Source organism: Nyctereutes procyonoides, unplaced genomic scaffold, assembly GCF_905146905.1.
Source record: "Nyctereutes procyonoides isolate TBG_1078 unplaced genomic scaffold, NYPRO_anot_genome, whole genome shotgun sequence".
NCBI classification, from domain to species: domain Eukaryota; kingdom Metazoa; phylum Chordata; class Mammalia; order Carnivora; family Canidae; genus Nyctereutes; species Nyctereutes procyonoides.
Window position 1 is genome coordinate 22186814 of NW_026575140.1, and position 69789 is coordinate 22256602.

The window sequence follows — 69789 nt, forward strand, 5'->3', positions numbered from 1 at the left end:
TAAACTATGGTTTATCCATACCCTGAGATATCAGCCAGCCTCTGAAAAGGACCCTTTAGTAGCAAGTAATTGCCACATATTTTGTTGAGTAAGAAAAGAACAATTATTTTATTTATGTGAATGTAATCTTATCCATCCACCCACCCAACCATCCATCCATCTTCTAACCTAGCTAGTCTACATCCTTTAGAATAGCAAGGGGTTTGGGAAAATGTCAAACAAGTGTTGGTGGTATTTTTATTGGGTGTTGAATTTTGGGGAAATTATTTTTCCTTATGTTTTTCTACACTGTGGAAAATTCCTACATCTTTTATCTGTATGAAAAGTGAAACCAATTTTAATAGGGGGCTACTCTCTAAAATAAATTGATGGTGGACAGCAGGGAAACAAAAGAGTCAGCAAATAAAAACAAGCAATTTATAGAATTGCATGGAACTTGATCTTTATGTCCTTTCTCCACTTCCCCCCCCCCAAATTTTTTTAAGTTTCTTTTTTTTTTTTAAGTAATCTCTATCCCTGACCTGAGGCTCAAACTCATGACCCCAAGATCAAGAGTCCCAGGTTCCACCAACTGAACCAGCCCGGCATCTCTCCTCAAATTTTATTATCTATCTATCTATCTATCTATCTATCTATCTATCTATCTATCTATCTATCATCTATCAGAAAATGCTAACTTTTAATTCTCCTACAGAAGACAAGATATATTTACATACGATTTTTTTTTTTTGCACGAGTTCAAGGAAACAGCAATTTCATTTTCCCCCCATCCTACACTCCTTGGTTAGCTGCTGACTCAACAAGTCAGTATTGGAAAGTTTTCATTTTCATAAGGTTAATATTTATCACTTAAAGAGTGCAGCTCATCCATTTTTCCCTATTGCTGAGAATGTCTTTAAACCTTTTTATTGTGGTAAAATATACATGACATAAAAGATCCCCTTTTGGCCATCGTGCAGCATCCAGCTTGGTGGCATTCAGCACACTCATACTGCCATGCAGCCGTCCCCACCATCCGTTTCTAGAACTTTCTGTGCTTCCCAACCTGAGGCTCTGTCCCCGTGAAACAGCAGCTACCCTCCTCTCCCCCAGCCCTCCTAAACTGCCCTCTGCTTTCCCAATCTATGGATTTGCCTACGGTGTATTCCTTGTCCATGTGGACTCAGACAGCACTTGTCCTTCTGTGTCCAGTTTCTTCCTAGTGTCATGTCCTCGTGGCTCATCCATGTTGTGGCATGGATCAGACTTTCATTCTTTTTTAAGGCTGAATGATATTCCATTGGAGGGTAGACCACATTTTGTTTGTAGGCTCATCTATTGACGGATGTTTGCATTGTTTTTGCTTTTGGCTGTTGTGTATAGTGTATGTTGTGAACACGCACATACAGATCGATTATCAATGTTTAAAAGGCATAAACTGGGCAGCCCCTGTGGTGCAGTGGTTTAGCACCGCCTGCAGCCTGAGGTGTGATCCTGGAGACCCAGGATCGGATCCCACGTCTGGCTCCCTGCATGGAGCCTGCTTGTGTCTCTGCCTCTGTGTGTGTGTGTGTGTGTCTATGAATAAATAAATAAAATCTTAAAAAAAATAAAAGGCATAAACCCAAGAAAGATGCAGTGTACGAGGGAGCAGAGGAGCGAGGAGCTGGTTGGAGGTCCCCAGCTCCCCTTTTCAATTCTAAGCAGAAGACGAGATTCAGACATGCACGCTTAGAGTTAGCCATCTGAGAGGCTGGCAGGGCAAACAGTGGAGTAAAAACTAAAACAAGCAAAGGCTTGATGGCAAAGCTAAGCTTTTGACATGAAAGAATTTTGGTTCATTTCCAGCACAAGAAAAATTATAACCTGTGCGTCGAGACTTTGGGAACTTGAGTGGAGCATTTTACTTTTTCCCGACCCACAGTCACCCCTGTTGGGTCTTGTGACTCAGAAGGAAGCACATTCTCCAGGGTCAGGCTCAGCCTATCCTGGGATGTGCAGGAAGGAGCCTAGTTCCTTGCTGGAGCCACAGTCCATGTCAGCGAGGTCAGCATCTTTAGAGCAAGATTTTTTGAGAAGTAACGGAGAGTGTCACATGTTTTTACCAAAAACAAGTATAGAATGGATTTCAAAACATGACCCTGGAGATTTCCCCACCAACACCATTCAGCCTCCCCCGACCTACACCTCCAGAAGCAATCCCAAGGAGGTCTTCTGGGAGGTAGTGTGCTCAGCAGATCTTGGCATCCTTGATGACAGGCTCGGCAATTATAATAACGGCCCTACAGAAAGGGGAATTTGGAACCTGCCATTCTCAACACAATGAACACTGAATTGTAAATGGATTAAATTTTTCTAAGAGGGAGTACAAATGGAATATGAGTTGAAGGAGGACACCAATAGAGTGTAAAATGTGGCAGGGCAAGATGGATGAACAATAAATGATTATGAGGGACCAAGCCACATCCTTAGCTCCTCACTTCCAGAATGGTTGCAAGTACCCCTCATTTCTCCTGGTGTCAAGGATGACCCCTGGCCCCCAACTCCCTGCAGGACTGGCCTTTGGAGCGGGTGTGGGGGGGGGCCCACATGCTGCTGTCTTCAATACTTGGCTGGAGCACAGGATGCTGCGGCCCTTTCTGCGCCCACAGTGAGCCCACACGAGGATGTGCCCCTTCTGGTGGCCAGAGGGATCTTGGGGGGAACTTACTAAAGTTAACTGTGGCTAATATAAGGCATTTATAAAAATTGATCACGTTGTGGGGATCATGAACTTTCTTTTCTTATAGCCTCCGATAACCCAGAGAAGGAGCCCCAGGACCCCAGATGTCCCTAACGACTGCACTACTGCTCATGGGGGTGATCCAGGTTTCTGGGCTGATCAGAGACAGTTCCTAGGGCAGAATGTTGAGGGGAATGAGAGGTCTCTCAGTACCCCAAAATACTTCCCTGAAGCCCATCAGCCTGTGCTTTTGTCCCCGACTGAAGCCTTTGTTTGGTTTAGGATGTTCAGCCTCTGCTGAAAATGCAGACATCATGGTGGTTTGGGAGGGCAGTCCCCTGGGCAGTAGGACACAGTCTTTGGCTCTGACAACCTTGATGCCCATCCCGGCCCTGCCCCCTCACCCTTAGACACTGACCACTGTACTCCTGTGAAGTGCAGCACAGCAGTGAGGGTCAGGCAGGGCAGTGCACAGGCCAGCGCACCTGCCCGGTGAACTGCAACGTGACCCTCAAGCCTGATTTAAAATTTTCTAGAAGTCACATTAAAGAGGTAAAAAGAAAGAGATGAAACTAATTTTAATAATATTGTTCATTTTGCTCAATAGATCCATGTGATCAATATAAGTTATTAAAGAGATAGTTCACATTCTTTTTTCTTATACGGAGTCTCCAAAACATGGTGTATTTTATACCTACGGGGCATCTCCATTCATAGCAACCACATCTCCAGTGCTCAAGGGCCACACATGGCTGGAGGCTGCTCTACTGCACTGGGCAGCAGTGGGGAGAGCCCAGTAGCAGGTGCTGGAGGCTCTGTCCGCTGCTTTCTCTCTCCATGACTTTTCAGGGGCCAGTGGCCATCACTGGCACACTTCTGATGGCACAGGGGTTGTGTCAGCTTCCTACTGCTGTGCCACAGGCTGCCACAGACTTGTGGCTTCCGGCAACAGCTGTTTGTCGTCTCCCAGTTCTGTGGGTCCAACATCCATGTGGACTCAGCCAGGTCCTCCACTTGGGCCCTCAGAGGCTGCCCTCATAGGGTCAGCTGGGTGACACTCTTCCCCCTGCAGCTCGACTGGAGAGACCCTGCCTCCAAGCTCACTTGGGATCTTGGCAGAATTCAGTTGCTTGTGGTCGTGGGACTGAGGTTCGTTTCCTTGCTGGATGACATCTGGGGACCAGTCTTTGCTCCTAGAGGCCACCCACATCCCTACTATGCTTTCCATGTGGCCCCTCATGCTTGGATTCTGACTTCCCCCTCTGCTATCAGCTGGGGAAAACTCAGCTTTTAAGGGGCTCATGTGGGCTCATGAGGGCTCATTTGACTCACTGGATAATCTTCCTTTTGGTTCACTCGAAGTCATCTGATCAGTAGTCTTAACAACAAAATCCCTTTTGTCACTTAATATATATAATCAGGGCATGACATCCCATCGCCTGCACAGTCCTGGGGATTAGAGCAGGAAATCCTGGGGGGCCATTTCCAGGTGCTGTCTGCCCCATTACTAAAGTAGAGGTGGATGGAAGCATGGGGCTGAGCCAGTGGCAGGCTGGGATGCCCTGCTTCCCTGGCTGAGACGCCCCAGCAAGGTTGGCACCTGCCAAGGTGGAGGCCATGGCTCTCTGGAGGTGGGGCAAGGGAGGTGCTAAGGGGGGTGAAGGGATCTGTAAATTGCACACGGTGGTCTGATCTAGAGCTGATTCTGGGAGATCTCTATTTTTCTCTCCATGAATAATCTTCTCAAGCGTTTGACCAAGGGCAACTTGTGCCTGGTTTTCCCACCAAGTCTCAGGGAACTTGATTGGATCAGGGGACATTGTGACCTGATGCTAGCTAATACTTTTAGTCCTTTTGGGTTTCTGAGATTGAACGCAGTGGTGATTTTGGGGTAAGATTATCTTAAATGTTTTGGAAGTAAAAGTGGTATTTGTTGAAAGACTGGTCATCATAGTCTATTTTCCTCCAGTTAGGAGGACTGGATCCCATTGTGAGCTGAGCAGATTTGCTGCAGGCCCAGCTCGAGTCTGAGCAGACCCTGTGTTGGAGAACCAGCTGGGCCCCTTGGAAAGCCTCCCCCGTGAACTGAGCATGCTGGGATGCTGTCGTACCCCAAACAAGCCAGCTGAGGGGAGGACGTGTCACAGAGGCGTTTTGTGTTCCTTTATTCCAATAAAAGTCATTGTTCGAGGGGCACCTGGGTGGCTCCGTGTTGAGCATCTGCCTTTGGCTCAGGCTGTGATCCTGGGGTCCTGGGATTGAGTCCTGCATCAGACTCCCCACAGGGAGCCTGCTTCTCTCTCTATGTCTCTGTCTCTCTCTGTGTGTCTCTCATGAATACATAAATAAAACCTTAAAAAAAAAAAAAAAAGAAAGAAGTCATCATTTGAGGCTTCACATTTCATATTGTGAAACTGCCAAAAACTGGATGACTGAAAACAACAGAAACTTGTGCTTTCACACTCCTGGAGGCCTGAAGTCTGAAATCAAAGTGTCGGCAGACTTTGGAGGAGAACTCACTCTGTGTCTGTCTCCAGGCTTCCAGTGGCTGCTGGCGACCCTGGGCTTGCTCGGGCTGTGTTTCTTGGATTTCTGCCTCTGTCTGTCTGAGGCCTCTCCCTGACTGCCCATGTCCTCTCTTCTTATAAGGATACCTTAAGTCTCAGATAATCTCATCTTGAGATCCGTAATTTAGTTACAACCACAAAGACTCCTTTTCCAAATAAGGTCACATTCCCTGGTCCTGGGTCTTGAGGTGTGGACGTACCTCTTTGGAGGAGTCACCGTTCAACTCACTGTGCAATCCATGACACAAAAAAGGTTAAGGACCCTTGTGCTCTTCCTAGACGATTACTGATCTCTGTTGTCAAAACTTTCGTGATTTTTGCTGCTATAATGTGCTTGCATTCCTGACTCACAACCTGAAAATACTCATGCTTCCCCATGCTCCTCATCCCCTCCTTAAAAAGCTTCTGAACAGGATCAAGTTACAGTGAGCACTGACAAGTGCCTCTTTTTCCTTCTTTACTCTCAAAAATGGTCTAATCAGGAAACCACTGGATGGAGATGACTTGAGATCTCCCCCATGTACGTTCTACAGCATGACACTTGCTAAATGCCTCTTTGCCAGGAGGAAACTCCCACTGTGTTTGGGATGGTGTGTCTCAGCTTCAGGGTAGGTCTCAAGTTTGACACCCACATCCCCTGCCCACTGCCACTTCTCCTGAGACACTAGAAACCACTGCGGGGTCAGGGCTGGCTGGGTGCCCTGTCCTTTACAAACCACTTTCTCCCACATGACTCCCTGCGGCAATGGCACTGGTTCTCCTCCAGCTCACATGGCCCATGCCTCCTCTCTTTTGCTCTCGGCTTAAATGTCACCTGCCTGGCCACCCTTTCTGCCCCGAGGTCCCTTGCATTTTCTCTTCTCTTTTTCCTCCTTTGTCCTTTCCTGACGATGTCTGCACCGTGAGGAGACAGGCAACCTCAATGCCTTTGAATGACATAATTTTTAAATTTCCTCCAGTCAAAACCAGAAGAGAGAAGTGGAAAACGCTGGGTGAAAACCATGTCGTTCAACTGCCTGGGACACTGGCGCACAGTGAAATTTTGGTGATTTTAGTTTGAACGTTCCATGATCATTTTTCTGAAATTGCACAGGAGCTAAAACTTGACCTTGATCCTGAGCTGGAAACTTTTCTATTCCCGGGACCTACCACTGCTGTTCTGTGCCAGTTTCTGCTCATTTCTTCATCTCGACTTAGAACGCACGTGCCATCAAACCCACCATTTTAAAGCTCCCAGTTCTGTGGATTTCAGTTCATTGGCAAAGTTGGCCCAAGTGACATCTGGGATGCTTGGCTATTGCAGAGACACACAGTTCAAAAACACTGTTTCCCAGTGTGGGATTTGTGTATAGTGTTTATTACAGTATCGAAACTACATTAGAAAAAATCGAGGCTCTACACAACGAAAGTTCTGTGCGTAGAGTCTGGTTTGGGGCTAGGTACGTGTGTGAGGGATGGGACGGTGGCAGAGACGCTGCCCCGCTGGACAGCTGGGGGAAGCTGTGAGCCAGGAAAGGAGAACTGCTCTCTGGAAACCCCCAGGTTCACAGTCAGGGAGACCAGCCACCCACGGAAAACTTTTCCAAATGACACAATGAATTCTTTTCTCCTGTGGCCAACCTGAGCTGAAGATGGCCATAGAGGCGCGCCACACCATGGCCCTCCCAGGGGCCACCTGCATCCCAGCACATCACTTGGGTTTGGGTGCAGAAAGCCCACCTCCACACAGCTCCCACCCCTACCCCCCTCGTTGCTTCCTCTCCTGTCTGTAACCTGGATGCAAGTCCTCTGTGACCACCACTGTCCCCTGGGCACTCTCGACAAGCCCTTGATCCACTTTGCTCCTTAGACTCTCGAGGCAACACACTGTCCAAGAGAGGAAGCCACACTCTCTGCCTTTTCAGGGGCCCTAGTGTGATGTTTTCTCCCACTTGGGTCTTTTCTCCCTCTACTTGTAACAAGGCTTTCTTGACCTTTTAAGGCCTCTTTCAAATGTGGCTTCCTCCATGAAATCTTTCTTGATTAATCGTTCCAGTTGGGATGAAAGCAGGTAAGCCCTACTGCCTTCACATCAGAGAAAGGGGTTTTCTCTTCCTGTTTGCTGGCTGAGTGACCCCTTGTGCTTTGCTGTATCTGGGTTTCTGCATGTGGCTGGTGGGGGTGTTGGCATTCAGCCTGCCCCTTGCCTCACCTCCTGCCTCCCCAGACCACCTAGGAGCTCCAGCAAGCAGCCTGGGAGAAAGAGCTTCATCCACTTTAGCAGAGTGGGCTGCATGTGTGCATTGCTATCTCTCCTCAACTCCCACGTGCCGGCACCACCCATGTTCTAACCATATATGTGTTTTGCTTTGAATATAGTGATTGTGTACCTGTCCACTCATTCATGCGAGAGAGGCCTTAGGCTTCCTGAGAGAGGAGATTATAGTCACTCTTCTTTATTCCTCTTGATTGTTCAATCTCTAGTACATGCATACATTTCCTAAACACATTGAAAAGTGAGTCCTGGATCAAGGAGCAATGTCAAATTCCCTCCCTGTCCTCGCTGTGCCTTCTCTGCATTCCCGTGTGAGCACACTGATTCTTGCCTGACCCCTGTCTTCCAGCCTGGTTCCCATCTCTGCATTAGTCCTTGGGATTTCTGCTACTAGTGTGTGCTGTTCTGGCTGCTGGCTCTCACTCCCAGATGCCTCCTTGGTCATGTGTCACATTTCCACATGTATAGGGCATTTCTGGGCTGACCCCATGGCTCCGTGGTTTTCGCTCTGTACCTCGGTTGCCCCCACATTCCCTCCATCCTGGCTGCTCTATGACAGGACTGGACATTGGGCAGGGCAAACCTTCAGTATCATCGGGCAACACTGTCTCGACTCTTCTCTGTGATGTTGTGTTTTCCAATCCATGAACATGGTATAGTCTCTATTCAGTCATGTTCTCCTTGTCAGTTCCAATAACAGGGCACTTTCTGGTTCATAGTTGGTCACCTCTTACTGTGTCCTCACGTGGCGGAGGGGTGAGGGTTATCTCTGGAGACTTTCATATGGGCACTAACCCCAGTCATGGAGGCTCTATCCTCAAGACCTAACCACCCCCAAAGGCCCCACCTCCTAATCCCATCATATTGGGAGGCAGGCTTCAACATACGAATACTAGGGGTCATACATTCAAGGAAGTTCAAGTGTTGAGACAGTAAACAACCCAAACCAAGCAGCAATGAGGAGGTAAACACATGAGGACTATCTGTAGGGGAAAGAAATCTAGCACCTATTGCTTGAGATGGCAGTATACCTATTTAGTACTGGGGAATCTCAGCGCACACCAGCAGCACATGCTGTCTCTCCAGAGTCCTACATCTTGGGATGAAATGGGTTTTCCATTTACTCACACTTGAGAAAGAGTCCCTGGAAATTATTTTATGAAGAGATAGTCCCAAACACTCAGGGGTCCTGAGAGCAGCCCCAAGACTTGGGGGCAAGTAGAAGAGGGTGTGTGCAGCTCCTGAGGGTTGGTGTGAACTTGTGTGACCCTCACACAAATGTGGCCTTCACACCTAATCCAGGAGCAGAGGGGAAGCGGGTGTTGTTTGCACATATCTCTATCTTGGCTCACAGGCGATGATGCGTTTCTTTACATGAGTAGGTGATGGGGGTGCAAACAAAGAGCTCAGAGCAAGGAGAAGGCCGTCAGGAAGGAAATGACTAACTTGTAAAGAAATTTCAGCCATTTGTATCCTCTCCCAAATGTCACCCCACCAAGTTCCTAGTTGGCATGCTTTGAAGTTGTAGCCTGGCTCTGTTGGGAGAAAGGAGGCCTGCAGGTCTGGAGGAAACTGAAGCAGCTGGCTGGTTGAACCCTTTACTCTTCCAGAAGGGGAGACAGAGGCTTGATTCTAGCAGTATTCGATGGAGTCTTTAGGGTTTCTAGACATATAATACCATGACACCTGCAAATAGTGACAGTTTTACTTCTTCCTTTCCAATTTGGATGACTTTCTTTCTTTCTATTTTTGTTTATTTGTTTGTTTCTTCTGAATTGCCCTAGCTGGGATACCGAGCTAAATCTACCTAGAACTCCTCCCTCCAGCCCCAGTTGTACCTACGTCCCTGAGCAAAGCAACATGGAGGAGTGGGGAGACCTTTGGGCTTTAAGTCTCCCTGAGCCTCACCATCTCCATCTGTCAAATGGTGCAATCATACCTGTGCCATTGTTTGGAGAACCAAGGGAGACGGCCTGAGAGTGAGTGTTTTGTAAAAACAGAAAGCAAACTGCAGATTGCAAACTGCTGCCAGTTTCACTTGGGTCCTCACACCATCTAGCCCTTCCTCTTCACTTTTGGGGTGGAGTTCTGTAATGCGGGGCGAGGGTCCCTGTTCTGCACCTTGGCCTTGGGAACCAGCTCTGGCTTAACTCTTCATTGCATTCTTCCTTTGTTGCCAGTTGTATGGCACATTACAGACAACCATGTGATTATGGCATAACAGCTTATGACCCGGGGTGAATCTAACTGCCTCAGGTGATGAAATACTCACCAAACACCTGTCAGTGACAGTGAGGTTGAACTGGAATCACAATCTTTATTTATTTATGTATGCATGCATGTATGTATGTAAGTTCTACCCCCAGTGTGGGGCTTGAACTCATGACCCTGAGATCAAGAGTCTCCTGCTTTCTCAGCTGAGCACCCCTGGAATCACGACCATAAACTTCCAAGGGCCCGGGGCGTTTAGGATTAAGTAGTGTTCTCCTGATGACATAGGAGCACTTCCCACCAAAGCCTGCCACAGCCGAGGATGCCCCTGTTCCCTCCATGTTCCAGGGGAGAGACACCTGCCCCCTCCCCTGCACTGGGCAGGTCATCCCACGTTCAGAGGGATTTGGAAAGCACACTTCATCCTTCCGTGGACCGAAGTGAGCACAGGAGCAACACACAACCCCACGTGCCGCAGGAGTTCAAAAGGAAGGCTGTCGACACACGGGGACTGTGGTGAGGTCTTCGGTCCCATTTCAGGACCAGTGTGAAGATGGGGTTCTGGCACACTGTCTTAAATGTCTCTTTGAATCCTCAGAGCCCATGGCTCTATTTAGAGATAAATAATTGCTGTCATGTTATTTTTTTTTTCCTGTGCTTATGCTGTACTTTTATCAGAGTTGTCTGTTGCAAGTCAGCAAAGGTAACTCGAAGATGGGGATGGATAAACTTATTCTGGATTATTTAACATTGTTGGCTGAGCACACAGGGTCCTGACCCCACCCCAAATGCCCTGTGTTACTTATGCACGTTAAAATTTAAAGACATTCATCTATGGTACATGTCAGAATTGATAGCTTAGGAAACCAGTATTTCCTAACAATGGCCCCAAATGTTAAAGTACTTTTGGTCTGTGCTTAGAACCTTTTTACTCCAAAAAACTGTTCTTTTTCAGGACTGTTTCAAGCTCTTTTGCTAGTAATCAGTACGAATATAAAGTGTGTATTTGAAAGGCAAAAAAAAAAAAATTTAAATTACCTCATGCAGTTCTTTAAATATTTATTTATTTATTTATTTATTTATTTATTTATTTATTTATAAGATTTTATTTATTTATTCATGAAAGACACACACACATACAGAGGCAGAGACATAGGCAAAGGGAGAAGCAGGCTCCATGCAGGGAGCCTGACGCGGGACTTGATCCTGGGACCCTGGGATCACGACCTGAGCCAAAGGCAGACACTCAACCACTGAGCTACCCAGGCGTCCCTTATTTAAAGTTTTATATACTTTGCTTCCCACCCTTCCTTTGGAGGATGGTTATGAATTAGGTACTTGGCACATTGCAAGGATTGAATAAAAATCAAATAAGTGAATCAATGATGCATTTAAAAATAATGAATTTTAGTATGTAAACAGAGACTTATCCCAGATTTTTATTTGTCATCCTTCCAGGGTAAAGAGATCAATCGAGGGCAACATTAGTGATGTAGTTTTTGGAACGCTGGTGAGGTTGGTGCGATCCAGAGCCAAAGGCCAAGGAAAAATTCTTGAGATATCTTTGGTGCAAAATGGTGGTTTTCTTAAAGCCTGGGGACCAGAGCCAGGGGCAGAAGGAGCTGCCGCCCCAGGATTGTGAGGAACAACTGATCATATACTTTAGGGTTGGGGGAAATAAAGATAAGAGAAGCTCCCAAAGGATTTTCATATGCTAAAGGAGACTCCAAGGATACTGGAGACCTGGGCATGGTCTGGCTAAGGTGGTTTTTCCCTCTAGCCAGGCATTCACATGAAGACAGTCAGGAGCTCCCTGGAGGAACCTTATTCCGCCTGCCTCAAGTATTTGTCAATGGGCTGCGGGTTATAAGGATATTTATCTACATTTCCTTCTGTCTTTGTTTCCCACATCGTTAGCAACTAGCAAATAACCATCTAATCCACCTTAAACAAATAGAGCTATTGATTCAGTGACAAGAGAAGCTGCATGAAAGGACATGGGGTCAAAGTTTACATTTCTAGCGCAGAGAAGTTTTATCCAGTTTCCTTCTAGAGGCTCTGGAATCAGCCTTGATTTACCACCTGAAAGAAATCCCCCCTTTTCTTGGAAGACAGCCTCTTCCATGAGAAAACTGAGCACTTGTGCACACACACATACACGCGTGTGCATACATGCTCACACGCACACACACCCTGACAAACTGTGGCCATTTATTCTGTGTTGTGTCAACTGAACCCAATGAATGGGTCTGTCCCTTATCTGCCTGGATAAACTGCCAACTTTCAAGCAGTGGTTGGCTTTTTCAGGAGGATCCCTCACTTCCTGCACCTGCCGCCCAGCACCGCCCCTGCACACAGCCCAGTCTTCCTTCTGATCTCCAGAGAGGATACTGCTTGAGCCAACAGCCCTGTCGCTTGCCCTCAGGTGGTCAGTTGTCCTTTGCCGCTGTATTCATTTTTTGTACGAACCCTGGGTACGGCAGGATGGATTTTCCGTATGTGCACACCTGCATACGTACCGCCCAGGTCAAGATGCAGAACATTCCAGCCCCAGGAAGGCTCCCCAGTGACTCAGCCCAGTCAATTCCTTCTCATACCCTGAGTCCCAGCCCCCAGAGGGAACCTCCACTCTCACCTCTGTTGCCTTAGTATTGCCTGTTCCTAAGCTCGGACAAATGAAAGCAGATTCTCGGCTCTTCTGTTGCCCTGGCGTTTCTCCCTCAGCGCTACGTCTGCGAGCTTCACCCTCACTGTGGGCTGCAGTGATGCTTCGTTCTTTCTCACTATTACCTAGTATTTCATTGCGTGCCTCGAGCATGGTTGGTATTCGGGCTGCTTCCAGGTCAAGGTTGGGGTTATTCTGAATACAGCTACAATTGAGCTTCTTGTATGTGGGTTTAGAGGATGTGTTCCCTGCCCGCATTTCCCCTGGGGACATATTTAGGAGTGGAAGCTCTGAGCATAGCATAGGCATAGGTTCAATCTATGTTTTCCAAAGTGATTTACCAATTTGTACTCCTGGCAGCAGTGTGTGAACGTTCTCGTCATTCCACACACTTCCCAACATTTGGTATCGTTTTAACCATTTTTAACCATTCTGAATTTTAACCATTCTGGTGGTGTCTTATTGTGTTTGTTTTTAAGATTTTATTTACTCTGGAGAGTGAGAGAGTGAGCGCATGAGGAGGGCAGAGGGAGAGGGAGGAACAGACCCCCCACCCCCCTCGCTGAGCAAGGAGTGGGACGCTGGACTTGATCCCAGGACCCCAGGATCCTGCTCTGAGCCGAAGGCAGACACTTAGCGGGCAGAGCCACCCAGGGCCCCGTTACTGTGGTTTTGAATTTGCATTTCCCCGACTGATGATTTGGATCCCCCTAATTGTGTGCTTTCTGGCTATCTGGTTAGTGCAGTGCTTGTGTTTTTTGGTAGACACCAGTATGGAAACTCAGAGTGTGAATGTGACTTCATACTTTAAGGAGACTTAATTTCGATAGTCTTAGAAGGAAGGAGGACTGATTCAAATGCACCGTTTGTTTCACGCCCACATAAACCACTTCAGTGACTTGAAAGGTCTCTCTCAAAGCTGATCAGCTCGGTGCAATTAAGTCACGTTTCTTTCACAAAGCCTGAGCACTTGTCCCAGCTCCAGGACATTGCAACGTGGTGCCTAAAGCCCGCACTGGAGGTTAAGTCGGGCAATCCGCAGGTACGGGGCCCACATCCATGGGAGTAGAGACGTGTTCTGTGACAGCCGAGCGGATTCTGACAAAGCACCAACTCACCTGTTCCCGAGTAGGGGGCAACTCCACGGTAGCCGTTGTGCCTACCCCATTTCTCCGAAAATGGCCCGTGGTATCTGGTGGCACAGAAGGTCCAGGCGGTCCGCGGCCCCTGCTGGGGGTGGAGATGGAATCTGTTTTTTTCTTTCTGGTGCATAGGACTTCTTTTCATTTCGCATATAAATCATTTCTTGAAAATGGGTGTGGTGAGCTTCTCCCAACATGCTGGGGGCTCTTCACGCTGCCTGATAACCAACATAAACTCCTAATTTTAGTGAAGTCCGGTGCATCTCGCTTTTCTTTTGTGGCTCTTGCTTCCTCCGCCCTGCTTTAAGGGATCTTTGCCTGCCTCACCTCACTGTTTTCTTTCAGCTGATGTCCTGTCCTGCCTGAGCCGCGTTTCTGACCCCTGGCCTGCCCTGGCCACCGCCCCCCCACCCCCGCCCGCGCACCCCGTGTTCTCTGAAGCCTTTCTTATCTCTCCGCCCAGATGAACGCTCTGGGGACTGCAGGTCACTCACTATGTCCTGTTCCTCTGCCTGTTTATCCGGTGTTCTCTGGCTGCCCATTCACAGCTTCAGCAGCCGTACCATTGCTTGCGATCAGCCACCCTTTCTCTGATGTGGTGTTGCCACTCTCGGAGGAGAGCGATTATATCATTAACATGGATGTGGTCTGAAGCAGAAAACTCAATTTAGAGTCAGTGTGACATCTCAAAGGGGATTGATTCTGTGAGAGTGGCCATTTGTTGGTTTCGTGAAAATATGCAATCAGGAAAAAAAAATCCCAAACTGTACATGTTTCCTTTGCCCAGAGCTGTACTTGGAAGGCACTGGAGTCAAGCCTGGGAGGACAGAGACTTAGCGGTACACTTCGGGATCCACATGGCTGACAGATGTAGTCGGCAAGCACCACGGGGCGTGGGCAATCCACAGAGCAGGGAAAACCGAGAACTTTCAAGCCGAAAAGAGCTTAAAAAGCTTCCAATCCGCCTATGTTTTTTGCATCTGGTGAAGTCAGCAGGGCCTCATGGCTGGGAGGGGCCCTTGTTCCTGGGTGGACTGATCCCCATGGAGGTGCTGGCACTCAGAGAGAGGCCCCAGGGGAAGCTTGCATCCCCCCTGCCTCCACTCCTACGGTCCAGTGAATGCTGGGCCCTTGGGAAGCAGGAGAAAACACAACTCACCCTAGTTAGCAAGTAAACACAGTAGGCCAATAGCAGGTGGATACAGCCATAGTGGCAGCGTGTGGCAGCTTCTGCGAGTCAACAAACACCTCAGAATGAGGAGCATGTGCACAAGGGAGTTAATGCAGCAGGCCTGAGAGCATGGTCCCCAGGAGGGCCTCCTGGTGAGGTCAGCCCTCAGCTGGCATCTGGGAACTTGGATTCAGGGAGGGTCCCCCACTCGCAGGGCTGATAAGAGGGGCTCCTGGTGCTGACACTGTGCAAACAAGCAAACAATGTGGTGGTTGCAGAACACCTGCTTTCCTCCAGGGACTCTGGGATTTAGGTCTGTGCCAGGGAGAGGAGAGTGCTCATGTGACTGACCCCCAGGAAAACTCTGGCTGCCACATCCCTGGCGAGCCTCCCTAGTGAACACCACTTCCCAGGTGTTGTCACAATGTGCTGCTGGGGAACAGAGTGTGTCCTCTGTGGCCCCTGAGAGAGGGCTCAGAAAGCTGGTGCACGTTCCCCCCGACTTTGCCTGTGTGCCTGTCCCTTTGCTGATCTTGCTTTGGGCCATCTCCCTATAACATGTCAGGGCCGTGAGTACGACTCTATGGTGAGCTCATGAGTCCTTTTAGAGGATTACTGAAACTCACACATGTCTACATATGGCACCCCTAATTCAGTGCTGTGCTAAGTAGTGGTGCTAAACCAGAAAAAGGTCTTATGCTTTATCTTAGGGAGAATCCAGTGAAATCATTCATCGAGGTGAACATCAAGTCCCAAATGATGCAGTGAAGATTTCAGTGTGGCCAGAGTCCATGTGTTTAAAATGAGGGTCAAAGGCTGGGGTAAGGAAAAAAAAAACAGGCTTGAGTTGGGTCTTAAGGATGGTGTGGCAGGCAGGACACTGGCCCCAAAGACAACTTTATCCTAACCGGTGGTGCTGGAAACTCGTCACTTTACATGGCAAAGAGAAATTACAGTTGCAGGTGGAATTGAAGTCACTAATGAGCTGTCCTGGATTATGCAGGTGGGAGATGTTATCACGGGGTAATTACCAGATATGACAGAAGGATGTCTCAGTTTGCTCAGGCTGCAATGAAAGAATATGTATGCTGGGTTGCTTATAAAGAGCACAGGTTCGTCTCTTGAGGCTCTGGAGGCTGGAAATCCAAGATTAAGGGTGCTGGCAGACGCTGCTTCCTTGACAGCTGCCTCCACGTGCCTTCCAGAGGTGGAGGGAGCTCCCGGAGTCCCGCCTGCAAGGGCAGCACTCCCACTTAGGAGAGCTCCACCACCGCGGCCAGATCCAGATCGCCTCCAGAAGGCTTCACCTCCTAGTGCCCTCCTGGAGCACGGTTAGGGTTTCAACACAGGAATTCCGGGGGGACCATACACATTCGATCTCTTGCAAGGGAGGCAGAAGAGATGTGATGTGGAGACTGGCCATTGGGGCTTTCAGACAGAGCGAAGGGCCCTAAGGCCAAGAACACATCTGGAAGAGGCCGAAAGACAAAGGAACAGAACTCCACGGACTCTTCCAACTTAGCCCCGTGCCACCCAGCTTGGCTTTCTGACCTGAAGAACTGAAAGATGAGGTGTTACAGCAGCCTTAGGAAGTGAATAGAGATTTGCAGGGTTTCTGTTTTTGGTGGATGAAGAGGAGTAGCAAGCTAGGACCCGCTCATCAGAAGCACTGGGTGCCACCATCTGTTGGTTTCCAGGCCAGGAGGCAGAACCCCGCCCCCTCCCACCCACAGGTGACTCTGGCTTCTCTAGGAGGGAGTCTACCCTGTCCTCCCAGCGTCCACCTTTCCAGGCTCTCTTGAACACCCCTCCCTAAGCCTGGCTTGGAAGGTGCGAAGGAGAGGTGGACTGGAAAAAGAAAAGTTCCTCCCTGAGAAATCTCTTCACAGGTTCCCTTACAGAGTCCCCAGCTTCCCCGGTGCCCTCGTGGTCCCAGGCAGTCCTCGCTAATCCTAAGAGGCAGGAATACTAGGCTGAACCATACAAAACGGCCCCTTCTGTGGGGAGAAAATAGCTGAATATTGGCGATTTCAAATAATTTCACATAATATTATCATCAACGGCACTGTACAGATGAGGAAACCAAAAGTTTGGAAGGTCAAGTCATTTGCTCGAGGCCACACATTTGGTGAGCCAGGAATGTGGATCCTCGCAATGTGCTGCTCTGACCACAGTGGCAGGCTGCCATCCATCAGATTGGGAGGGTGTGGTTTTCAGATGCCAGGATGAGCATCTGGACGTGCTGGGAAGCCACAGGGAAACCCTTGTTGGGGGAGAGGCTGCAGCGGGGGGAGGGGGGCTGGGGGGGTGGCAGCGAGGAGGACACACAGGGACGTGGTATGGAGGATGAGGCGTAGGCTGCTGTGGAGATGAAGGTGAACTGTACCCAGATTACGAGGTGCTGGCAGGTCACTGGAGAGGAAGGAATGATCAGAGACACTTTTGGTTTTTGGGTCTCCTGTCCTTGGCATCGGATCTAGCCCATAGCAGTTGCTCTATAAATCCTCATTAAATAAGAACAGAACTAAACAGATAAGGTTAGAAATTGTTCCCAGGCAGTGAAGAATCACCACGTTGAAAGTAGGGGGTTTCAGGAGCAGCTGCGGTGCAAGCTGGTATATGGTGAACAGCTCCTGTAATGCATATAGTGACACCTACTGCCGGTAATACTTGCTGTGACAGTTCCAGGGCTGACTTCTCTATATTTGGGTGCTCCTTTCTTGATCTAACTGGAACGCTGAGTGGAAATTTGAGCACACGTCTTTGTGTAGTGGGCAGGTAGGTTAGTAATCTGGGCAGGCTGAAGGGGCACATTTCTGAAAAGATATGAGTATAAACACGCACGCAGACTCTTTAAAGAATTTCTGAGTTCTGCAAGCTTGTCCCACATCATAACAAACATATCAAGATACTCCCATGTTATCTAAATACTCTCAAAGAATTTGAGCTTTGAAAAAATAGTTTTCATTTGAAATTATTTGGCGACAGGGAACTCATTTAATTTATGATTGCTATGACTTCCTGGCAATCATGGTATTAGGAAATTCTTACCAAGTGATTTCTAACTTACATGTGGTTTTCAAGTACAATGAAATGTTTATCAGTAAATAAATTACAATTTGAAGTTGGCACGTTACATTTTGGGGACTTTTCTTCAAACATTTATTGATTTCAAGCTTGCAGGGGAACCCTGGGTGTCTCATCGGTTGGGCCCCTGCCTTTGGCCCAGGGCATAATCCTGGAGTACCAGGATCGAGTCCCACATCGGGCTCCCTGCATGGAGCCTGCTTCTCCTTCTGCCTGTGTCTCTGCCGTGCTCTCTCTCTCTCTGTGTTTCTCATGAATAAATAAATAAAAATCTTTAAAAAAATTTCAAGCTTGCAGTGTACTTCTTGCATTTTGGGACCAATAAAATTTCCTTTTCAGGCTCAAACATTTTCACAGGTTCTTGAAAAGTCTAATGAATAAATGGCTTAGTAAACACTGCTGCTTGTGTATGATTGGCCAAAGAGGCAATAAAAGTCAATGAAGATTCTGACTCTTCTCTATAGAAGGGTGCCTAGACCTGAATGTGGGGAAAAACGTGTCTTTTTCCCTTGTTGCCAGGGTTTTCTTGGTCATTTCCATCACTCCTGCTGCCCCCACTCCACCATAAATAGGAAATGCCAGTTAACATCCAGGAGCGGCTGGAAACTGGGCCCAGACACACAGAGGACCCCCCCCCCCCAACACAATTGACATTTTCTGGGGAACAACAGGATTTATGATGGAAATTTCCCTAATTGGACATTCTGGCCCTAATATGCTGGACAATCCTGTTTTGATCCTTATCTGATCTTCAGATGCTTTTTTTTAAACATCTGGGCTTTCTTTCTTTCGTTCCTTTCTTTTCTCTACACTCGGGGTCAGTGGGCAGTGACTGGCGCCCTAGGACCAGGTCTGTAAGGAGCCGCGGCAGGTGTACAGTTGGCCACGGTCTGCACACGTGACCAGGGTCTTCCTCTCCTCCGGGTGTGTGTGGGGGATGCCTCCCCTGCAGCTCCAGGAACTCGGGGCGCGCTCACCGAGGAGGGCCTGACCCCTGACCGGGCCTGCTGGGGGTCACGGTGCAGGGACCCCAGGCCGTCTGCAGCCCTGACCTCGCCCCCACCCGCTCCGTGACTTCCACCGCTCTCCACCTCCACCCACCCCGGAGCCCTGGGTGTGGGGTCTGCACCCCGACCTCCGCCGTCGGGCCGGCAGCACCTCGTCTTCCGCCATCGGACTCGCACCCAGAGCCCCGCCCGCGGGCTCCGCCGCAGGAACGCCCCCGCGGCCCCTCGGGAATTTCTGCGGACACCCCCGCCCCGCGCCGCCCCCGGGACCCCCGACGCAGACCCCGGAAGGACACCCGGGCCGTCAGCCACCGCCTCTGCGCAAACTGATTTCTCGGAAAGACGAGCGCTTCGAAGAAGGCCGGCCGGGCCTGCCGCCCCCATTGGGGGGCGCTGGCGGGGCGCCCGCGCTGATTGGCCGGCCGCGGCGCGTCTCCCGCGCCCATTGGCCCGCGCGGCCGCCGCTCCGCGCGCCGGGCCCGCCCCCGCCCTAGACTCGCGCCGGCGCCCCAGCCACGGCCGCATCCCCGGAGCGCGGCGGCGGGAGCGTGGGAACCCGGCGGCGGCGCCGAAGGCGGGCGGCGGGCTGGGCGCGCGGCGGCAGGTAGGCGGCGGGCTCCGGCCCTCCTGGTCCCGGCTCTCCCTCCCGAGCCCAGGCCCGCAGGCCAGGCGCGGAGCGCGGGCGGCGGGTCCCCCGGCGGCTGATGCTTGCCCCTCCAAAATCCCATTTTTCTTAAAAGTCTGGCTTGCGTGGAAGCCCTAGGATGGCCTTTCTCAGGGGGGGGAGGACCGACCTCTTTACTGCAAGACCTGCCCTCCGGTCCCGCCCAAGTCCTGCTGCCCGGAGGAGCGCTTGGGAAGCGCCCAGTGACCACCGGGGTGGTGAGCTAGCTAGCGCAGCGGGGCGCCCTCCGCACCCATCCGACCCCAGGGTCCCTGCCCAGAGAGCCCTAGCCCTGCAGGGCTCACAGCTAAAAGGCTTTTGGGCGTAAAATGCGCCCCAAGGCAAAGGGGAGACTTTCCCGGTTGAGGTATGTTGCTTATCCCAGGGCTGTGGAGTGCTTGCTGGATGGAGAGACTGGAGGCTGAATGTTCCAGAATTTAAACTGTCCTTTCAACCTGTAGGGGGATGTAACATACTTTTTTTTTTTTTCTTTCTTTCTTTTAAGCCCGAGTTAGGAGCTGGTCCTGAAATGAAGGTTCTGAGCATGCCCTTTGAGATTATGGGAGGCTCTTCCAAGAAAAGAATTGAGAGTGGTTCAGTCATTTCAGGAAGACTAAGGCCAAAGTGACAAATAACTTTGATGCTTTTGGTTTAGGGGTGGAGGACATGGGGCTGTGTGGCCACCAGGCAAATACCTCCCCGCCCCACCTCGGGGCCCTGAGAGGTGTGGGAGGTGAGTCTTGCACCTCCTAGGCACATCCTGGAATCCGGCTTGGGTGGGGGCAGGGCAGCTTTTTATCACCTCCCGCCTGGGAAGCTGATTCCTGGGACCCATTTATTGGGATGCAGATTAGCTCCAGATAGGACTTGGCCCTTAAAGAGAATGATTATCTAAAAATCAAGGAAGAGGAAGTTATAAACATGTGACCAGGCTTATGAATTTTTTTTCTGGCTTGACATTTGACGGGATTAATGCGTTAGCGTTCACTAAATCATTGTGGGCCATGGAGCTAGAATCTTAGGCTTGTATTGCCACTTAGAATCTTAGAGGTGCTCTCCATGAAAATTCAGGTGGGGGGATCCCTGGGTGGCGCAGCGGTTTGGCGCCTGCCTTTGGCCCAGGGCGCGATCCTGGAGACCCGGGATCGAATCCCACGTCGGGCTCCCGGTGCATGGAGCCTGCTTCTCCCTCTGCCTGTGTCTCTGCCTCTCTCTCTCTCTCTCTCTGTGTGTGACTATCATAAATAAATAAAAATTAAAAAAAAAAGAAAAGAAAATTCAGGTGGGACTGGCCATGTGCTTATATCTTGTAACGTGACCTTGGCTTTTCTCTGCAGAGCTGGGGTGCCTGGGGGTCAGGGTGCCTTTCTGGGCCTCAGTGTTTCCTCCTGTGAGCAGGCAGGCTGGATTAGATGGTTTCTAAAGTATTGTCCAGTTTTCCTATTCTGTGATTTCACTCTTCCTATCCATGCCCTCTCTCTTTTCTCTTTTCCTGTCCTTATAAATCACCAAGACAGTTGTCCTTAACAATTCTGGGGGTCATGAGTGCCTTAGAAATCTTGATAAGAAGGTGTTGACCCACTTTCTAGAAAAACGCCCATACAAACAAAATCTTGCTTTTTATTTTCAGGAGGCTCCCGGAGCGCGGACTCTGGTTTATAAACCTCGTGCTAAGAGGGTGAATAAAGTCCTAATAAGTGGGCACATTTCATTGAATTGACAGATCCGCAGATACCACCGCTTCTTTTGTGTTCTGGCCCCTCTCACCCTCCTCCTGCACACAGCTCACTCCTCAAGGGAGGCGAGATTCTTCTGTCTTTCCTCCAAGAAGGCCTGCAGAAGTCAGTACTGTGCTAGGTAATCTTCTGGGGCATGTTTCCTTTCTCTCACCAGGTGTTCCTCCTAAATCTTTTTTTTTTTTTTAATGAAGATTTTATTTATTTATTTGAGAGAGAGAGAGGCAGAGATAGTGACAGAGCATGAATAGGGAGGAGAGGGAGAAGCAGGCTCCCCACTGAGCAGGGAGCCCAACATGAAGATCCACCCGGGACCCTGGGATCACGACTTGAGCCAAAGGCAGACACTCAACTGGCTGAGCCACCCAGGCTCTGCCCTCCTAAATCTGTACTTCTTATTTATAAGCACAAGGGGCTGTTTTGGAATTCTGGGATGCTTGAGGTGCATTCACTTTGCAGGGGAGGAGAGCCTCAGAGAGGTTCAGGTGGTTTTCCCAAGGCCTAGCTGGAGAAAAGCCTTTGCTGGGTCTGCATTTTCCAAATCCAAGTCCAATTCCTATTCCACCACCCGCTTCACCCCATTTACGTCCACCTGTGGGCATGGAAAAGGCACATTTGGCATTTGGGACTCTTCTTCTCCCCAGGACCTGGGCCCCCTTTCCAATCCCACACCTGTAGGGAGGCTGGTTTCCAAATCCTGTACTTCTTGCTTCATGGACCAGGATGGTTCTGGATGTGACCATATTCTTGGGGACATTATGTCTTGTCACTACTGATTATTTCACACCTGTTTGCCCAAAGAGGTCACACTTTAATCAGAAGAATAGAATTTTTTTTTTTTTTTTTTTGGTGGGCGTCTGTCCAACTGTCTAGGGGATTTCCACCCCTGTTCTTGTAAATGTGGGCTGTGAGTCGATACGGCATGATTATTCTTTTTCTCTTTGCTATTGGGAAAGCTGCCTCTTCTGGCAACAGTGTTCTTCTAGAGGATGTCTTTGGCTACCCTGGTGAGGTCCCCAAATCCTGGTGCCTTCTGGAAGAGTCTAACCCAGCTGACTTTGCTTTGTCCTATGGCCCCAGTTGATCTTCCTTTTTGTTCCAATTGGTTGTAAGGGTTCCTGAACAAGAAAGTTGGGGCAATAGCATCTGTTAGAATCTTTTCAGGTCCAGGCATGGCCTCAGGTGCTTCATATGCATCCTCTGAACCTTCACCACAAGGATGCCCAGTACTGATAGTTACTCTAGGGCTTTAGTCCCCATGGCTGGCACTCCCAAGGTTAAATCATGATTCAGGGTCACCCAGCTGGGAGATGGTGGGTCTCAAGGGGACTCCAGCTCTGTCTCATTCACAAACTCTTACTCTTATCATTAACCCAGCTTTGAAGGAATAATCTAGAAGGGCTATCTTTGAGGATCTCCTTTTTTGGAGCACACAGATGTCCTATTTGCCAATAGACACGGGTCAGACTGGGCATCAAGTGATAGAGTTGGCTCTGAGAGTGATGAGCTGCTTATTAAAGGACCTGGAAATTAAATAAAAGTGATTATTCCCCACGTCATGCTAAAAATGGAATGGTGCTCTTAGACGTGGCTGTGTTTGTCCGGAATGGAGCAAGGGGCGAAGGGTGGAAGCAGAACCAGCCAGAACCTTAGGACAGGTGGGTATATGGTGCAGGGCAGCTGCAGATGCCCTGCAGAGTCTCAGTTTTCAGGACTGAGAGGGTCCAGGGAAGCATGCTCTTCCCACGGCAGGTGGCTCAGGGTCCTGGGGTCTGTGGATTTCCCCCTAGGCTAGCACCTGTGTTGCAGCCCTCTGATCATGCTGTCAGCAATTCTGGACTCCCAAGTACATGGGGTGCTGTGATTAATGAGACGATATTTGTAATTTCACAGAACGTGTTTTTTTCTTTCCAAGGATGTGCGACCGGAACGGTGGCCGGCGGCTTCGGCAGTGGTTGATTGAGCAGATTGACAGCAACATGTACCCGGGGCTGATTTGGGAAAATGATGAGAAGAGCATGTTCAGGATCCCTTGGAAACATGCTGGCAAGCAAGATTATAACCAGGAAGTGGATGCATCCATTTTTAAGGTACAGACTGGAACTCCTATCCCACATCACCAGCACTTGCTGTCTTCCCTTCGGGCCCACGGAGGCGTTGAGTGACATCTTTCTCCTTTGCTTGAAAAGCCATCTAATTTTGTTAAAGAAACATAGATTGAGTGCTGAGTGTGTCTCCACACACCTGTTGTGTGACTGAACCCCTTTGAGGTCAGTTGGCTGTCGTTGGCGTTTCCCCGGCTGGGGGTATCCAGGGCCCTTCCCCACCTACCCTTTCTTTTGCATGAGGCTGACAGTCAGGGAGAGAGAGGACTCATGCATGCAAGGCCCTAAGACCAAGACCTTTACCCTCCCCGGGTTACCATCTAAATTCCATTACGAATTCTAGGAAGGGCATAATAAGTCTTTGTACTTTCAAAGTTATTACTTCTGCCTGGCAATATAGCGTCAGCTCAGACAAGAGAGACACCATCTGTCATTGCTTCCGGGGCCGGGTCATGTGGGGTGTCCTGAACCTGCAGCAGAGGTCTAAGAATAGTCTTCCTTCCCCTGAGAATAAGAAGTGCCCAAGCATGGAGAGGCTTGCTGTTTACCAGCAGCTCTGAGCAAGAGAGCTCACTGTGTGCCAGGCCTGACCCACATGTTTGTTTCTCCTCTTGCGCACTCCTCTACAGTAGGTGCTGTTCTTTTCCTGTCCAGGCACCAAGGGACAAGGGGCTTGTCCGAGATCTCACAGCTCTTGGGCCGTGGAGCCAGGTAGCCCCACCATGAGCCCATGCTCCCAACCCTAAGTGCCAACCAGCAGAGGTTTCTTGCCATTCCACCAACATTCAGGCAGAGGAGCAAGAGCGAGGGCAGCCCAGCTGGGTTGTCAGAGTCCCCTGTGGATTATTGTCACCTGCGGGCTTCTCTGAGGCTCCAGGAATGCAGCTCCCCCACCTGGGGTGATTTGGATCCCTGGGTCATGGTGAGCCCCAGCTTCTGCGATGGCAAACAGATGCACCACAGGTGGCTCAGAGCCCCTCTAGTTCTGCGGGCATTCAGGGTCCAGGGAGGGGAGAGTGGGTGAGGATGAGGGAGGGCGGGGCAGGCTGAGTTGTAGAAGGGAGGGCATTGGCCCCCAGACTGTGGTGAGAGAGGGAGCACAGGTGTGCAGGACCCCAAGCAGCACTGGATGACTGAGGATGACAATCCTCTGATCCAAATGAACAAAAATCTTGGAAGATCATGCCTTGGCCCCAGAGTGGAACACAAGTAGGTCACAGCTGGCTTCAGAGGTGTTTTGGCCCTTCAGGTCTCTGTGTGGCATTCGCAGTGGGCTCCATGTTTCTGTTACAATTCTGTTACATCTCTGATCCGGGGTCACAGAACTCTTTGGTCAGTTACCAGCTCTCTCCCTGGAGAGTGGACACATGTAGACAGTTTGTACTCACTCACCTTCATGGGGCCCTGTGTAGCTCAAGTGTCCAGCAGATTTCTTTTCATCAGGTCCAGAGCCTGGGTCCTGCCAGGATTTGCAGTGTTACTGTTTGCTTCTTTATCATTCTTGTGATGCTGTGGATGCCTCTTTTGTAGAGCCATTTTGCCTTTGGCATCACTATGAACCTCTCTTGGGAAAGACTCCAGCTAAATTTGAGCAGTGCCCAAGGTCCACAGGGTCCACTGGGAATTCTAGGTGATAGATGGCTACGGGCCCGAGCTCCTCAGCCCCAGCATCACTGACACCTAGGGCCAGGTAGTTCCTTCTTATGGAGCCATCCTGGGATCTGCAGCGTGCTTGGCAGCACACCTGCCCTCAAGCCGGTAGTTTTTGCCCCCTCCTCACTGAGAACCTCTTGGGTTGCTGATGATGACCAGGATGAATGGACATAAGTAGATGTGTGGGGTGCTGAGGGCTCGGTTTGTGAGTGACCATCAATGAAACCTCCGGGAGGGGATAGAGGCTGGGCCAGTAGGTGGCCTGTCCCTGCCTGTGGCTCCTGGTGGCCATGCAAGGCTTCTCCTTTCACCCTGCTCCCTGTTTCAACTTAGGCTCTAGGGGTAATGAAATAAAGCCAGCCCCAGATTTATACGTCTTATGCAATGCTCTCCATGGCCGTTTCAACAGTGTTGAGAAAAATGTGCAAGATTCCCAATGCTTCCGTTCATTACGCAGTCGCTCAGTGTGGCAATCTGAAAGGAGCCCACAATCTCAGCAGGAGCGGGGTGGGAAGAAGATGTGGGCGCCCCCCAGGGCTGGTGGCCACGGGGAGGGTGGCACACTGGTGAGAAATGGGGGAAGAACCCATGTGGCACTCCTCAGAGTCTTGCCAGCTGGCTGCTATCCTCTGAGGGTGGATCCCTGCGATGCCCAGACGCACCTTTGCTGGGGCAAGAGCCCACAGTCAGGCCTTGGGTGGATGGAGCCAGCTTATGTGTTTTCTGGTTAAGTAGAGAACCTTTAGTTTGGGCCAAAGAAAACCTTTCAAAAATCTGTGAGTTAAGAATTTAGTGGAGCGTAACAAGCCATTAATACCAGAGGATTCTTCACCGTCTGCAGGTGTGATTGTGTGGCCAGCCTCACTGTGTAAGCCGGAGACAGGGGATTGAAAAAGACTGAGCTCATTTTGTACCATCCCTGAGTATACGGAGGCCCTCATACCCGCTCGTACTTGTTTTTAAAAAAGTACTTTACATCCTTTTCGTAAAGCCGATGGTCATATCTCTCGTTGACCAGCATTGTGATGGGCCTAAATGAACTACAACTTACTTAGTAGTACAGGTATTTCAAATTCAGTAGGCCTTTGGGGGAAAAAATAGCATTTGATTTTTTTTTTTAAGATTTTATTTATTTAAAAAAGAGAGAGACAAAGAGAGGGACAGAGACACAGGCAGAGGGAGAAGCAGGCTCCATTGCAGAACTCGATCCCGGGATTCCGGGATTCTGGGATCATAACCTGAGCCGAAGGCAGATGCTCAAGCCACCCAGGTGCTTCACATTTGATTCTTAAAACACGAGATGAGACAATAACGTTCGGTCAGGAGTCGTCCATGGCCATAGGTTTACTGCTGGCTGCTGAGTGCCAGGGCAGGGTGGAGACTGGCCAGCGGTGGTGGACTCTGGAATCGCTCCGCTCCCTCTGGTGTTGGCTTGAGAAGCATCTTGACAGATCATGCAGCTAAGCTGATATTTTAGAGCCAGCCAGAGAGCCCCTGAAAGGGCCCAGGGCAGTGCTGGAAGCAAGGTACCTGATGCCGACCCCCGGCACCTCCCAACCACAGGGTCCCTGCTTTGCTCTGTGGCGTCCTGGCTTTCTTCATGGGTGAGTGTGAGCCCCTGATTGAGGACAGGGCAGTAGGCCCAGCTGATCCTAACATTGCCTCTGAACCTAAGCTCTTCAAGGCCCACTTGTTTTTTTTTGTTTGTTTGTTTGTTTGTTTTTCAAGGCCCACTTGTAATGTAGGTTATTACCCAGTGGTTCGCCAAGTGGGGTGGTGTGGGGGAGTGTGTTGCAAGTTTACCTCCTCAGGGTGCACTTGGCAATGCCTGGAGACATTTTTGATTGCCACAACCGGCATCTCGTGTGCCAGGGATACTCCTAGACATTCAACCGCACACAGGATGGCTTCACCCCAAGGTATGATCCAACCCCTGGTATCAGTAGTTCTGAGCTAGAGAAACTGATTTAACATAACAGAACTTTGAAATTAATGTTCAGTGTGAATGTGGTTTGCCTTCCTTGAAAAAAATAAATGCACACATGGTCTGCGATGCAGTTAAAGTGCTGCAGTTAAAGACTGGCAGGGACTGGAAGCCCTTTACCTCAGAGGGAGGTTTGTGTCTGTGTCAAAGAAGGGGGTAATGCTTCTGTGCACCAACAGGAACATTCCCCCACAGAGGGGATGTGTGGGGAAGGAGGCCTGGACCGTGAGAGATGGAGCTGGGGTGTCATGGAGTTCCTGCAAGTGTGGCTCCCTGGTCGCCCACCAGTCCCAGGGATGCTGGCTGAGGATAGTTTCCCAGATCTAACCCATGCTTCCGGATGAGAATCTCAGGGCTTGGGGCCCAAGGATCTGTGTTTCTCGAGCTCCCGGGGCACTGGCTGCAGTGGAACTCTGGACTGGGTCACCTTGGGAAGACTTGCGTCTTCCTGAGTGGTGCTGAGGATTCGAATCCTCCAGCCCTTGTATTAGCGTTGGCTACCAGGTGGCTCTGATTTTGTCTGCTACCCAAAGTTTTAACCTGACAGCACTAAGCCCCCGCGCCCCCCTCCATTGGTGTGTCTGGATTCCAATTTTGAAATCTTGAAACTATGCCCACTCATGTGTTTGTCTGCTTTTTTCTTTTTTTCTTTCTTTCTTTCTTTCTTTCTTTCTTTCTTTCTTTCTTTCTTTCTTTCTTTCTTTCTTTCTTTCTCTCTCTCTCTCTTTCTTTCTCTCTCCTTTTTCTCTTTTCTTTTCTTTTCTTTTCTTTTCTTTTCTTTTCTTTTCTTTTCTTTTCTTTTCTTTTCTTTTCTTTTCTTCTTTTTTAGTTCTGCCCCATTCTGCACTGTGGCTTTTATAGGTTTCCAGCTTTGAATGTCTGGTCCTCATTGAGACTGTGAGGTTTGGAGAGGTCAAGAACAGCTGTGCAAAACCGAGAGAGGCAGAAAACATTTCGTTGTCTTTCAAACAGGGCCCTGGCAGTGGGGCAGGGAAGGTTCGAATACAAGCCAAAATGCAAAACACAATGTCTATTAAAAGTAGCAGGGCCTGGATGACCACAGTCAGACTTCTTGCAACTGTTCCCTTTTCATGCTAAATTTTAGCTAGGGGTTGATTTGAAAAAGCAACAAATTGTTCTTTATTTTGAACACTGTAGTTGAAACCATGTGCGACTTCCTCTTTATACTAGCTGGCCTCAGGCTCCTCCTGGCCCTCGGGTCCACGGGCTCCCCAGGGGGCAGATCCTAGACATGTGTGTGTGGAGGAGCCAGGGGCAGGGGCTGGATTCTGGCTCAGCTGGATGACCTGGGGGCAGGCAGGGGGGGTGGGCCTTCTGGCCCAGGTCTTCTCAAGACTGAGGTGTTTGAGCCCTGCAAGTCCTGGAATGAGAGCCAATGCCCAGAGACGACTGTCAGGACTATGAGCATGTGCCGGTCCTGATCATGGCCGTGGCCATCTGTGGTTGGGCAGGGCAGCTGCCTATCTCATGTGTTCCTTTCTTTTTCTCAGGCCTGGGCAGTTTTCAAAGGGAAATTTAAGGAAGGAGACAAAGCTGAACCAGCCACTTGGAAGACAAGGCTACGCTGTGCTTTGAACAAGAGCCCAGATTTTGAGGAAGTGACAGACCGGTCCCAGCTGGACATCTCTGAGCCATACAAAGTTTACCGGATTGTCCCCGAGGAGGAGCAAAAATGTAATTATCCATGGCAGGCGCTGAGCCCAGCAGAGGCTGGCCAGCCTGCAGCCCCCCACCAGAGATTCTGGGTCTGGGGTGGAAGGCCTGTCCTCAACTCTGCGTAAGCAGATCTTGAGAGCTCCTTGCCCTGACCTCAGCCGTTGTCCGCTAGCCAGGTGGCAGCTCCCAGTGGACAGAGAGGCTATGCCCGTGGAGGAAAGGATGGGGGGGGGGTTCGAGGGTGGCCTCCTGCTGCTCACCTTCCCTGCCATCAGACCAGGAGCCCATTGTGGAACACGCCCCCCGCCCCAGGCACGATGGCAGTGTCAGCAGGAGCAAGCATCCTGGGCAGGGTAGATGGATGAGGAATTCTTTCTGTTTCCTAGTGCTGCCCAGAGGGGTCTAGGGGATGGTATAGGGGACAAAAAGTCAGTGGGTGGATGGATTGGTGATAAGGATTGAGGGTGAAGGTCTTGAACACGTTTGGGGATGGTGGCACCGTTGGCTTCATTGCCAGGGAGCAGACATGCCTCAGCACATGGTTAGATCCTGATCTCTACTTGGGAGCTCTGGGATGTGATGATTTGCATGGGTGTTCTAGCTCCAGAATCCTGATAGCAGTTGTGAGGGGATTAAAGCAGGAGGCTCCTGCCTCACGAGCCACTGCCCAGCTTCCACACCCTGTTCAGACGTTGAACCTCAGCCAGGAGGCAGTGGGCTCAGGTCGGGCTCCAGAACGCTTTGCAGAGTGGCCCTGACACGACAGCTCGTTACCGTCCCTGGTTTAGAACGTTCTTCAGACACATTGATTAGCCATGAGATGTAGCAACCAGACCACGACAGCCTAATCACTTTCTTCTCCCAAGCTTTTTAGTAGCCCAGGATGCCTGAGAGAGGCAGAGCCCCCAGACTCTCTGGCGCTGTGCAGACATTCTGAATTTGAGCTCTTCCTACTGGGCGAAGGTTGAAAATGTTGACTGAGAATTAAAAAAAAAAAAAAAAAAAAGCTAAAATTGTGACTCTTCCAAATCTGTAGTGAGCGTGGTTCAGAATCCCTTAGCTCTTCCCCTCGGAAGGACAGAGATTTTGTGGCCAAGGATGTGGCTTGGGTGATATACCGTCCATGGGCCCAGCCTATGGACATCCCACCCTGGCGAGCCACTATAGTTCGGGAGGGGGGGGTGTTTCTGAGGTGCTGGTTGTCTGTAGTTTTATTGTGTGTAAATCAGCACCTGACTCAGTTGGAACCCTGAAACCCAGGTAGTCAGTAGTGAGTCAAACAAACTGACCTTCCCCTGGACAATCAGGTGACCTTGACAGGGAGGTCTCATAGGCAGTGCTCTGGGGGGGGGGGGTGCAGGGGAGCAGGGGCATCTCTCCGTCCTCCCTCCAAGTCCTGGATAATTTTTCATCAACACAAAATGACTTGTGATTTGAGGGAATGGAGAAGTTTCTCTTCGTCCCCCACCCCCAGGATCGGCCAAGCCTGAACTGGCAGGTGAGCCCAGCTTGTTTATAGCATGGGGTGCGGCCAGCATCACCTGCCAGGATGGATGTTAGAGAAGCAGCAGGTTCTCAGGCGGCAGAGGGACGCTGCATTTGCATAATGTCTAAATGGACCCATTCTGCTCTGTAGTTGAGTGGTTTGCAAGCTACACTGGGGGTGCCCCCTCTACCCCTTACTTCCCCCACCAGCAGCTTCTAGCGAATTCTCGAGTCTGTCAAAGTAGAATCAAGATTCAGTCAGGATGGAACAATGGGTCGGTTAGGTGTTTGTTAGTTACAAAACCTGGCACACTGATCCCTTGATAAGGCGGATCTCTGGCCTGGGGGTGATGCATGGGGAGGACACGAGCCTGGTGTGGGATGCTTGCTGTGGGGCCACTGTGTGCCTGTAGGCCATGCCTGACGGAGCCTGTTATCCTGGTGCGCTGTGCGCGTGTGCCTGGTGTGTGCACTCAGATGCACGCTGTATATTTGGAAAGGCCACAGAGACATTTCCTGTCAATTAACTTTAAAAAATGACTCCAATCTGCACACACATTTTGCCAGGAAATCTTTGAGTATCTTCAAACAGCCTGGCTTGTAAATGTAACCCATATGGGTGGTGAACGCCTGGTGTGAAGCATGTCTGATAGGAACTCATTTTCCATCTCAGCAAATGGGGCCCTGGCCACACCACCATCCTTGTCCTCTGAGTTAGAAGCAACAAAACCGACTTCTCCCTTTGACTTTGCCGATCAGACAACTGAAGCAGCGTGGGAAAAAATGTCTAGGCTTTTTCCAAACCAGGGAAGACTCTCACTGACTTTTCTTTCTCTTTCTTTCTTTCTTTCTTTCTTTCTTTCTTTCTTTCTTTCTTTCTTTCTTTCTTTCTTTCTTTCTTTCTTTCTTTCTTTCTTTCTTTCTTTCTTTCTTTCTTCTTTTCCTTCCTTCCTTCCTTCCTTCCTTCCTTCCTTCCTTCCTTCCTTCCCTTTTCTTTTTTTCTTTTTTCTCAGCATTAAAACAAACAAAACCCCCAAAACACTGATTATGGCCTCGATGATGGCTGTGATGCCACAGTGCCATTTGTCATGTGTCTGTCCAATTTTTCACAGGCAAATTAGGCATGGCGACTCCTGGCTGTGTGAGCGAGATCACTGAGATGGAGTGTGGTCGTTCTGAAATCGATGAGCTCATCAAGGAGGTAAGGTCCAGCACTGGCTGCAGAAGCCGTGTGGGTTTCGGTGAGGGACGGCATCTCTCCTGCCCTGGCAGGGCATCCAGAGCCCATTGGCTCTCTTGGGAAGCACCTCTCCACTCCTGGGATGGAAGGTGAGTCTGGCCTCCACCGTCTGGCCAGCCCCTTCACCTCATTCCCCAACTTCATCCCAAGGGTTGGGCTGAGCAACGTGTTCTGTGCCGCTGACATTTGCTCCAGCTGTAAATGTGTCCTATTTTAAACTTTTTGAATGGCAGTCATAAAAAATGCATCATGTATTCACTTGGCTTCTTAGGCAGGCCACAGTGAATAAATGTAAACTTGCCTTACAGTTTGGGATTGTCTGTATGACTTGGATAATTGATGGTGCTAGTTCTCACTGCAGGTGGGCTGCCAGTCTTACAATCTGCAGCTGGTAGGCCTTGTCGGATTGGAAAGGCCTGTAATCACACGTTAGAATTGTATGTAAACTCATAGTTAATAGGCTATAAGTAAAGGCTTAATGGGGTCTCCTTAAGGCAAAACACGTGGGTTTTTGGTTACCGGTTTTAACTATACAGGTACCCTTTTCTGTTAACGTCAGCCTCTTCCCTCTGTTTTTATGACTAATACCAGGTGTACATTGCATAGCTAAAATAATCCCACACGGTTCTTATAAAAGGTGGTATGGGCGCTATAGAAGTTCTTCCTAATACTCACATGGCAATAGCAGAATTTTTAGGAGTAGCTGGGATGTCAGTGAATGCAGATAACAACATGCAGCCTACCCTAAGCGGCCTGAGGCTTCTGCGGATGGCAGATGTTGAGTTTCTGGGTGGTCTCTGGCAGCAGACCAAGTGAATTCCTGGCTTCATGTCTCCAGCAACATCCCATTTTCTGTACAAGGCTTTTTTTTGCTGACTCGGCTAAGAGAGTGAGGTGGTTGGGTTGGCACAACGGGATCCCAAGAAAAGCAGATTTCAAAATGTTTGCTGATCAGATTTATCAGCATCCATTAAGGAATGGGTCAGAGGTTGAAAGTCCAGAGGTGGAGTGTTAAGCAGGACTCGCGAAGTCATGGCAGAGTTTGTCCAGCGCCACTGTTCGTGGGTGTCCCAGAACCTGTCTGCTTCTCTAGGACATCAGGGCAGCTGGGTGACCTGGCCGTTCTGTTTTGCAACAGGTGGTTTCACAGAAAGGCCATAAGCTTTCTAGGGGTCCTGCGGAGGCTTGTAATTCAGGCACATGGCTTGATCGCTAAGCCTGCTGGATTTGTCTTGGATCTTTCAAGATGCAAAGTAATATTTTTCTTTTGTCGTGGGATAAAGGGGACCGTATGGCTCTGGTTAAGTCTAAACCAACCCCAGAGTCCCACCCTGGAAGTGCAGTGACCACAGTGCTCCTCTGTCTCGCCCCTGTTCTGCAGCCCTCTGTGGACGATTACATGGGGGTGGTCAAAAGGAGCCCTTCCCCGCCGGAGGCCTGCAGGAACCAGCTCCTCTCAGACTGGTGGGTGCAGCAGCCCAGTGCAGGTAAGGATGGGAGTTCAGGAGCCGCCCCCCTTCCCACATGGGGCGGGGGGAGACTGGGGCTTATTTGAGTGGTTTATAGTGTTCACTCCTTTCTGCCTTCAGGCAGCCGGGGGCAGATAGGGCCATGGTACTATGTGATCCCTATTTTATTGAAGGTAACTGAGCCCAGAGAGGTACCCCTGGTTGCCATCACCACTGCCTCTTAGGAAGGCCCACAGACCCTTCCCCTAGGAGCGGTCTGCTTGCCCCCATGCTCCTGTGGCTGTAGCAAGCCCTACCTAGGCCAGAGGGGAGAAGGGGCTCTCAGCTGCACTTGACCTCACCACACGGGCCTGCCAGCTACTCTTAGATCATTAGGGACCCTCAGAGCTGAGGGGAGCCCAGGGCCAGGTCGGTGCAGCCACTCACTTGGAGCCCTGGATGTGAATCCCATGGGGGGAGGTTGTGTACATGATTTGAGACTCAGCCCACTCATCTTATGGGAACACCAGGACTTGTCCCAAGGGGTCACGGGGCCTGAATGAGGCATTCATGCATCACTTAGCTTCTGATGCCATCTCCCTCACACCCGCTCACTTTCCACTATGTGACCTTCCTCCGTGAGTGCGGGTTTCTGTGTTTACTCTCTCAGCCTCTTTCTGCTACTGTTACTCTGCAGGAGATTAGGAGGTAACTCTGGCCCAACTGCCTTCAAAGGTCACCTGGCTATGGGGGGGCAGGTTTGTGTCCAGGGCCCTAGGAGAGCCCCCTCTCCCTGCACTGTGATGGCCCCTCAAGGAAAGTGAGCTCAGGGCCCCAGGGCCCCTCCTGCAGATGGGGCCTGGCTGGTGGGCACGCAGCCTAGTAGTATTTCTAGAGCAGGCCTTGGGGTGGGAGGAGATGTGGGCTGCGAGCGTCACACTGACACTTGGTCAGAAATCCCACAGCACAGAGGACGCTTCCTCCTCCTCTTTGCAGGTTGAGTTGAGGTCTGGTTTATGAAACATAGGTTACCATGCTGGGGGGTGGGAAATCCCAAAGTCCGCAGAAGCCTGGGGCTTTTAAAGAAACTTCTGGAGAAGGGAGCATTTGAGCCAGTTCTCCTCCCCTCACCCCCCAACACGACTGCGTCTGAATTTGCTCTTCTCTTTCTCTGGCAGGCCTCTCACTAGTGACGGGGTACACTGCCTATGATGCGCACCATTCAGGTACGGAGGTGCTCTGGGTGGGTTGGCAGAGTGGGGCATGGGCACTCTCCAAGGCAGAGCTCAAAGGACCTGCAGTGGGCTTGCAAGGGTCCAGGACGAGCCGATCTGGTGTCAAAAGTCAGGACCCCAAGTCCTCCTCCTCTGTTGGAGAAAGCAAGGGCCTAGCCTTCTTGAGGCTCTTCTCAGATTGGACCAACAAATAGATCCAAAGGGCTCTTTATGCATAACTATGCAGGAGCAAGAGCATGTGGACAGCTCATCACCAGCTCTGCCCCTCTTGTGTGACCCCAGGCAGAGTGATGGACCTACTCAGAACCTCACTGGTGAGGATTAACTGTAGCGTGATTAAAATTTTCTGGTAGGGACGTCATTGGTCAACAAACGTCACCAGTGTCTGTCACCAGCGTCCATTTCCTTGACTCTCTTCCACACTCAAGTTCATAATACTAATTAATGGTGATGATGAGGATGATGATTGTGATGATGGTGGTGGTGGGGTGGGGATGATAATGGTGTGGTGGTGGTGGTGAGGATGGTGACGATGATGATGGTGGCTGACATTATTGAATGCTGACTAGGTGCCAGAATCAGTGCTGAGACTTTCATGGCCACGTCTCATTATACCTTCCATCACTCATAGACAAGTGCTGTTACTGTTCCCACTTCAAGGCTCAGAAGCCCTGGGTCACACAGCTTATGGGCTGCAGAGCTAGGATATAGCCTCAGACTGTCCCATCCATGCTTCTGTCCCTTATAGGTGGAGATGGCCTCTGTGACACATTTTTGTCTCATTATGCTGGGGACTCAGACGTCCTGCCAGTGGCCCCTGGCATTTGCATTCTGGCTCACTGACAGTGTCTTTAGAGCAAAGGAAACTGGTGTGTTCCCCAACAGCTGCAGGTCTGTGAGAAGTGAACAGCCTTAATCATTAGGATGGGCCACAGAACATTAGGTCTGGGGGACCAGAGGCCTTTTGGTGCAGAGAGGGAAATGGGGCTCAGACAGGTGTCTGAACTGAGGCCCAAATGGAACAAGTATTTGGGGTGGTGGAGGCAGGTTCTCACCCAGGCAAGAAAATGACAGAGAAGCGATGTTCCTATTCATAGCACTCCTATCACTGCACAGCAGCCCCACAAGCAGGGGACTGTCACAACTCTGGCCTCCCAGATGTGGGAACCTAGGCTTACAGGTAAAATTGCTGGTCAGGGTCACCCCGCTAGCGAGCAGGTTGCTGGGTTCAAAGCCAGGCACCTGGCTGCAGCCAGCACACGCAGCAGTGGCCCCGCTCTGGGAGGCCCTGGCTCACAGGGTCAGGCCTCTGACCTAGTCAGCTCTGGGTTGTGGCCTGGGGAGTCTGCTGACCAGTGCTTTCTGGGTTTGGGGGGGAGCCGGGTACAGGGCTGAGGCATCTGGGTGAGGAGGAAGTGTGCTCAGTTGCTCCAGAGCTGTCGAAGCACACAGTGAGTGAAGCAACCCACAGCACTGCTTCATGCAAAGAAAATCCTACAACACTCTTCTAGAAGTTGTGAACTTTGGTGCTTCTGTTTAGGTCACCCCCCCCCAACCTGTGTAAATATGTCGATGGCAGGGGTCCCCTGTTCTCAGCGCTGCAGGGGCGAGATAATGAGCGAACAGGCGGGTGAAGGGTGGTGGGAGTGCTGGACTCCTCTGCGAAGTGGAAAGGCCCCTGCCCCTGGTCTCTTCAGTGCTAGTTGGTGCCCAATGGACTTAAGATGCTGCCAGCCTCAGTTTCCCCACCTTCCTGGGGAGATCAGAAGTCTCGATCTTTATGTGAAAGCTTCCCAAGTGAAATGTTGACCATAACTCTGGATTAACAACACCCCACTGCCCCGGTGGATCTAAATGTGCCCATGGCTGCCCATGTGCGCTCTCAACTGTGTTCACGATGTTTGGGGGGGCAGGCGGCGTTTGAAATCAGACAGTGGGGCTCAGTGCTAAAGAACCCAGATGTGGAACGGGCGTGCTGGGGAAACGAGTCCAGTCTCCCCCACTTAGCAGTTGTGCCATCAGAGCAGATGCCTTAACCTGTCTATGCCTGTTTCCTTACCTGGAAAATGGGTATAATAATGAGGAGCCTCTACCTCATTAAATGTGCGGGTAGGTACAGCACGTGAGGACAGCTCCTGGTATATGCTGCATAGACCAGGAATTAGGATGTAGAACTTTAGGAGTCTCATCTACACAACTAGCTTCTTGTCCTGTTACCCTGATTTATGTAGTAGTAGCTGCTGGTGCGGTGCTTACATGTGCTAAGCACAAACGTGAGCTCATGCAGTCCTCAGCCACCTGAGGGGTTGGGTCCTGCTATTCTCTTCTTTGCTGATGGGGAGACTGAGGCACAGAGTGATGAAACTGCTTGCCCCGGGTCCCACAGTTGGGCTCCCATGTCAGGATATCTCTGCTCCTGGCATCGTTGCTTTGCTGCCACTGTGGTGAGGCCGTCCCCCGGTGGGCAGGTGGCTGTTGGGGGGGGGGGGCAGGACAGGTCGCAGTTGGCTGCTGAGACTTGCAGAAGGGCTGGCTGGAGTTACATGGTGATTTCAGTGGTGGCTTCTCCGTGGGCCTCTGCTGCTTACCTCTTGGGTGCAGTGGTCCTCACTCAGGCCCTTCCAGCTCAAACCTTCCCCAAGCTAAGCTGCTCTGTGGCACTGGGGTCACCAGGATGGCCTCCCCCACGCATCTGTGGAACACTGTCTGCCACTCCCAAGGGAGCAGTTCACTGGCCCAGAGGTGGTGGTAGGAAGAAAGCCTTGGCAGTGGCAGAGCAGAGGTGCAGAATGGTGACAGAGTCATCCAGAGTGTTTCCTTCATCTGGGACAAAGTTCATGCAATTGTTGTGGAGTGAAGGAAGTGGAGTGTGTCATCAGGAGATGCAGATGTTACGGACTTGGCACGGTGGACGGGGTGGTGAACAGGGCATAACCAGACGTGTGGTCAGATGCTGGCACTGCCACTTACAGCCAGGTGACCCCCCACCCACCCCGGGCCTCCCACATGTCACATGAATCAGATCGGAACACCTGAAGCTCCCAACCCTGCGTGATTCTAGAATGCCATTTAACTCCAAATGGAAGAACATGGAGCCTGTGAACAGTAGCGGGGATCTTATTCTTTGAGCAAATTATTTTTAAGCAGAGCCCAGTGGAAGGGTCCGAGGAATTATAGGTACATAGCAGCATTAACCCAGGTGACCACCCAATATGTCTGCCCCTGACAGTTGTGTGGGTGGTGCACTGCACAACTCTAGGGGTCACCATGGATTTGGGCAGCTCACAGTTTGTGTGGCTCCAAGGGGGCATCCCAGGACAGATCTAGGACACTTAGAAGGTGCCCCAAACTCACCAAGTTCACTGATAGTGCATGTAGTTCTTATAGTTTAAGGATATTAAAATGCAGATTTCACTGGGACTGTCCTGAAAGTTAGCTGTTGTCTTCATTCCTTCCCTAGCTTAAAGGTTCCCAAACTTCAGTCACTTGAACCACACGTTTTGCAGTGGGTTTTCATATCTTGATACCACCTGTACTACTATTAACATTCTACTTTTCACTAAGTGTCACTTTTTAAGACTTATTTTAAATGGAGACCATCTATGCCTGTAAAAGGTGAACCAGTGCCACTTGCTATAAGTAGGAATTTAGAGGTCAAAGCACTGTTCAGAAATTCTGGTCCGACAACACCACCTGCCCGAGGCTGAGAGACCCATTTTCTCCCTTTGTTTAAAAAGGAGTCGGTCAGGGTTTGCTGTGAAGGATCCATCAGCACCAAGCTGAGGCTGCTTCTTGAGGTGACCCGAGCCTGAGAGAATATTGAAAATGGAATAATAGTATTTCCGTGTACTTCATGTTGTGTCCCTGCCACCCGCCCTCAATCCTAAACGTAGCTGATTCAGGGAAACACTGGCTTAATTTGAACATTTTTCAGGCTCCTCCAAGAACAGGTTTAGATGAAGGGTTTGGGGGAGAGTTATGATTTAAAATCCAAGGAACCCCAGGGGGACTGTGAATTTGTCAAGAAAAAGATCGTGTCTCTATATATTTCCTAACCTGGAGTCCTGATCTAGCATTTGCGTCTGTTACGAGTTAGGGAGTGGGCCACATTGTTGCAGAGCATGGAAAACAGTGTATACGGTGTGTCCTGTGTGTGTGTTATAGGACCTTGTCTACCAGAATTACGCAGTAGCTGGGAGATAGAGCGATTTACTAACTTCTAAATTGTAGGGTCCTGGAGATCCGGGATCGAATCCCACATCGGGCTCCCGGTGCATGGAGCCTGCTTCTCCCTCTGCCTGTGTTTCTGCCTCTCTCTCTCTCTCTCTGTGACTATCATAAGTAAATAAGTAAATAAAAAAATAAATAAATAAAAATAAATTGTACGGGTCATTGTGACCTTTGCCAGAGAGTGGAGAGCGCCATAGTGGTTTTTATGTTGAGTCATTGGTTTCCGTAGCCCTTCTGTGTATTCATTCATACTTGTAAAAACTTTATTTCTAGAAGGGGTGCATGAGGTCTCAGGCATACAAGCAGTTACCACCCCCCACACACTGGTGGGGAGCAAGAAAAGACCTGGTGGGGAGGCCCCTTCCCTGCAGCCCCTGACCTGCGCCCCTCCATCCTGCAGCTTTCTCCCAGATGGTCATCAGCTTCTACTACGGGGGCAAGCTGGTGGGCCAGACCACCACCACCTGCCCCGAGGGCTGCCGCCTGTCCCTGAGCCAGCCAGGCCTGCCCAGTGCCAAGCTGTACAGTCCCGAGGGCCTGGAGCTGGTGCGCTTCCCACCAGCGGATGCCATCCCCAGCGAGCGGCAGCGGCAGGTGACGCGGAAGCTATTTGGGCACCTGGAGCGCGGCGTGCTCCTGCACAGCAGCCGGCAGGGCGTGCTTGTCAGGCGGCTGTGTCAGGGCCGCGTGTTCTGCAGCGGCAACGCCGTGGTGTGCAAGGACAGGCCCAACAAGCTGGAGCGTGACGAGGTGGTCAAGGTCTTCGACACCAGCCAGTTCTTCCGAGGTCGGTACTGCTGCAACCTGCTGCCCTGCACCTTCGCAATCGCACCCCCTTCCTGGGCACAGCAGGGGTGCCCCCCTGGGTCCAGTCCTGGGCTGTGCATTCTTGCTGAACCATCCTGGGGAACCTCTTCGAGCCCTGCCTTCATGCCTGCCGGGAGGATTAAGGACCCTAGCACCTTGCAGCTCCCTTGTGGACTGTCCCAGGTCCTGGCTGCTGGTTAGAAATGCAGAGGCCCCGCCCCAGCTTGCAAGGTCCCCAGGGATCCATATGGCACATTCTGGGACACGGTGACCTTGTACCTTGTCCTTGGACGATGCTGGCACACAGAAATGGCATGCATGAGCTGCTGTTGTTCTGTGGGGCATACATAGGATTAGCATCCTGCCCTGTGTTCCTCCTAGAAGGTCAGGGTGGCTACAATCAGGCAGGCCACCTCCCTACCCTGTGTCCGCTCTCTGTTCCTCCACCTGTAACAGCATCGGCCTCCAGCTCGGGTCAGGTCTCCTGCTACCTGGCCTGCAAACTCCCGAGGGAGGCAGGTGGCTTCCCTGGAGAAGGAGCCCTGCAGAGGGTGGGCCAAGTGGTGTGAGCTCAGGTGTGAAAGCCCCGAGGCACCCACTGGGGCAGAGGATAGACAGCGCCCCTTCCTTGTCTTTCCAGAGCTGCAGCAGTTCTATAACCACCAGAGTCGGCTTCCCGACAGCAGGGTGGTGCTATGCTTCGGAGAAGAGTTTCCAGATATGACCCCCTTGCGCTCCAAACTCATTCTGGTGCAGGTAAGAACGGGCAGCTTCGGGCTGCATCTCCAAGCCCCCATGTCGGGACTCCACTTATCCCTGGGCTGGAGAACAGGCAGTAGGGGCGGGGGACCCCACCTGTGGGCTGAGGCAGGCCTGGGGAGACCTCAAGTGGAGCTAGTAGATTCTTGCCACCTCCGAGCCATCTTCTCATGTTCTGGGACTCACAATCTGTGTTCTCCCCTTGCTTGCCTTTTTTTTTTTTTTTTTTTAAGATTTATTTATTCATGAGAGACACACAGAGAGGGGCAGAGGCACAGGCAGCGGGAGAAGCAGGCTCCCTGCAGGGAGCCCGATGTGGGACGTGATCCCGGGACCATGGGATCACACCCTGAGCTGAAGGCAGATGTTCAACCACTGAGCCACCCAGGCATCCCTCCCCTTGCCTTTTTTTAAGTCAAAACCCCCTAGCAAGATTCTACCTTTCTAGCCACGTTCAACTGACTCAGGGTCTGAGAGACAGATAAGGCTTTGCAAGCCCTTATGCAATCTAGTCCAGAAGTTCCACTCTAATGGTGGAATTCTGGACACTGGCTGCTACCAGTTTGGGACTGCATTGGGACTGTACATAGGAGTCTTTGCAGGAATATCACTTACCCTTTCCGTGCACCTATTTGGGGCTCATTCACTGGGGACTCCTGGGGCAGTTCTCAATGATAGCTTTGGACTGGGTAATGAGAGGACCTGGCTAGAGTCAGAGACTGTCCCAGTGGACTTCCCACCTCCACGTCTGACTGTGCCCCTCCGTCTAGATCGAGCAGCTCTATGCCCGGCAGCTGGTGGAAGAAGCTGGGAAGAGCTGTGGCGCCAGCTCGATGGTGCAGCCTCCCGAGGAATCCCAGCCAGACCAGGTCTTCCGGATGTTTCCAGACATCTGTGCCTCACACCAGAGACCTTTTTTCAGAGAAAACCAGCAAATCACGGTTTAAGCCTCTCCTGGGCACCCCATTCTGCCCATGTCTCATGTTTCATTATTACAATTACTGTTGTAATTATTTAAATATGTGGATTTGGATCCCTCTGACCTGGGGCGGGATGCTTCACTCTGCTCTTAATTTAGTAAGGGCATTCCCCGAGGACTTGACGTTTAAAAACAGTCGCGTCACACTTCTACTTTGAAACCTGCACCAAATGATCTGGATGCTGTAACTATAATCTGTGATTCAAACATTTATTTCCCTGCATTTCCCCTAATTATCATTAGTTGCCAGATTCTCTCAGCGTTCAGAGATAAATGATCTTTCCAAAGACTCGGCATTCAATTCTCCTAGCCCATAGCTGCTTCCGGGGAAAAAGATTTGAAATCTCAGATCAGCTTGTCAGAACAAGGCTGCTTTTTTGTCTTTACCTTGTGTTAGAGCTATAGATAGATGATTTCATATGCTTGATTCGATGTGGAGTGCCTTTACTGTGAAGCATGTTAATAAGATTTTTTTAGAAATACTTAGATAACAGCCTCTCTTTAGCAAGTGAGAGCAGAACGCCAGGCTTGTTAGAGGAATGTACATCCCTCCCAGGACACGTTGCCACAGGGCGTGTCCAGCACCAGACGAACTGGTGTGTTCTCACCTTCCGACCATGACAATTTTCCCTCTGGGCCTTACTGCCAGGAAGCTTATAGCTAAATTTTTTTTTTTTCATTTCTGTAATTAAATCATCCCTGATACTTTGCTCTTTTCTTCTAAATGGTTTTGACCTGTTTAAAAAATATTCATACTTTTACTTGTCCTATTTCACATGTCCTATTGTAAACTGCTTTGAATTTTTTTTTATTTTTTTTTTATCAAGTGAGCAGGCTATAAACCACAAACGCAAAAAGTAATTGTAGATTGTGCCTTCGATTCAGTGAACCCATAGACCAGCTGGTGGTGTTGAGCATGTGGTGGGTATGGCTCGGGTGGATTGGAGGATGTGGATGAGAGGCATGCGCTTCTCACCACTACCCTGGTCCTGGGGTGGACAGTGGCAGGGATGGCGTCTTCTCCCTCCCTAGGACTCCTTGAAGTGCCAGATGGCCTCAGGTCATACTGAATTCTCTTCAGAGGGGTCCTATGCTGGGACTCACGTTATTTCCTAGCAACTAAGATACAGTGACTACCCTGAAATATGTCAAAATGGGAAGGGCAGGTCAGCCTTCCCACCGACCTTGTCTTGTGCATATAACACATCTCCATGACTGCTCTAAAACCACTTTCATGATTAAAAAGCACTTGAACATTTTTTCTGGGGGGGGGGGCGGGGGGAGTTGTATTTTGCTATGTTGGGGATTAGGGTGCCCCTTCCCTGGCTGTGTGTCCTGTGTGCTGTGCAGGAACTGGTGGAGGCTGGCCAGCCAGGGTGAGCATAGAGCAGCAGCAGGTGCCCACTGTGTGGCAGGGGTGGGAGGAGCCAGCTCCATCTTCAGTATGGACAGCAGGCAGGGTAAGGGAGGCCCTGCTGGCTCTCCCTCCTTTCTCAGTGGGGTGGAGAGAAGAGCCTTGGCCCCATTCTTTCTCCTTTATAACCCAGCAGCAGCCTTACTGGCTGCCACCACCATGGCTCAGTCTCACTGTGAAAGGGCAGGAAGGGGCCTTACCTGTCAACACTCACTTTGCCATGTGGGAGAAGCTGGGGTTTGTGGGCCCCAACTTAGCCAGCCTGGAAGCCTAGTAACCATGGGTCCCTAATTTCAAAATCAATGCCCGTTCCCTTTCCCCATGGCCACTTTCATGAAGGCGATGTAGGCGTCACGTGTGTAGCAAGACTCCATCATCCTGGGTCCCTCGGGTAGTGTTTGATTCCACCTGCAAACATAGGGAAATTCAACAAAAGTGGCTTTTCCTCTTTAGCCAACAAAGCCAGCATCACATTATCAAGGATAACAGGTCTGTTTTCTAAAAGTATGTCGGAGAACAGTGGGTTTCGGTGTCTAGCTCAAACAAATGGTAAAGCATTTATCTTGAATATGCTAAATGAATATTTATTTTTGTATCCATTTAAAATGTATATTGATCTTTTTTGTTCTTTATTTTAATAAAGTGCTTTTTAAAAAGCTGATTCGTGCTTTGTATTTTGTTAAAGTCACTGTAAAATATTTCATCATTTTTACCTGATTCTGGGTCCTTTAAGGGGGAATTGAAACACAGTGCCACGCTGGGAGGATTCAAGGATTTTTTTGCTTGTTTTTCTCTCATCCCCAAAACAACAGCAAAAAGGTATAGAGTCTTGCAGGTCAGAGAATTTTCTGGATGCAGAAAATGCAGGGCATGCTAGGTTGTTTTTTTGAGGTCCGGGGGCCTGTTTGGGTTTGTGTGAGCTGATGGAGGAAAGTGCAGAGGGTGTGAAGGGAGGAGGAGGTTGGTGGGGACAGGACAGTCTTGGAAGGTGCTGGGCCCCAAGCTGGGTTGGCCACACATGATGGGGATGTGCATCCTTCCATTCACACACATACTCAACTGTGCTGGGTTCTTAGGGGATACAGCAGGGACAGGAGGGGCCTAGTTTGGTCATCATGGAGGTTGCTTCATGAGAGGTACCTGTTGAACAACCAAGGACAGATCAGTCTGCTTCAGGAGGGTCCAGACCCCAGCCAACCCAGGGGGCATGGTGTTCCCAAGTGTTCCCCACCATGCTCCATTGACAGGTGACTGGCTTCCTCAGACAAGCCCCATAAGCCTGGAATGGGTCTCATCCTCGGCACAGAGATGAAGGAATGAAGGCAGGGCCCACTGGGGGGTAGACTGGCCATTCGTGTCCTGGGACAGCTTGGGGTGAGAGGCTATCTGATGAGGCCTGGCTGCGAGGCTTGAGGTTGCGGGGCCCAATGACCCCCGGCGGGGTGGCTGCTGGCCAATCATTGGCTCTCTTAGAAATCTCACTGAGTCACCCTAATTCCCCCATGTTGCAACCAGAACTTTGTTTATCAGGAAACCATTTTCTGCTTGTGGATTCAGGGTCAAATGTGGAAACTGGACAGAGTCTGCTTCTTGCCAGAGTTCAGCACGCCTCTGCAGACCGTGGTGGACAGACCCTTCTCACTCAGCTTCCTGTAGGGCCAAAGGAGGCTGGGGTGCTTTCATCTGCCGAGGAGGAGGTTCAGGGACCCAATACTTCGGGAATGGCCAGGAGTTCTGAAAATGCCCCAAGGTCCTAGAGGTGACCTGACTTTTGAAATGTAGGACCTCCTCTGGACGAGAAGCTTCTGCAAACCAAGGGCAGCCCGTGGGACTGGGCTCATGAGACACTGGGTCGAATAAGCAGCCTTCCCTCTTCATATTCTAGAAACATTTATGCAAATCAAGACTTTTTTTTTTTCTTCTATGAAGATAATTCAACTATCACTTTCTGAGTGATCACCCCTTGGTGCACTAACTTCTGTAAAATCCATTAGGGATGGAAAATTTTGGTTTTCCTTTGTCATGTCCAGATGGGTTAAGATGGTGCCCCTGCTCTGGGATCAGCATCCACAGGATCTGCAAGGCCTGGGGTCCTAGGAGAGGCCTTGTGCTCCTGGACTGGCGACTCTCCATGAAGAGGCCACCGTGGGAAGCAGGAAGAAGGTATTTGTGTGAGTGATTCAGACTCTCCACACGAGAAAGTGTTGCAACCCGACTACTCAGAAATATTTAGAAATTCTTTCTAAAAAATGATCTATAGCAAATGACTGTAATTTTAGCAGCTCAATTGGCCGAGGGAGGAGGGGTGGCTTCTCAGTGGAAAGTGTGGCTGTTTTTACTAAAAGTAGGGGAAGCAGTAAATGTCTTGACCTGCTCAGAATCTCAATCTTCCTCTTGGGCATGTGCACGACATGTTGCACATTCAAGTTCTCTCTCGTGCTAAGAAACCCATTGGATCCAGCATTTTCTGAACGTCCCTGATCTGATGTGCAAGTTGTCTTTGGAAGGGGTGCCTCATCCAGCTTGATATAATTCAGGCCTCAAGAGGAAAATGCGTGCATTTCTGTTTTGGTTGGGCCGCCTTGTCATCTGGACCGAGTCTTCCAGGGATGGGAGCAGCTACCCCTCTAACTACCCTCGAACTTATATTTTGTCTTGCTCATGGATGTCACGGGTCAGAATTTAGACAGGACACAGCAGTGTTGGCTTTTCCCCTGTTGTATGAAGTCTGGGGGTTCAACTGGGAACGCTCACACAGTGGAGGATGACTTCAGTGCCCTGGGGGGTGGAATCATCCGGAGACCTTTTCATCCACACGTCCAGGGCCTGGGCCGGGAGCGCTGGGAGGCAGGGGACAGCTGGGGCCACTCTTGGCCTCTTCGTATAGCTGGGCCTTCCTCACAACACGGCGGCCCCAGGGCAGTCCAGGGCAGGCGGCTGTTGGTTAACTGGCCTCAATGCATGCTGCATCAGTCAAAGCAGTTATAGGCCACCCAGACCAAGGATCGTGGGCAGGGTCCCCACCCCTCCATGACAGGAGTGTCAAGGAGCTGGCAGCCATGTTTGAAAACCACTGGGTGGGGATGAAACATCTTCTACTTTGCCAGGCATCCCGTCTACCCTCGTGGAAACATAGCCTCTGCCCCCCGGCCTGAAAGCCCAGCTCCTTTCTGCCCTGGTCATCTGAGGCCCAGACAGGTCAACCTTTCCCTCAATCCACCGCGGGAGCCCAGTCATGGACACTCACCTTCTTCAGAACATAGGCCTTCCCTTGGGAATACCAATCACTGGATCAGGGTGAGAGCATGAGGTGTTACTGTGTGAAAAAGACCCTGTCCCCACCCTAAGTGAGGGTGCAGCAACCAAGGAACTTCTTGGGGGTGGCGAGGGCCTCGTGTGGGTTTCCCTGGTCCCTCCCATCCTTCTGCTCCTCACCTCTTGGGGGGAGGCAGGGCCGCCTTCTTTGCTGTCATCCCCAACACTAGGGCTCTGCCAAAATGTGTCTGCGAGAGCATGAGATATAAGGAAAGTCATGCCATGGGTTCTGGCTCCTGTGGTGGCCAGGAAGGTTTATGGAGCTTCCAGCTCCGCCACCCATAGCTGAGTGAGTGAGGGCAGGTGAAGAAGATCCGCCACCCCATGCCTCAGTTTTCCCATTCGTAGGCTGCCTGTGAGGGTGGAGTGAGTGCACCAAAGCAGCTTACAGTGGTGCTGGTCAAATGGCCAGCAGTTCTTTGGCGTAGATGCCATTCCTGAGCAGCTGTGTGGGATCCTGTGTTGGAGGCCCCTGGAAGCAGAGCAGAAACAAGGATGGAGGGTGAGGAGGGTGCATGCAGGGTTGTGTCAGGAGGAGCTGGTAGGGGAGAGGAGAAGCCTGGGGAGGTGACGCTCCTGCCGGCCTGGGAATGGCCAGGCTCACGGGTCCTGCAGTGCTAGCCCCAGGGAGCCAGACCCCTGTCCACCCCCTTCCACCAGGGGTTGGGTGAGGCTGCTCCCAGAGCCGTTAGTGACTTGGTTTCCACCTGCTTGAATGCGGGAGAAGGTGGCTCTGGTGGCCACAGAAGCCTCAGCCCCCCTGCAGGGGCCGGCAGCCGGGGTTGGCAGTCTAACTGGAGCAGGAAGGGTCAGGGGACCTGCTGGGACACTGGCTGCTCCATGAAGTGTTGTCACCCTCTCGTAGAGGGACAACGTGCCAGACAGCCCAGGGTTCAGCTTCCAGCTCAGGGCTCTTCAGTTGTGGGTCCTAGAGAAAATCATTCAAACTCTCTGTTCCTCAGTCACCTCATCTGTAAGACTGTGGGGATAAAGGGCTTACATCAGTACCCGGCCACTGTAAGTGCTAAAAAACCAGTATATTTATATTTAATTTATCATTTATGTAATTAATTTACTTTTTCTTAAATTTCAATAAGTTTAAAAATTAATAATTTTTAATTTAACTGTTTCTTAAATTTTGATAAGACTTTTAATAGGTCTAAGAAATAATCTTGTTTATATTAACTATAACTATATGCAATTATTTGCTAATTATTAAACAGTAATATGATAAATTGTTTATGTACTTGCCTATTCTAGAATTCTTTGATTATCTCTCATTAGATTTAATTTTATAAATATAGGAATTATTCAATGATTATATAATGACTAAAACTATGTGGAAATTGTATAACTAAGGAAATAATGAAACCGCAATGGTTGATCATCATGTAACTTCTTATTCTTTGTCTGCTCTGGAGCAAAGGTGAGGACCAGCTTCCACCAGGCCTGGCGGGCAGAGGTGCACGGTTGGTGCTTCTGAGTGAGGGGCCCACGTGTGAGTGCTCTGGCAGTGGAAACAGGTGGCACCGGACGTGGCCCCGGAAGGGCTCAGGGAGACGGGTCTTCCAAGCTGCCTCGCACATCACAGGTGCTCAAAACACATTCACTCCCTTCCCATCACCTCCTTCCTGCACAAAATGGAAAAGGAGAGCACTCCCAGAGGTTCCTGCGGGGTTAGACGAGTGCAGCAGGAATGATGGGGAATGATGGGGCGTTTCCAGACCTCTCCCTCCTGCAGGTCTTCCGGGGAGAGGGCTCTACTGGAAGCTCAGCTCTGCCTCTCCCCCCTTCCCAGACGGGTTGCTTCTGGCTGGAGTGGGACTGAGCTGATGTGCAGGGAGAGAGCGAGGGGACCAGGAACGGCCAGCCAGCGCCACACCCGAGCGGGGAGTCTTAGGTTGCGTGTGGAGGGCACAGAGGAGATGGGAAGACTTTTCACGACTGCTGGGATGGGTGAGCTGTGTGAGTCGACTTCGGGGATCTCATCAGTGAAAACAGGGCATCTGAGCTAACCTGGGACTGCTCATGGTTGTGGAGCTAGGCTTCCTCGGGAGGGACATTTCTGAGACAGCCCCCGGGTCCTGGCTTTGCTCCCACAGGCATCAACCGCCTCTCCGTGGAGGGCATGCTCTTCTCCTCCTTTTTCCAAATTGTAAGGACCCGAGGGAGCAGGAAAGAACAAAGGCTCTGGAACATAAGCGTCTCAGAGAAGCACGAGAGGAAGGGACTCTGCTATTCTCGTGGAGAGCTTCTGGGGGTAGAAATCACGGTGCGCTGGACAGCCCCAGATGTCACCCTCTGTTCATCATTTCCCTTCCTGTAGCACCTGCAGGAGCCTTCCTCCTGACCTCCTCCCTTGCTCCACGGTCCAAAACAAGCATTGAGCAATCCGGGCCAGTTAGAAATCCCGAGCCCAGAAATAAAATGACTGTTGCTTTGGTGCACTTGCACGTTTGCTCGGGGTCCTGACAGGGGCAGAGGCAATGCTTGCAGGAAGCAGATGGCCTGGTCTACTGTACATTTCGGAATATTTCAACTGCAAGGCTGGCCGGGCTGTTGCATCACTGGGTCAGACAGGGCCACGGGACGGAGGCCAGGGGACTGGGGACCGGGCGACAGGCCAGGTGGGGAGCAGAGGGCTAAGTCTGGAGAGGGGAAGTGAGGGGAACAAAGGTGGGGAAAGCAGCATGCGGTTCTCAGCCAGGTGCAGCCGCAAAGGGCAGATACATGGGCTGAGGGTTCGAATCCTGCCTGGGTTGTTGATTAGCTGCGAGACACCGTGGAAATGACTCTCCCTCCTCAAATTTCAGTATCCTGGGCTCTAAATGATGCGTCACTCCTACTTCACATGGCTGCTGTGAGGGTAGCTGCCCTGCCCTCAGGGGTTGATGTGAGGTTGGCACGAGGTCATCCATACACAGTGCTTAGGCCTGGCCTGGTGCCCGATGTGGAGCACTGGGGCCAGCCTCTCCCCGTGGGCAGGTGGTGTGGGCAGCAACTTGCCAGACTGCTCAGTGGGTGTGGAATTGGACACAGGGAGCTAAGAGATTCCCAAGAGGGCCTCTCCCCCCAGTGTCGAGTTGATGCTGACCGCCCGGAGTGCTAGCAGGCTCCCCCACCCTCTGGCTTCCAGCCTCGTCAGCCAGAAGTAGCCCAGCAGGTCAGAGGGTGGGAGGAGAGAGGCCGGCCTTCTCCCTGCAGTTCCCGGAGTTAGCCGTGCTGCTCCCAAGGCAGCGGTCTGCACATGACTGTCCTTGGGCCCCAGGAACCGTTCCCTCTTCTTGTCCCTTTGGGTGCCACCACCTTGGGTGGTGACAGCTCTGCTCCTGCCAGTCCTGGCTTCTGCACACTCTCTTCTGGTTCTCTTCCACCAGGTCTCAGTGCGTCCGGCAAACCTGGCCCACCGCCTGTTGTCGAGCTTAACTGAAACCTGGCTACGCTCACTTGTTTGCATGTTCCCATGCCTGCTGTGGTGCTAATGACGGAGACTGCTCGGCCCCCAGAGCTGAATATGCTTCCCGCCTGATCCTTGATCTCAGCTTTTTGGAGCCGTGTGCCATGCTCTGCCTCAGACCCGCCCACACTGGAGATACTGAGCTGCTGCAAATCTCCCCCGGGGCCCTCGCTGGTGTGGGTTGATCACTGGCATCTTCTTCAGGCAGAGGAGTCCTCTTTCCTGAGTTTCCATGTGTCGATGACACTCATCTCTTCTCCAAATCCATCCACGCACTGGCAGCAGGGAGCAGGACAGGGGACGCAGCCAGGCCCCTGATACTACCCCTCTAAGTGTGAGCCAAGACAGTTGCTGGCACACCTCGGGGCCACTTCTTCCTCCCAGGGCTGTAGGAGTTGGGGTTTGAGAAGCATCCATATTTCTTTGCATTAGTGGCCTTATTCTCATCACTTGTCAGGGGCTTGCCCCTGGGGACACGCAGATATTTTTGGTTGTCATGACTAGAGAGGTGGGGGCTGCTGGCATCTGGTGGGTAGATGCCACTCACACCCTCCAGTGGATAGGACACCCTCCCCACTGACCCAACTAGAGTTATCCATCCCCAGATGTCAGCGGGGCTAGGGTGAAGCCCCATGGGAGATGCTCATCTTCACGAGGGAGGGACAGGGTCTGCTTTGCTCTGCACTGAATCCCTCACACATGGCACCAGCTCAAAGAACAGTTCCTGATGCATGAGTGTGTGCTTGCTTCTGGGCAGGCCCCGGGCTCAGGCAGTGTGTGACCCATGTGCCAGCAGGGGACACAGGCCAGGGGGGCTCCCAGGACTGAGAAGGGGCATGCAGTGGCGGGGCAGGGGCAGAGCCTTGATGGACAGGGAGGACTGGGGGGCCAGTGGGGAGGCAGCTCAGGCTGGGCCTGGGCTTGCCATAGGTGGCAGGCAGGGGCCCCTCCAGAGGTCTGGGGAAGCAAAGCAGGGCCCATGTGCATAAGGAAAACGATTGCAACAACTATCTGGCCCAGCGAAAGCTGCAGGACTTCCAGCCAAGACACATTTTACTCAAGAAGAGCCTGTTTTTCGGAAGTTTTGGGGAAGGTGCAGGACACAGGTCGTTCTGAAACTCAAGGTAATTCCCTAAAGTGTGCCTTTCATTTCCTGAGAGTGAAGAATGCTGGCTGGGATCACTTCCCTCCGTCTCAGGCCTGCCGACCTATCAGCACCAAAGGTTGGTCCCAGCCCCCTCCACCAGGCTCGCAGCAGTGTGACTCAGTTTCCTCCCTTGGCAGGTGGGTGGGAAGCCACAGAGAGGATGCTTAGGGTGGGGACCCTCCTGGCTCCTGACCCTGCCTGCACCCCACGGACACCTAAGGGGATGATGTCAGCTGGAGGCCCAACACTACCCGCACCCCTCGGTAACCACTCCCCTGCTTTCATCTGTACGTTTACCAGCACTCAGCCCCTGAACACACGCCTGGCAAGGGGTGTCACACACTAGAGTTACACGCTAAGTCTCCCTCTGTGTCCAACTTCAGTCACTCACCATTACTGGAGAGCCGGCCCCACTGATGTGCTATCCTCGGTCACTCATTCACTTCCAAGGCCGGGGCGCCTCCCGTGCGGTGACCCCATCACGACTGATACCTCCTTCCACAGCTGGGCACTCGGTCTGGTTCCAGGTTTGGCTGTCACCGATGGCACCGCGTACACGTCCTGGTACATGTGCACACACACGTCAGAATTCGGATTTCTTAGTTACCTGTGTGCACGTGTTCGGCTTGGCCACACTGTCACACAGTCTCCCACATTCCTGCTGGAGTGTGTGCTCCTGTCCTTGCCAGCATCACCGGGTGGGCTCTGTACCCACGCTCAGGACCACATGGGACCTGGCCAAGGGCAGGAGGGCTTTGCCCTGGGAGCAGCTGAACATAGAGGGTCAGGACAGCAAGGGCGCCTCGTGAGAGGGGGGCGGGAGGCAGTAGGACCGCATGGTGGCAGGTGTGACCTTTCCTGCCTGGACCCTGTCCTCATTCAAAGGCTCCAACAGCAGCTCCAGGAGCTCCGTTGCCACCTGGGCTGCTCTGGTCCTCGTCCTGCCCGGCAGTCGTGAACGTGGCTGCCCCGGCGGGTCTGCAGGCATTTGTGTGGACGTTGGTTGTCAGGTCCTATGGATGGATCCCTGGAAGCACCACTACGGATCGCAGGTTAAGTCAATGTGTAGCTTTGTGACAAAAAGGCCCAACTGTCTTCCAAAGTGGCCGAGCCATTCTGTATCCCCCACCAGCAACGAGTGAGAGTCGTGGGCTGAGGAGCTTGACAGGCAAGTCTTGGGTTCATCCACACTCACGGAGCTGAGTGTGGTTTAGGCCACCTCAGACACCAGGGCGGCATTCCATCCAGGCGGCCACGGCCTTGGGCTCGGGCAGGACGCGGGTCAGGGACCCAGCTCTGCCATTCCCTCCTGTATGACCGTGGACAGGCCAGTCGGCACTCCCAAGCCCCACTTAGCCCTCCGTGGACAGGATGGGGACGGGCCTCACATGCATGGGAGTGGGCAGGCCGCACAGGACAGCACGGTCGTGGGGAAGGCGGGCCGCCCTGAACATCAGCCAGCACCGCGGCAGATAGGGAGCTTGGGAGAGGCCTCACTCCCTTGCCCAGAATCTTAAGAAACTTCCAGAGGGGAGGACCTTGAGGTGGACAGGGTGATACCCCCACGATGTCCAGAGGGTAGTTCTCAGGACAAACTTGGGCGGGAGCTCCCTTCACGGTGGAAGGTGCTCTACAGGTGGGGAGGTGGCCTTGGATGGTCTGGGGGGGGCGGTGTCCCTGTGGGGTTCTCCTATTGGGTGGGGAGAGACTGGATGGTGTCCCTCTGCTGGCTTCAGAGATGCAGAGGGGCCGTGGGCTGAGGAGGACGGTGGGCTCTGGAAGCTGGATGAGGGGAGGAAACATTATCCCTGGAGCATCAGAAGGAACCAGTCCTGCTAACACCTTGACTTGAGCCCCCGAGAGACCATGTTGGACTTCTGACCCCTGGAATCTACATTTGTGGTCAGAGACTCTAAGAGAAGGGATGTGGGGTCTGTTACAGCAGCTGGAGGGGACGCACTACTGCAGGAGCAGACAGGAGACCCAGGCCCAGCGTGGCCTCGTGACCCAGGGTCCAGAGCAGGGCCGTGCTGCTCCCGGTGCCCTTTGTCTTCTCTTCTGTCCTTTCCCGTGAGCCCAGGGCCCTGATGGTGTCACACAGGAGCCGGGTGCCCGAGCGCTTTGGGAACTCGGGGTGAAAACCCCAAGGTTGAAAATAGCTCCATACCCCCCTGTGTGGTTAAATTTCTGCTTCTCGGGCTGCTGTGAGGGCGACAGCTCACAAAGCCACTTCCTCCTGACTCGTTGCTGCCAGCCCATCCTCACGGGCATTCCCTCTCTGCCATGCCCTCTGCATCAAGTCCTGTGGGGCCAGCGCTCGGCCGGCCCGGGGGTGCGGGGTCGGGGGTGGGGGTACACAGCCTCCACACGTTCCCCACCGGCTGCCACTGCCGCTTCTGTTGTGTGTGACTGTTACGGCCTTCCTCGTTCTGAGGCTGAAGTCGGTCCTTCCTTTCTCTGGTGTGAAATGCAACCACGATGTAGTCACAGCAGAGACCATATTTCCACCCGAAACCATGGGGCGCTCATGCCGTTCTCAAGATGCCTTCCTGAGCTTCCTCTGGGTTTTCAGGCTTGACTGAAAGGAAATCTGTAGTTGGAAAGTCTGAACAACCTAGCAGGCACATCGTGTGGCTTGTGTGGGAGGGAAGGGATGATTTTCTAAATGAGGCTTACAACTTGTTTCATCTCAGTTGGGAATGTTTCGAACATGCCACCGAAGTTTGAAAAACCCCACGTGTTTGGTGTGGAGACACGACCTGACCTCTGCCAGCCGGGTGCTCGGCTTCCTCCCCAGCACTTCATAGGCACTCCAGGACCATCGGATGCAGGAACCACCACAGGAATGAGTGGATCTGCAAATTCAGAAGCAACCAGAATGTTCTGGAACTTACCCTCATGCTGGCCTCTGACGTGGACCCTGTGTTCTCTCTGAACCGTTCATCAGATGAGGGTCTTCTCATGGCTGGAACATCTGCAGAATGAGGACCGAGATGCGTGTCCCTGGGCCCGAGGGCCAGACCCGAGAGAGCTTCTGCGAGTCTGGAGGAAACATCTAGATCTCGGCTCACGGACTGTGCTGATGACGGCGAAGTCTCCATGGCCAATGTGGTACATTAAGGCAGTGACTGCGTGTCCTGTGGGCGAGAGGAAGGGGACTCACATTTGCCGAGGACCAGTCTTCCCCTCCATGCCTCCCAGGCATCGTAGCCAATATTATTTCCATTGCTGAGATGGAAAAAACCAAGACTCAGTGATGTAAGCACATCACCCAAGTCTTAGGGACGGAGCAGACTTTGCCTGGAAGTTGGTCAGTGACAGGGACAGAGCTGTTTGGCAGTGGACATGTCTCACCATCTCTGCCTTGCTCACAGAGCCCTGATTCTGTTCAGGCATCTACTCCTCCCCAGCATGATTCAGGGCGAGGATCCCCCTTCCCAACCCGGCCGTAATTCCTGACCCCTCCTACGACAGTGACAGTCACCCCCTGCCCCCGACAGTAACAGGCTCAGGAAGGGGCACGTGATGACACCCACACTGGGAAGACAAGATGTGCTGGGGGCTTCTGGGAAAGCCTCCCCACTCCTTCCTCGGCTTGAGGCTGGGGCCAGGGAGGTGATGCCCACTTGCCGCCAGCCTGTGCAGGGGAGTGCCAGCCTGGGCTGTCAGCTCCGGGATTCCTCTTTTCTAGGGAAGACACCCCCTTGACTCCACAGTTTGCTTCTTGCTGTCCCCGAGGCACATACCTGGTCCCCTTTGCGCTCTCCTCCCCACATCAGCCAGAGAAGCACCCAGACTCTGCAACCTCGTGTCCCCAGCCCAGCCCTCCCACTTACAGAGTCGCCCTGCTCCCGGTGTGGCCGGGGATGAGTGGAGTGCCATGTGCAAAGGCGGGCGCCGACGGTCTGTCACCATAAGGAGCATCACTCCGCCTTCCCGTGATGCCACCTCTGCCGCTCCTGAGGCACGGGCACCCCTTCCCTAGCTTCTCTCATTCTTCCTTGACAGGTCTTCGCACACGGATGAATTAGTCATGATGCCACGCCTTTCCAAGAGAGGGTGGCCCAGCCGGTGGGCCCGACAGACATGGCCCCGAGCTTGTGGAGGCCAGGGCCCCGTGCTGTGTCTTCGTGGGAGGCACGGTGCAGCCCTTGCTCACAGGCATCAGGCCCAAGTGTGAACTGTGAACAGCAGGCACCTCTGTGCTCCAGTTAAGCCAGAAAGGAGCTTGTTGACCAGATGCCAGGTGGATGGACGAAGGGGGCCAGAGGCCTACCACACCAGACAAGGCAAAAGTCCAGCAAGTCCCAAGGAACGTGCCTTCTTTCATTCCCTCACCTGTCCTGTGGCTGATTCCGCTGCGTTCCACTGTGCAACACTCAGTGTTTTCTCTTGCAGATATTTGGTTCATTATTTAGCAATCCCACAGATGCGTGCCACCACCCATGCACCATGCCTGGGTCTATACCCGTGAGTCCATCAGGCTCCTGTCCCGTGCACGACAGTTCGCCTCTCGGGAGCATTTCCCATGTCCCCTCTCCTGGCTGCACCATTATCACAGTCATTCCTCTTTTACTGATGGGGAAACCGAGGCATGGCCAGCTCGAGGTCACATGGCTTGCTTATCAATGGCACAGCTGTCAGAACTCAGGGGTGCCGCCCCCCACCCTTGTTCTCCGTTGGCGCCCACTACAGGAGATCAAGTGTGGCAGCCCCCCATGAGGAGTGCTGCAGGTGAGGGGTATGTGGCTCAGCAGCCCGGCCCGGCCTCCCTCTCTGCAGCCCTGCAGACTAGTGCTCCCATGCCACGAAGCCAAGGATGTAATTCTTGTGCTTGAGTCCAGGTCTCCCGAACCTGGTGGCCTTTCCCTTCTGGGTCTTGGCATCTTGAGGTTGACAGTGACCTCAGAGCATCTAGCTCCATTTCCGTCCCCAGGGCAGGTATCCTGACCGTGGCACCCTAACTGCAGATCACTCTGTCTCTGTGGCTCCATCATCCATAGGGAGGGACCCAGCAGGAGCAACTGCACCGACCCCTAAGCTGGCCCCCTGATGGCCATTGCACGAGCAGGAGCCTCAGCAAAGATCAGTCCCATACCTTGTCCAGGCCAGAACCTGGAGATGGGGTCTGGGGATCACAATTAAAAAAACAAAACAAAACAAAAAAACCAGAACTTTATATTTAAGAGCCATCTTAGAATTACAGAAAAATCACAAAGGTAGTGCCGGAGGTTCCCATCCACCCCACACCCCGATCCCCATCAGGAGCGCCTGCCCTCGGTAGGGTGGCTCTGGCACAATGAACGGGCTGGGCTGGGTGCGTTAATATGAGCTAAGCCCGTACCTTATTCACGTTTCCTTAGCTGCCAGTTCTCTGCTCTGGATCCCACGCTGGGCTCTGCTGTCCTGTCTCCTTAGGCTCCTCTGGGTGGTGACGGTTTCTCAGACTTCCCTCGAAGCCCCAGTCAGGTGCTTTGTCAACTGTCCCACAGTCTGGGTTTGTTGGTGTTTTTGTCATGGTTAGATCGGAGTTCCTGGTCGTGGCAGGAAGACCCCCGAGGTGAGGGACCATTCTCGACACGTCCCATCACGTGACTGCTCACCGTGGATGTTGCCCTTGGTTGCCTGGCTTCCTCACTGGGTAGTTTCCTGAACCCCTTTCCATGTTCTGGAAGAAAACAGGCCCCAACACACTAGGGGTCTTTCTCAAGGTAACTGAGAGGAGCTGGTGGGGTGGCCTGGACTCTGGCCTCTGTGCCTTGGGCACCTGTCGCCTGGTCTGCACAGGAGACCAGTGACCAGGGAAGGCTCTCTGGTCCTTCCAGGGGTTTGACACAAAATATCCTTCATTTAGCAGTTACTCAAGGTTTTCAATGGAAAGTTGATCTGAGTGAGATTCTTAAAAGCCAGGGAGCATGGTACACTATCCCTTAAATCCGTCCCGTGGCTTCTGATCACTCTCAGGATAACGACCAACACCCTCTGTGTGGCCTGTAGGACTCTGGGTGTGCTGGTCCAGCAACCCCTTGGGTACTAGCTGTCTCTATGCTCCTCTTGCCAACCAAGCTCCAGGGACACTGGAGCTTCTCCAGCACTCCCCATCCCCCTCCTGTCTACCCCAGGGCCTTTGCACACACCATTTTCTCTTCCTGAAATCTGCCCCCTTGCTTCCTGGGCTGGTTAACTCCTGCTTCCTTTAGGTTCCAGCTTAGGTACCGCTTCTTTGGGAAAACCTTTCCTGACCCGCCTCCAGATTAAGACTCTTGCCACAGCACACACTTGCTGAGTCCACCACCTCAGCTAGCACTTACATATGCATATGTGTTGAGTTTCTCTTTTTGATCAGCATGTCTCGCCTGCCACACACTAGGTTCAAGGAGATTGGGACTAGGTCTGTCTGTGTTCCCTGCTGCATCCCCAGAGCCTGTATCACGACGTGCAGGGCATGCAGCAGGCTCTCAGCTCCATGAACACCTGCTGGAGTAAAGGGGTGAGCGGTGCAGGCTTGGCATTTGCTGTCTGGACAGCACAAAGGACCGGTTTCACCAGCAGAGTGCACGCTGTCCTTCCCTTGGAGGGTAGGCAAGAGTGCATTTCAGATGGGGTGAGATGAAATATTGGAGTCAACAAATTTGGGATTTCCAATCTCACATCTGTCCCAGACTTACTGGTCTGGGTTTTATTGAACCACAGAGAGTGACCTTCAAAGGGCCTAGTGCTGTTGTAGCTGCACCATGCAGCTTCCCAGTGTCTCAGGGACCACATGGAGCCTCATGCCCCTCCCCGCCGTGGCCTGTCCCACAGCTGGCAGGCCATCCTCCAACGCTGCCAAACAAACTGGCCCAGGCTCAGTGGTGTGAACACCCACTGCTTTATTTTACCTATGACTCTGTGGGTCAGGAGCTCAGGCAGGGCTCAGCTGGCTGGTTCTTCCACTCCACGTGGTAACAACCAGGTCCCCCAGGTGGCCCAGCTGGCCCACGAGCCACTCCAGAGCCCCAAGGCAGCTTCATGGACGGGATGAGGGAGGGCTGGGTCTTCTGGGCCCTCTGTTCTAGTGCGGCCCCAGGGCTGCCCATGTGGCCTCTCCGGAAGGGCAGGTGGACTTCCTGCCTGGCGGCCCAGGAACATTAAGGAGAGTGTCCTGGGGGACAGGAAGATGGAGCTGTCAGACCTCCCCCACCCCCAGCTCAGGCCTGAATGTGGCCATAGTGTCATCTCTGCCTTCTCTACCACCTGAAGCAGGCACAGTGCCCACTGGCCTGAAGGAAAGGACAAAGGCCCTCACCCTGTGGGAGGAAGGTCACTTTAATCCACGCCCATTCGCCATTCCTGGCTTGGATACTTGAAGCCATGAGGAGCTCACTCCTTCATACCGAGCTGTTTGTTCTGTTGCAGGGGGGTCTGGCGCGAAGTCTTCCTTTTCTGTTGAGAGGACTCCCACCTCCCCTGCTGTTCTGCATGCTTGTCTGGGCCTGTCTTCTTGAACCCCACAGACGCTGCTGCCCCTTCCCCAGGCCAGGTTTCAGAGTCCTGCCTCACCTGAGAACTCGCTTTGGTTCACCACACTCTCCTGCCTCCAGTCTCACGGAGGGCCCTGTGTGCTCAGACAGCTCGCACTCTCTTAGCCTGGTGGGGCTGGGGGTGGGGGCGCTGCTTGGATTAGTTCTGTCCCTCGGTGACAGTGGGGGAACGGGGGTTCACCACTAGGTGTGCATCCGTGTGAGTCCAGATTTGAAGGGACGAGCATCTGGCTACATTTCCTCTCAGGCTGGTTCTGTAGGCTGTCAAGTGATGGAGTTTTTATAACCATTATTCATTCACTCACTCCTTCACCGGCCCACCTAGCTACCTGTCCACCTGCCCTCACCTCCCCACCACCCATCATGCACCCATCCTCCATCTACCACCCCTCCCTGCATCCACTCATCCATCCATCCACCCATCTGCCATCCATTTATCCATCTGTCCATGCATCCACCACTCCTTCATCCATCCATCTTCTAGCCACTCAACCATCTACACACTCTCCATCCACCACCCCCTCCATTCATCCATCTGCCCATCACCCATCCACCTATCCATCCTCCATCCATCCTCCATCACCCCTCCACCCGCCCATCCATCAAGCCAAGCACGGTGTCAGGCTCAGGACACAGGGTCAAAGGAGTTGCCCCTGGCCTATGGGAGCCCAGAATGACAGTGACCACACACAGTTCTAGGGAGCTCCCTTTCAGAGCTTTTGAGACTTTGGGGGACTTGGCTCTCTCTCTCCTGAGTCTCTATGGCAGCCCTGGACTGGGTACAGAGGATGGTTCAAGGCTGGACCAGCATATTTGCATTTTTTTACCCTTTTGGTCTCAGTTTTGCAGAGGAAACTTTTCTGGAAGTCTTAAAAAAAAACTGACAAAAAAACACACACAGGAAACTGTGTCTTGTGTTCTTTGTAGCGAGTCTTGTGCTAATTTTGAACCGGTTTTATTTTTCTTTATTTTTAAACTGAGTCTAGAGTGTGAAGAGAGAAGCTTCCTCCAGCGCAGCAGCAACCTATGGTTGGTTGCAGTGGGTGGTGGGGACCAGAGACCCCCTCAGGAGGAAAGGCACACAGGGAGACTTGGGGCAGGGCCCAGCAGCCACCTAGCTCCACACACGCAGTCGTTACTGTCCTGGTGCTGCCCCGATGCTGGGGTCACCATCAGGGTGTGGTTGTGGGCCACGCATGTGCTGGAATGCGCTAGAAGAGGCTGGAAGCCTGGCTCTGCCCTTACCAGCTGTGTGGCTTTGAGCAAGGGGCTCTGTTTGTGCTGGATCTTTCTTGCCTCTAAACTGGGGGTGATACAGCTGGCACCTCTTTCTCCGGGTTATTGTGAGGGTGACAGGAGTGAACACACACACACAGGCTGCTCCCAAGGGCAGGAGTTCCCTGGCAGCTCTGGCCCCAGCAGCAGAGCAGATAGAGGCAGCTGGAGAAAGTTGCCAGCTGGAGAGACACAGGGCACCCTGGGGGTAAGGGGACCGGGGCCGTGGTGACTGCCCTGAGGGGCTTGGAGACCGTGCATCAGCTTAAGAGAAACACCCTGGTTGGTGCTCAAACCTTGTGAGTTGTGCTGCTGTGTCGTCCGTGGGAACCTCATCTGCCACCTGTTAAGGCTGTGCTTTGCCAGGGCCACATCTGCCACGTCTGCTGCCATGAGAAAGTGGCCACCACAGGCTGGTGATGTCTAACCCACATCTTCACGGTGGTTTGACAGATTCTGGAACTGTCTCAGGAACAGCCTTTGACTTCTCTGCGAAGATGGACCACTGGCACCTCAAAGTCCAGACCCCTGATCTCAACGGCTGCCCCCTCCAGGCAGCCCTCCACCCCACGAGGCTGGCCCTCACCACCCCCTCAGGCTGCCCTCGCGCCTGAGCCCGGCCCTCGCCCCCCCGAACCCTGAGGCTGGACCTAACCAGCTCCCTGCCCCACCCCGAGGCTGCCCCTCCATCCCTGCTTCTGTGTCTCAGGGACAGTAGACACCACACAACCGAGTCACCCTGACTGCCTGGCTCCCCACTGGACAGCAACACCTCTTGCTTTGACCACCCCGTGGTGGGTAGCTTCTCGCTGCAAACATCGGCCACCCTTCTGATCTGCTGTCTTCACAGCAATGGAGCCATCACGTAGCCACACAGATTGGACATCAAGACTCCACGCCTAGAGCCCTGAAGGGACTCAGCTGTGCTGTCTGACCTGATGGCTACTTGTCCCATGTGGCTACTTAAATTCAAAGTGTTCTCTCTCTCTCTGTGACTATCATAAATAAATAAAAATTAAAAGACAAAACAAACAAAAAAAAACAACAAAGTGTTTAAGTCGTGACAGCCTCCAGGCTGGTGTCCCAGGTGCCTACTCTTCCCTATCATCCACATAAGATCTAGAATGTTCTAGAACCTGGCTTTTATGGGGCCCGTACCCATCTTCCAACCTCTGCCACTCATGTGCCTGTCCGGCCTCCTTCTCCTGCCTCCCTCCAAGGGAGAGTCTCCTGCTCTCCCCTCCCTTACTCCTCCCGTGAGGCTCCAGGGTGACCAAGTGCTTGGTCCCGGAGTGTCTCTGCATGTGGCAGAGGTCAAGGCCCAGGAGCTGGCCTACCCAGCACAGGAGGCCCAGTTTAGCTACACGTGGACCACGGGGCTAACGAAGCTTCAGCTCCATGTGCCTTTCTTGTGGGTCCTTTACTTGCTGGGTGTCTGCTCTGTACTCTTTATCTTGAAGAGTGACCCTAGGTCAGCAGCAGCCGCAGCCTCAAACCTGGGTCCCATTGCCATGATGGCCTCACGTTCCCCATCTTTAAAATAGGAGTAACAAGAACTACCCCACTGGATCACTGCACTGACCACATAAGGACATGGGGCGTAGTGCCCAGGGCACGGCAGCAGTGGAATACCTCAGGGCACCTGGGTGGCTCAGAGGTTGAGCATCTGCCTTCGGCTCTGGGCGTGGTCCGGGGGTCGAGTCCAGAATCGGGCTCCCTACATGGAGCCTGCTTCTCCCTCTGTGTCTAATGAATGAATAAATAAAATCGTAAAAGGAGAATACCTCAATATTGGGTAATATTGTTTGGTCGATGAATAGGTATTCAGGAAGTCTTAGTTAACATTCGAACGAATAGCCCCAATTTATGGGTGAGTGGACTTAGTTCTAACCCGGTGGGGTGGGCCTTACTGTTGCCCCATTTTAAAGACAGGAAAACCGAGGCTTGGGGAGGCCGAGTGATTCTGAGTCAGGCAGGGGCCTGCAGGTGGGGCTGGGTCCGGGTGGCTGGGCAGTGGGGTCCATTTCTGGAGGATGCCATCTGCCCCCGAGTCTGGCCACGGGAGATGGGTGTGGGCCCCATAAAAGCCAGGTTCTAGAACATTCTCTCCAGCTCTTATGTGGATGATAGGGAAGAGTAGGCACCCGGGACACCAGCCTGGAGGCTGTCACGACTTAAACACTTTGAATTTAAGTAGCCACATGGGACAAGTGGACAAGCGGGCTCTGCTTCGAGAGAGCTGGGCCAGGAGGGACAGCAGCCGCTCCAGGTGCCGTGTGACTGGCTCCCGGCCCGACTCTTCTCCTTTCTATTTCGGCTCTTCTCATTCTGAATTTCGTTTCGCCTCAGGCTCCCACCTTGACCCACATGCGGGAGAGGAGCGAAGTTTCGGGGACCCTGAGCATCAGGGTGGTTCCATGTGGATGAGGCGCCCGGCTCCCGAGATTAGTCATGCACCTTTCTGATAAGAAAAGTGAAAAGGTGAAGTTGAGGACGGAAGGCACCCGGCTCCACACGTCCTGCCCTAAGGAACAAGTGACGCCCAAAGAGGAATCGTTAGTGGAAGTCCCATGTTTCGCAGGCGGTGGAAGGGGAACTGGCCCGGGGGCTCTGGTTTCAGGGCCTCACCTCGCCCCCTGGCACACGGGAGGCCCCGGCGTCCAGGCCGTCCCTGTCGGTACCTGAACCGGGGAGGCCTGGCCTCGTGGGCCGTCTCCAGCTGGGTGGGACGGGGGGGGGGGGGGGGGGGGGGCGCTGTTGCGACACGGCCCCCTGAGGTTTCTTTGGGCCTCCGGTCGGAAGGCAGCCCAGGTGCTGCGGGCACCATGTGGGGGGACCACATGAGGGTCCCTGGAAGAAACGCCTCTCTGCCTGCCTTGCTGCAGGGCCCGCCACCCCGCTCCGGGGCAGGTGGCCTCCCTGCCCATCTCCAGGCCGCCTCCCCTCGGTGGGCCCGCTCCCCACCCGTGGGACGGCCCCGACCGGCAGGCAAGCGGCCCCGACTCCCGGCCAGGCTGCCGGGCCCCAGAGCCCAGGCGCACGTGCAGCGCGTCCCCCGCTGGAGGGCACCGCACCGACTGGGGCAAGGCCAACGTTCCCAGCGTGGAGTCAGAGTCCTGTTCACCTGAGATGGGATCGGCCACTTACAAAAATGTACCGGGAAGTCATTTTAAACGCAGAGAAAACATGCAGAACAGTGCCAAGAGTGCTCTCCTGGGACTCACGCGTGCTTGTTGACGGCTTTATCGGGGAGCACCTCACAGCACACGGGGCACCCAGCTGCAGGACACAACTTAGTGGCCGTAAGTGTCACAGTCACACAGTTGCCTCCAGTTTTAGGACGTGTTCATGACTCCATCCCACGCCTCTTGGCAGTCAACCCCCCCCCCCGACCTGCCATTATTGCTTCGTTACTGTTAATACTTCCATGCACCCTTTGGGCCTGTGGTTTTCAGGGTTTTTGGGTCCCTCTTAAGTATTCAATACTCTGCAGGGGCCTCGGCATCATGTACTCCATCCACCTGTGTGTACTGAGCGCCCACCGTGAGCGGAGCCCGACACCCGCAGACACAGCCTGTTTCCGGGGCTGCAGACAGAGCAAATCGGGCCCTGAGGAGTCTATGTGCCTCGAAGTGTTGATACGGGAAAGCTTGGTTCTTGTCAAAGAATGAATTTTGCAGGCAACAGCGAGCAAAGCGGTAAGTTTATTGAGCACAGATGCAGCGAAAGCTCTCAGAAGTGAGAGGGGTCCCAACAGGGTTGCCACAGAAGGCTTTTATGGTCTTTTATAGGAAACTGACCAGGAACTTGGTAAACTTCTTATCAATATCAAGGTGGATATTTAGAACAAACAGGGTGGACTTATAACTATCATAACATGAGCCAAACAAGGTGTTCCCTTTTCTCTGGTTAATATCTCCTCCATAATATTTCTCTACATTTGGGATTTCTGTGATTGCTTAGTAGCCTTTATGTATGTATGTATGTATGTATGTATGTATGTATGTATGTATTCATTCATTCATTCGTTCATTCATGAGACACAGAGGGAGAAGCAGGCTCCTCGCAGGGAGCCCAATGTGGGACTCGATCCTGGACCTCCAGGATCAGGCCTGGAGTCCAAGGCGGACTCTCAACCGCTGAGCCATCAAGGTGTCCCACTCAGTAACCATTAAAAGGGGCTACTCTCTAACATGTGGAGCTAGGGAGCCAAGTTTATTTTTTTGTTTTTACTGTCTTTGTTTTCTTGGGATGGGCAGGAGCCTGACACTGGGGCCTTTCGGTGTGCTTGGGGTTTATGGGAGCCCAGATTCCTGGGAGCCTGACTCTGGGCCTTTCCCTTATCTTTCCCTGTCTAGCCCCATCTGCCCCTAACACGTTCCTATATCATTCCTCCCTCTGGAATAGTAACCCTAACTTAGGGAATGGAACGATGACTACTCTTTGCTGCTTTAGACTGAAAAGGGGTGGTGGAGGGGGGACAGCAGTCAGAGTATTCTCAGGGGTCAGTCAAGAGATCCACAGTACAGCTCCTGAGAGATGTTGGAAGGCATGAAGTGACACAGGCACCGGCAAACACAGAGAAAAAGACAAAATCCAGCAATTATTTCTATTAGTAAAACATCTCATATACTGACTCCAATTTCCAAACCAATCAAATAATTCTGTAGAGACTGAGCTTGAATGTCATTTATTAATTGTGAGACCTTATGAGAATTGTTAGTTATATTAAAACAGCACATATGTAGAAACTCTTTACAACCTAAGTGATGTTGAAGCAATAGTGTCCGAAACTCTAGAAATCCTGCCCTAACTTCAACTTCTTGAATTAGAGCATCCAGCGCTTGGGATGGGTCATTTAAGGTTCTGCTGAGCAAACAATTTGCTTATTTTATATTGCAGTCCTTTTTTTAAAAAAAATTTTTTTTATTTTTTATTTATGATAGTCACAGAGAGAGAGAGAGAGAGAGAGAGAGAGAGAGGCAGAGACACAGGCAGAGGAAGAAGCAGGCTCCATGCACCGGGAACCTGACGTGGGATTCAATCCCGGGTCTCCAGGATCGCGCCCTGGGCCAAAGGCAGGCGCCAAACCGCTGCGCCACCCAGGGATCCCTTATATTGCAGTCCTATCTAAAGTCCTGCAAGTCTCACAGTGAGCTTTGAGGCTCTTTTTACCAGAAGAGCTATTGTATGCTTGGCAATAGCCTTTGTTTGCAATCGTACCTTAGTAGAGGCAGCTTCTAAGATAAATATGACTAAGGGATAAAGCCATCAAGCAGCCTGCTTGGTTTGAGGTCTAGCCTGAACAGTATTATAGTTACAAGGAATCACTTGCAAGTAGGAGAAAACTTGTCAAGAAATAAGGGCATCCCCAAGTACATCATCCAATTCAGTCATAAAGTGGGGTCATGCATTATCTTCACAAGTCTATAGTTAACCCCACGCAGTGAGGTACACTCTGGCTTTAAAGGAGCAATTTCGTGATCTCAGCCATACAGAATTGGAAAAAGTGCTAGTTGTATATACAGTTGCTGGGGAATTCCATTTTTTGTTGTTTAAATAATCATACACTCATGGGATCCTGTTATTCCCATAGAATAAAAAAGCATAAGGATTATCTATACATGAGCTATTGTGTAGAAATAGAAAAGCTATATCTGACGTTTACCTCAAGCAGCCTGGCTTCGGCAAACAACATTTATTGAAAGACAATTGGAGCTATAATTTAACATCTGCAGAGATATGTTACTGAAACAGTTTCTCTCTATAACAACCCTCATTTCTTAATCAGGGGTAGCCACATCAGAACTGACCTGTCTGCAAAGTCCAGTTTTAACAAACTTGGCCTACTTATTTACATAAGCTCAGCAAGAATAATGGTTGATCATATAGATCTTTTAGAATCAAGGTGAACTTTTAGTAGCCTCTCCAGGCCAGAAGCCAAGCCAAGCCAAGCCAAGCACTTGCCATCCGACATGCCTGCAATGCCTGTAGATTTGGGCAGATTCCTCTTTATGAGGTCCCCAAAGTATCCTGAGGTTCCTGCACCTGCCAGGAAGTGACATTTCTTTACTTACTTGGTGAGGCTGCTGGGAACTCTGTAAGCAAGCAAGCAAGCAAGCAAGGTATCAGGCCAACATTTCCAAGTGGCTTTATGGCTCCAGGTTTCATAAAGTCAACCTTAGTTCCTTAGAGCTCTTTGGTCATATCTGATCTATGCATCTCTCTCAAATATAACATTCCAATCAAAGCCTTGTAAAATAACCAATATTTCCAATGGTGTCCTGTTACAAGAACTGATTCTTATTTATGCAAAGGACCATGAGTGCCAGGGAAGAAAGCTTACTGAGAGATCTTCTCAAAGAGGGTTCAAGTAGAGAGAAAAGTTAACGCTTTAATTTGTTTACAAATGAATATATTTACATTTCTGTAGGTCATAGATGTCTTAAGTTTTCCTAACCTGGAAGAGCAAACAGAACCAGCAGTGTTTCAAAACTATAATCCTTTTGGATTTTGGATGTGATCAGGATAGATTAAAATTGAAATGAATGGATTTTAAAAGTACACAGGTATAAGATTAAAAGTCTGCTTTCTCTCTGTTCAAAAAGACAAATTTTCCTGCATTGTTTTCACTGCATTTTCCAGCAGTGTTTCAAAGCTATAATCCTATTTAGTCCCATGTTACTATTCTTGTTTAAATTGAATGCAACTTTAGTTCTGGAAACTCTTATCCGCTTCAGCTTAGATCTTAAAGATATTAAAACTATATTTGTCCTAAAGATCCTTTATATGAACCTCCTTGAGGATGAAATTCATTTTACAAAAGTAGGAGAACAATTATAAATGATAAAAACTTAGAAATGGACATAATCATTATGCAATTGACAAGGAAACAAGTTATTTGTGATACATAACACTTCATAAATATCAAGTGATGTTTTATATTAAAACATATTAAAACTTCAGGAATTGGATATCATCTCTAGAATAGTTCTACCATTTACTCAAATGTAACCTAAGGCTTATAATTTGTTTAACAGTACTTTCAGAGTAAGTTAACATACCAAATAAAAGGCCTAATGAGTCAAAGACTCCATTTCCAATTTAAATCTTGGAAAATTTGTTAAAACCTTAGAAACTTTTAAAGCACGTGCCTAAATAGGATTAGGAATGTTAAAGACCCGTCGTTAAAGGCAAAAACCTAGAAACTGGTTTTTCTAGGCTGGTAAAGAGAAAAGAACGGTTTACCTTGTCTTATCAAGAGCAGACCAACAATGCAGGAAAATTTGTCTTTTTGAACAGAGAAAGCAGACTTTTACTCTTATACCTGTGCACTTTTAAAATCTATTCATTTCAATCTTAGTCTATCCTGACCACATCTAAAATTCTTTTCCAAAGATGTCCCTTCACAAACCTTCTAACAACTTTCTTTTGCAGGAGATTTTGTCTCAAGCCATTTCTTTTTCAACCGGTCTTAAAATTTAGGACAAAATCAGCTTCTTTTACCTTTAACAAAAACGTATTGCCATTCTTATATCTTTTTTTTTTTTTTTACAAATTTCTAACCTTTCTATATACAGAGTTGTTTCCCTTATTCTCCATCAGTTTTAATTACATTTAGCAGAAACCTTGGTCTCCAGTGAAAAATAAGTAGTAACTAATTGTAAACTGTTATATCAAAACTCTTTAGATTGAAAATTTATGGATTAAGCGCAAAGCACATTTACCAATAGATTCAAATAACCTTAATTTCTCTGCAATAAGAAATCAAAAGCACAAACCTATGTCCAGGAATCAATGCTTTAGCACTTTATCCTATTTAGAAAAGACCTGAATTGAATCTCAATTACTATCCAAGCAAAACTTTGAAGTTTTAGGTTACCAAAAACTTTGAAAGGGATCTTAACAGTTACCTATGAAAACTTTGACAGACAAGATAAGCCATCATTTTAAGTTATCTTTTGCTAACAAATTGTAATAGAGATAACCCGAGCTTATTTAACCTTTAGCAAACCTTAACAGAATAAAAGTTACATGTTTATCTTAAACCAACAAACTTAAATTAGGTTAAATACTGAGTATGTTTCACCTGGGTCCACTTTTAAAAGTCACATTATTCCCCATTGCCAATTTTTACCTGTGACCCTGATGGGGAAATCTGAAGTGACGGTGTCTGCAGCCCACGCCCAAGGTGGTACAGAAACAGGAGCAGAGGGAGAGGAGACAGAAGAGGCAAAGTGCAGCCAGCCAGTAGGCTGAGGAAAAGGATTTCCAGTTCTAAAGCTCATTCACCTGGATCGATGAGCAAATGCCATGTTTTTCCACCAAGTGGAATGAGGCATCCCTTATCAGGCAGGAGAAGACAGGGAAACTTCCCTGAAACAAAGAGTTTTGGCAGCTCTTTGGGAATATTCCTTAAAGTTCCCGTTCTGAGGTAGACTAACTATAGTTGGCTCTAATTATAACCATTAAGCTGGGAAATGAGTGAGGGAGAAGCTCCCATGTACAGCTGGAGTAGCCTGTATCTAGAGGGAACAGTGAGGGTCAGCCTCCTCTTTGCTTGGGAAGGCCTGTGTTTCCTCCAGCAAATGGAGTGTAGTATGTCAGGAGGAGTTTATGAGCCAACGTGCTCAGGCAAACACATTCTGCTAAAGGCCCTTAGGTGGGGGGTCCTGATGTTACAGCCCTATTCTCCATACAAAATCTAACTGATAGATCCCAATAAGGTCATGCAAGTGCTACCGGAGATCAGTCCTTAAATTTTGCAATCCAAATTGTTTCCATTGGGTTAAAAGGCAACCCAAGGGGGAGTCCTAGAGAGCAGAAGAAGAGACCATGCCTTGCCGTGAAGGTCTTATTCCACCTTGCCATGAAAAACCCACTGTTTGTAACCCATGGAAAACACTAGAAAAGTTTTACAAGGGGAAAACACCAAATTTTGCAGTACCCAATCTAGAGAAGTCCCTGCAGAGGATGGCTTGTTTCCCATCTTGTGATCTTGGTAGATCTCTTACCCCATATCTGTTGTTTTAAGCGTCAGTGGGTCAAATTTTTCCCAGTTTCTCAGCAACAATCCAGAGGCGTCTCTGCTGATGGGTTGTTTTCCATCTCGAAAACCAGGTAGGAGTCTCTGACCCAGTACCCGTTAGAGAGAGGTGACCACTGCAGGTGTCCCTACAAGTCAGCTCTCGCCTAAACCAAGGTGTCCTTTGGTTTGCCCTCCCAAGTGAAGAGTAGCCTAACGTCTTGGGATGAGGAGGGATCTGGTCAGTGGGAGTAACCACTCTTACCCATCTGCCACTTAATCCTCCTGCCTCCTCTGGATTTTCCTGAAAAAATCTGGCCTAATCAATCATAGAGTTTAGCAAGATTAAATTTCAATTGTGATATTCTTTTTAGAAGGCTAAGGAAGCAAGTGAAACACCTAAGGTCTCTCAGTGGGAGGCGTGTGCTGCTTGTGGATGAGGCTTCCCCGGGCATGACCCCCCAGGGCCGATCTCCATCCTTTTACGTGTCTTGAGACCCCAAGGCCACCAGCGGTAACCGAAGGGCATGTTCAGAGCACTGGATTGCCAGTCCTTCCTTATGTGCGCCCTCTGGATGAACTTTAGGCTAGCAGGAAATCCTATAAATGCCTTATTCTTTGGACTGCTCTTGCATAAGCCCTCGTTTGGTCATGTAAATTTGCTTGCATGCCTAGCCCCAAGGTGCCTGTCAGTCAGGCCACTCATTAGCCAATTTTGGTCAAGTTTCCTTCCTCACCCTTGCTGCCTTTCTGTTCCAATACCTGAGGTCCCATTTGCAAGCACACCCCTCAGTAAGCAAAGCCCCCGAAGTGGGGCGGGGTGGGGCGGGGGCGGGGGGGGGGGAAGCCAATTCAGAAAGCCAGAAAGAGTCTAGTGGAACTAGTTAGGGTTAGGCCAACATTCCCTTCCTTTGGGGAAGGGGGATTGACCAAATCTTTCTCCAGAAGCCTATCACCTGAATCTTTAAGACCAGTATTCACCTTTAACTGACAGGTGCCCGGTTTTGGTGTTTGTTACAAGAGGTTATCCAAGGGAGAGAGGTCTCCCAGGAAAAAAAGGATAGAGTCCACTTTTACTCACCCCTCCGTGGGAGTAGTCTGGGTTTCCAGCACCAAAATGATAGGGGAGAGCTTGGTTCTCTCATGGAGTCAAAAAATGAGTCTCACAAACAACAGAGCGAGCAAAGCGATCAAAGCTTATTAAGCACAGAGGCAGAGAAAGCGCTCAGAAGGGAGCGGGCTCCCCACAGGGCTGCCACAGAGGCCTTTGTGGTCTTTTATAGGAAACTGACCAGGAACTTGGTCCATTTCTTATCAATATCTGGGTATTTAGAACAAACATGGTGGACTTGTAACTATCATAATAACAAATTTTTTTTGTGTGTGTGTGAATACCATGAGCCCAAACAGGGTGTTCCCTTCTCTCTGGTTACTATCTCCTCCATAATATTTCTCCACATCTGGGATTAGTGTCCATTAAAGGGGGATACTCCCTAACACTGTGGAGCTAGGGAGCCAGGCTTATTTTTTTTGTTTTCACGGTCTTATCTCTGTTTTCTTGGAATGACTCCGGGGCCTTTCGGTGTCCTTGGGATTTATGGGAGCTCAGATTCCTGGGAGCCTGACTCTGGGCCTTTCCCTTATCTTTCCTTGCCTAGCCCGGTCTGCCCCTCACTTGTTCCTGCATCAGTGTGGAAGGTACTGGAAAACTGGGGAAGAGCCACCAGAGATGCCACGGGGACCTTACCTCTCCCGGTGGAGGGGGCGTCTGCGGGTGGAGCGGAGGAAGGCTGCACTACGTTCGCAGACAGAGGAGCGGGTGCAAC

General features: G+C 51.1%; 2 protein-coding genes, 1 long non-coding RNA gene and 1 pseudogene across 4 annotated transcripts; 3 read left to right on the forward strand and 1 right to left on the reverse strand.

The window, feature by feature from the left end:
• Positions 1 to 3911, reverse strand: part of LOC129496854 (enhancer of rudimentary homolog) — an 8732-nt pseudogene extending 4821 nt beyond the window's left edge.
• A 7396-nt stretch (positions 3912 to 11307) lies between these two features.
• LOC129496855 (translation initiation factor IF-2-like) lies at positions 11308 to 19676 on the forward strand. Its single transcript, XM_055305221.1, has 3 exons — positions 11308 to 11371; positions 18907 to 19409; positions 19638 to 19676. Exons 1-3 carry the CDS (start codon positions 11308 to 11310, stop codon positions 19674 to 19676), a joined length of 606 nt encoding a protein of 201 aa, XP_055161196.1.
• Positions 19334 to 42882, forward strand: IRF8 (interferon regulatory factor 8). 2 transcript variants are annotated; one of them, XM_055306714.1, is made up of 10 exons: positions 19334 to 19409; positions 21100 to 21326; positions 23121 to 23295; positions 28459 to 28642; positions 31222 to 31310; positions 32731 to 32836; positions 33976 to 34023; positions 38663 to 39049; positions 39710 to 39825; positions 40599 to 42882. In XM_055306714.1, the coding sequence occupies exons 3-10, from the start codon at positions 23122 to 23124 to the stop codon at positions 40773 to 40775; spliced, it is 1281 nt and encodes a 426-aa protein (XP_055162689.1). In that variant the 5' UTR covers positions 19334 to 19409; positions 21100 to 21326; position 23121; the 3' UTR covers positions 40776 to 42882. The 2 variants fall into 2 exon arrangements, with proteins under 2 accessions (XP_055162689.1, XP_055162690.1); XM_055306715.1 differs by lacking the exon at positions 21100 to 21326 and having other exon boundaries at positions 19337 to 19409.
• Positions 42883 to 46450: 3568 nt separating this feature from the next.
• LOC129497335 (uncharacterized) lies at positions 46451 to 49795 on the forward strand. The gene is made up of 3 exons (XR_008661914.1): positions 46451 to 46553; positions 46963 to 47127; positions 48914 to 49795. It is a non-coding gene; the product is annotated as an uncharacterized LOC129497335 (long non-coding RNA).
• Positions 49796 to 69789: the final 19994 nt, after the last annotated feature.

Coding starts and splice junctions, on each gene's coding strand:
- LOC129496855 (XM_055305221.1), top strand. CDS start 11,308: ATGGTGGTTTTCTTAAAGCCTGGGGACCAGAGCCAGGGGCAGAAGGAG. Junction 11,372..18,906: donor GGAGCTGCCGCCCCAGGATT/GTGAGGAACAAC, acceptor CCCACCCCGGAG/CCCTGGGTGTGGGGTCTGCA. Junction 19,410..19,637: donor GGCTGGGCGCGCGGCGGCAG/GTAGGCGGCGGG, acceptor GTCCCGCCCAAG/TCCTGCTGCCCGGAGGAGCG.
- IRF8 (XM_055306714.1), top strand. CDS start 23,122: ATGTGCGACCGGAACGGTGGCCGGCGGCTTCGGCAGTGGTTGATTGAG. Junction 31,311..32,730: donor TCGATGAGCTCATCAAGGAG/GTAAGGTCCAGC, acceptor CCTGTTCTGCAG/CCCTCTGTGGACGATTACAT. Junction 39,050..39,709: donor CACCAGCCAGTTCTTCCGAG/GTCGGTACTGCT, acceptor TTGTCTTTCCAG/AGCTGCAGCAGTTCTATAAC.